Source organism: Cajanus cajan, chromosome 11 (genome assembly GCF_000230855.2).
Source record: "Cajanus cajan strain Asha chromosome 11, NIPB_CcT2T_4, whole genome shotgun sequence".
NCBI classification, from domain to species: Eukaryota; Viridiplantae; Streptophyta; class Magnoliopsida; order Fabales; family Fabaceae; genus Cajanus; species Cajanus cajan.
The window spans coordinates 39,673,625-39,734,572 of record NC_138527.1 but is presented as its reverse complement, the minus strand read 5'-3'; the positions used below and the strand labels follow the sequence as shown (position 1 = coordinate 39,734,572).

Sequence of the window (60,948 nt, the reverse complement as noted above, 5' to 3'; positions counted from 1 at the left end):
AATCGGGGCACGATCCTACATCCTCTCTGGTGGTAAGCCGACTTGGCTCTCGGTCGGCTCTTTCTTGATTGGTCACTCGGTTAACGCCCGAGTGGTGGCTCGCCGCAAATTAGCTCGGCCATAACCCGACTACCCCCTCGACCATAATCCGACTACCAACTCGGCCAAAATTCGATCTGACCCCTCTACATGGGTGCACTCGGTCAGAATCCGACTTGTGTGCTCCAACTCGGCCAAAATCCGATCTGACCCTCTCACATAGATACTGATCCGATATCAGGGACAAAATCTCATCTTTAATGAGAAAATATTCTCTAGATTAGACGGTTGAAGAAATCCCTACATTCTCGGGGCCCAGGAGACCCGTCAGCAAGAAACTATAAAGCCAAAAACCCTAGAGTTGAGAAGGCAGATTATACTTTTGAATGCTCTGGCTTTAAGGCACGATCTAGGAAAAAATCCTAGTCCACCCTTTGGCCGGAACAGTAGATAAAAAAGATTTTTCCTATGAGTAACAACATTTACTTCAATTGAGAAATATTTTTGGTACATAGAAAAAAAAATAGCAACTTTCATTGCAATGGAACACCAGAACATTCGTATCAGTCATTTATATTAATAAAAAAAAAACTATTTAGTATAGTTATTTTAGTTTTCACAATTATTGAACTATTACACATTTTAATTATTTTAATTTTTTTAAATAATTAATATTTTCTTTTAATAATCATCCACTCTATTATCTTTTATTTAATTATTTTTAAAATAAATATTAAGAGGTATGAAGTCACTATTTTTTTCTTTGTGTAATAAAGTGGTTTCCTTTCAAGCAAAAAGTGTTCACACATTACTAAATAAATCTTGTCATATATATAGTTTCACACATTACTGCTCTGAGTTTAATAACTTTTCATTTTGTTAAAAAAAACTAAACTCTTCGCATGATAGCATCATCTCCCTTCAGTTTTTTCTCTCTTTTATTCTATCTTTTTCTTTGTAATTTTAATCTCACACTTCTCTTTTTCTTTCTCCTTTTCTCTTTTTTATTTTTTTGTCTTGCTGCATTTAAATAGGAGAGGATCCAAATTGTTTTGCATGAACAAGCTGTCATCTGATGTAATATCGGATAATTTAAATCAGAAGAAGAAAGAGTAATCAAGCTCGACGTCCCATCAAAAGTTTCTTAAATTACAATTTCAGTCTTATCAAACATTATGTGATTTTGTTTTGTACTGTTTACTCGTTTTAAAAAAATAGTTTAAGCACGAAACCATGTGACTCTCGCAAGGAATAAATTATTGGCTTGTTACTTGTCCTTTCATCAGTGCCATCGAGGAGTGGAATAAGTATAAGTTAAACCACAACTTTTGATGATACAATTGATTTTGTTAATTTTCAGAAATGCATGAGTAAATTTGAGTAAAAAGTAATATGATTTTTATTTGGATGATTCAGATATATATATATATATATATATATATATATATATATTTATATTTTTATATATAGAATGTTGTTAAAAAATTTATTATTAAAATTCATTTTAAGTGTATAATTATAAATTTATGTAAATAAAATTTTAAAATAGATTTTGTTTGGAGACAGTATAAATAGTTGTTTTCAAATAAATATAAATTTTTATATTTTAAAATCAATTTTACTGATAATCAAACTTATAACAATCATGATTCTAATAATTTTATAATATGCAATGAAATTAATTATAAACATGTTTGATATGAAATCAAACATATAGTAACATAAAAAAATCACGTTAAAAAGATACTAGTTGTTAAACATATCTCACAAAAAATACATAATATATTACATATCAACGATACAATCAATATTTTTATACTATTAATTAAAAATATAGAATTATTAGGAAATGTTTTCTTTGTTGTTATCCGTTAAAAAAAATATAACAAAAATAATTGATAAAATACAAACAAAATCAAACATTTATACAACATGTATACTGCAATAAAATAAAATATTTTGAGTAATGATGGACATAAATTATTAGAGTTTAAGTTGGAAGTATACAATAGGAAATTAAAAAAATAAAAGATAAGAAGACATCATCCAATCAATAATTGCACAGGAGAAGTGTACGTATAATATATGAGAGGGTTTTAGTGTCCCTTTTGTTATTAGGAAATGAGACGCTAACACGTGTGTTTAATAGTCGAGTTATAGTGAATTCTGACATAATCGGTCAAGGAACAATTGTGGAATTTTACTGAATTTCCAAACTTAGTGCAGTAAGTGCAGCAGAGGGGGTGTTGGTGTAGGCGACCGTGACGACATCCGCAGTACAACCCAATGACTTCCACGGCGAGCCTCATCCTCCCACCGACACCTCTCACGCGCGACTCACGTGAGGTCAGGTCATGTGGCAACACAATGGTGTCGTTCCCCTCATGCAGTGACCCCTTCTACAAAATCAGGTGCAGCAACAGCAAGAGCGTCCTCTTGGACACGCTCAACAACGCCTCGCCATCAACCCCAAAGCCCAACGCCTCGTCATCCAACCCACACCTCTCCTGTCCAACACCTACGTCACCACCGACAAAGCCCACCAGGGGATCCAATCCCCCCTCAGCTCAACTGCTCTGCTGCCTGCACCGACGGCTCCTGCAACTCCTACTGTCCTACATGATTTCTTAATCATAACTCTAATCTTCCCGTCAACCGCTGGCCCTAACCAGGTTTGGAGATTCAGTGAAATTCTAGAATTGCCCCTTGACCGGTTATCAGAGAGTTAACTATGACTTAGGTTATTAAATACACGTGTAACATCTTATTTCATCAAGTGGCACCAAAACCCTCTTATATAAACTGGCACGTAGCATTAATAGCCTTATGGGTATTGTTAATTCCTTGGTCTTCTTCTATTATCGAGCATGGCATCAAAAAGGAAGAGCGGTTGCAGCAAGGAGTTCGCAGAGAGTTATATGTTGTTGAACCCAGAAGACGCTGATTTCTTTGATCTATTAGGTGTCCTATTTTCCCGAAAGTTGGGAAATCGAAGATTCGTGGAGTGTGACGCAGAGGGGGCTGTTGAGGGAAGCTTCCGCCACAGATGGCTCATATTTGTGTCTGTCGTACTGCAGAAGTTTCTCATGTACGTCGCTAAGCCACTTGCCTTTTTCGGCTCTTGCATTGAGCTCCTCATCAACCTCCTTCTCCTCAACGGTGGCTTCTTCAGAATATTCATTAACTTTCTCACATGTAATTACCTTTCTTTTCTTCCAACACATATACGTACATCTTACTTCTTCTTTTTTAACACTTTGCTTCTATATACATACCTCACTCAAAATCCAATCCAACATAATCATAAGAAAAATATTTTAAAAAATCATTCATTTCGTATCCAATCTCATAAATTAATCGATTAATATATATATAATAAAAAAAACAGGTAACCTGGTGATCCCGAAACGTGATGCACCAAATTATTTGTCTTGTATTGGAAATTTGGACGTGCGAGTAAAGTTGGATGCTATCAAGCGCGAAGACAGCAGGTACTATGCTTCAATAGCTATGATGGCTTCAAAAGTATCCTATGAGAATGCAGCTTACCTTAAAGATCTAATTACAAATCAATGGAAGGTAGAATTCAAAAACTAACTTATTTTGTCTTCACCTTTCACTCTTCTCTCAGTTTAATCAATTTCTTTCCATTATGCCTCCCTAATTAGTTTTGTTTTCACACCTGTGTCCTCTTACAGATGCAATTCGTGGGATTTTATGACTGCTGGAATGGTGAGATTTAAAAATAACCAACCTATCTGCACGTGTTCATATATAAATTATAAGTTCCTAAGGTTCGGTGAATAGTTGAAAGTGTTAAAAATGTTAACCGTATGTTATTATTAGTCAAAGTGAAAGTGTATTCTCTCTAATACAGACAAATTTTAGTGCGAGAAAGATACCCAATATTATGAGAAATAAGTTCAATTATACTTTTTATATTTATATTTTATAATTTTTGCAAATTGAGCAGCTCAAATTTTAAATTTACATATTTTATAATTAAAATTATAAAAACTTTATAATTTTTTTTATTTTAATAATTAGTTTTAACATTATTAATGATTATTGATGTGATATATTAATTATTGATATAAACTAATAATATGACATATGTGTAACATATTAATTAAGTCGATTATTAATTAATATTGTCATATCACCATTTAACATAATAATAAAATGTATCAGTAGGTTTAGATTTTTTTTATATAAAATATGCAAATTAAAATATTTAGATAATAAAATTGTAAAAGTTAAAGAAAAAAGTTTTTAAAGTTAAAAAGACCTGAAATACATTTTACTCTTGATTGAACGATGATGAATATTAATTTTGGTTTTGAACCTGATGCACATGGCAGATTTTCAAGAAAAGGCGATGACTCAACTCTTGGTTCTCTTGGACAAGCATGAGGAGCGCGACACTTACGTGGTGGCTTTCCGAGGAACGGAACCCTTTGATGCAGATGCATGGTGCACTGACCTTGACATCTCGTGGTATGGGATTCCCGGCATTGGAAAAATGCATGGTGGCTTTATGAAAGCCTTAGGGCTACAAAGGAATGTGGGGTGGCCTAAGGAGATTCAGTGGGACGAAAGTGTTCCCCCCTTAGCCTACTACGTTGTTAGGGACATTTTAAGGAAAGGTTTGAGCGAAAATCCGAATGCAAAGTTTATACTTACGGGTCATAGTTTGGGTGGAGCACTCGCAATCCTCTATCCCACCATCATGTTCTTGCATGATGACAAGTTGCTGATTGAGAGGTTGGAAGGAATCTACACGTTTGGACAACCAAGAGTTGGAGATGAAGCATATGCAGAGTTCATGAGACAAAAACTGAGGGAAAATTCTATCATGTATTGCAGGTTTGTTTATTGCAACGACATAGTTCCGAGGTTGCCCTACGACGATAAGGGCTTGCTCTTCAAGCACTTCGGGGTCTGTCTTTTCTTTAACAGGCGTTATGAACTCAGGGTACGTGTGAAGTGGATTAATTTCACTCCATAATAATATATAAAATATATGTTGAAAAGAATATAAACTATATTTGTGCTGAATAATATATAAGTTGGTTTACTTATTATTTAATTTAATTTTGTTACAGGTTCTGGATGAAGAGCCCAATAAAAACTATTTCTCGCCATGGAGCGTGATACCCATGATGTTCAATGCTATTTTGGAAATAATAAGGAGCTTTACGATTGCGTACATAAATGGACCTCTCTATAGAGAAGGATGGTTTCTGTTCGGTTTCAGGTTGTTTGGTTTACTTATTCCTGGCATACCTGCTCATGGTCCCCAAGATTATATTAATTCCACTCTTCTGGGATCAATTGAAAAACATTTTAAAGCAGATTGATGAGTTCGTGTGAGTTATTTCATAGTAGTAATAAGCTTGCTAGCTTTAGGTTAATTTGGTGCATGGAGTTATCATAATTAATGAGATCAGTGTGCAGCTGTTTATTTTATTATGTCTCGAAACGACCAAAATTGCTAAATAATATTACTCTATTTGGATCTTTCTTATCTTTCGGATTTTTCATGCCCCTTTTTCTGTTTGTTGTAGAGTGTGTTTGGCTGCACATACTATAAATTTTGTAAGTTTATTTTACCGGCTTAAAAGTAAGTGTAATTAAAATAAATTTGTTTGGTAATTGGTATGAGTGTATACAAACTTATTTTAAAGTTTTATAATTTATTTTTATAAATTAATTAAAGTAGTTTATAATTTATGTGTATTAGTTTTTTTTCTCTTTCCATTTTTTCTCTTTATTAATTTACTTTAAATCACTTTTATCATTTTAATTTTATAAATCATTTTATCTAGATATTAATTATTCTCCCACTCTTATTATTGAGTAAATTAACATGTCATTTTATATCAATATGTAAGTTTATTAGTTAATTTTATTATATATTTTTAATTTAATAAGTTAACCTGTAAGTTTTTAATTTTTCAATTCCTAATTTATAATTTATAAATTTTAAGTTAACTTATAAGTTAATATTACCGAACACACTCAATTTGACACAGAGAAAATTATATTTTGACACAACGTTTTGGATCTTGATTGCAATAATCAACGCGAGTTTGTATGGCTTAGGTTTTTAAAAAAAAATGTTTTTTAAAGTCAATATTAAAAATAAGTTGAAAATTTGTTTTTTACAATAAATATTTTTATTTTCATAAATAAAATGCAATTAAAAGGAGTTTTTCCAATGAATTAAAAGTTAAATTACACTCTCTTATAATATATATAATCAATAATTTTTGTCTTAATTTTTAATTCTACAATTTTAGTTTTCATTTTATAAAATCTGTAATTTTAGTTCTTTTAAAGTCTCGCCAATTAATTATTAAAATTGTAACATTGATTAATATCGGATATTATTAAATGATATGATAATTAATATTTTATAATATATAGGTTTAATTGTAATTTTAATTTTTTATTTTTAACTAATTTTTCATCTCATTTTACTATTTTTATAAGATAAAAATATGAAATTAAAAGTGAAATTTATTATAAATATTTTTAAATATTAATTGACATGTCATTTATTTAATTAAAATTTGATTAATATTACAATTTTAATAATTAATAAATAAATATTACAATGAGAAAATCAAAATTAATTAATAATTAATATGATTAAAATTGGTTTCATATTTTAATATTTATACAAATAAGCCTCGAGTATATGAATATAAATTGATTCAGTATATGTACAAAATAACAAAAATAAAATATTTTGATTAAAATTAAAGTATTAATATTTAAATAAATATTTGATTTTACCCCTTTTATTTTCATCAAAATACTTTTATACAAGTCATATTATATTCATAGAGTTTAATAGCTATGTTCATTTCATTTTAATGTCAATTTTATTTTATTTTAATTCAAAAAAAATATAAACTAATTTTTCTTATAATTTTTTTAAATGAATTACTTGCTTTTCAATTTATTTAAACATTTATGCATATACACGTTCTTAAATTGTATAATCTTATTAACAAGTTAACTACAAATAATTAAAGTGTTTAATCTAATAATTTAATTTAAACTTATTTTTCTAGATAATATATAATTAAAAAAAAAAAGTTTGAAAGGGTTCTATAGCAATAACTTAATTGACTGTCTCTGCCAAGTCCTGAATAACAATGTCCGTCACAAAATCTAACATAATTAGTAGATGTAACGTAGCGGTCATTCTCCGACTAACGGGTTTCGATCCCAATCGGGGCACGATCCTACATCCTCTCTGGTGGTAAGCCGACTTGGCTCTCGGTCGGCTCTTTCTTGATTGGTCACTCGGTTAACGCCCGAGTGGTGGCTCGCCGCAAATTAGCTCGGCCATAACCCGACTACCCCCTCGACCATAATCCGACTACCAACTCGGCCAAAATTCGATCTGACCCCTCTACATGGGTGCACTCGGTCAGAATCCGACTTGTGTGCTCCAACTCGGCCAAAATCCGATCTGACCCTCTCACATAGATACTGATCCGATATCAGGGACAAAATCTCATCTTTAATGAGAAAATATTCTCTAGATTAGACGGTTGAAGAAATCCCTACATTCTCGGGGCCCAGGAGACCCGTCAGCAAGAAACTATAAAGCCAAAAACCCTAGAGTTGAGAAGGCAGATTATACTTTTGAATGCTCTGGCTTTAAGGCACGATCTAGGAAAAAATCCTAGTCCACCCTTTGGCCGGAACAGTAGATAAAAAAGATTTTTCCTATGAGTAACAACATTTACTTCAATTGAGAAATATTTTTGGTACATAGAAAAAAAAATAGCAACTTTCATTGCAATGGAACACCAGAACATTCGTATCAGTCATTTATATTAATAAAAAAAAAACTATTTAGTATAGTTATTTTAGTTTTCACAATTATTGAACTATTACACATTTTAATTATTTTAATTTTTTTAAATAATTAATATTTTCTTTTAATAATCATCCACTCTATTATCTTTTATTTAATTATTTTTAAAATAAATATTAAGAGGTATGAAGTCACTATTTTTTTCTTTGTGTAATAAAGTGGTTTCCTTTCAAGCAAAAAGTGTTCACACATTACTAAATAAATCTTGTCATATATATAGTTTCACACATTACTGCTCTGAGTTTAATAACTTTTCATTTTGTTAAAAAAAACTAAACTCTTCGCATGATAGCATCATCTCCCTTCAGTTTTTTCTCTCTTTTATTCTATCTTTTTCTTTGTAATTTTAATCTCACACTTCTCTTTTTCTTTCTCCTTTTCTCTTTTTTATTTTTTTGTCTTGCTGCATTTAAATAGGAGAGGATCCAAATTGTTTTGCATGAACAAGCTGTCATCTGATGTAATATCGGATAATTTAAATCAGAAGAAGAAAGAGTAATCAAGCTCGACGTCCCATCAAAAGTTTCTTAAATTACAATTTCAGTCTTATCAAACATTATGTGATTTTGTTTTGTACTGTTTACTCGTTTTAAAAAAATAGTTTAAGCACGAAACCATGTGACTCTCGCAAGGAATAAATTATTGGCTTGTTACTTGTCCTTTCATCAGTGCCATCGAGGAGTGGAATAAGTATAAGTTAAACCACAACTTTTGATGATACAATTGATTTTGTTAATTTTCAGAAATGCATGAGTAAATTTGAGTAAAAAGTAATATGATTTTTATTTGGATGATTCAGATATATATATATATATATATATATATATATATATATATATATATATTTTTATATATAGAATGTTGTTAAAAAATTTATTATTAAAATTCATTTTAAGTGTATAATTATAAATTTATGTAAATAAAATTTTAAAATAGATTTTGTTTGGAGACAGTATAAATAGTTGTTTTCAAATAAATATAAATTTTTATATTTTAAAATCAATTTTACTGATAATCAAACTTATAACAATCATGATTCTAATAATTTTATAATATGCAATGAAATTAATTATAAACATGTTTGATATGAAATCAAACATATAGTAACATAAAAAAATCACGTTAAAAAGATACTAGTTGTTAAACATATCTCACAAAAAATACATAATATATTACATATCAACGATACAATCAATATTTTTATACTATTAATTAAAAATATAGAATTATTAGGAAATGTTTTCTTTGTTGTTATCCGTTAAAAAAAATATAACAAAAATAATTGATAAAATACAAACAAAATCAAACATTTATACAACATGTATACTGCAATAAAATAAAATATTTTGAGTAATGATGGACATAAATTATTAGAGTTTAAGTTGGAAGTATACAATAGGAAATTAAAAAAATAAAAGATAAGAAGACATCATCCAATCAATAATTGCACAGGAGAAGTGTACGTATAATATATGAGAGGGTTTTAGTGTCCCTTTTGTTATTAGGAAATGAGACGCTAACACGTGTGTTTAATAGTCGAGTTATAGTGAATTCTGACATAATCGGTCAAGGAACAATTGTGGAATTTTACTGAATTTCCAAACTTAGTGCAGTAAGTGCAGCAGAGGGGGTGTTGGTGTAGGCGACCGTGACGACATCCGCAGTACAACCCAATGACTTCCACGGCGAGCCTCATCCTCCCACCGACACCTCTCACGCGCGACTCACGTGAGGTCAGGTCATGTGGCAACACAATGGTGTCGTTCCCCTCATGCAGTGACCCCTTCTACAAAATCAGGTGCAGCAACAGCAAGAGCGTCCTCTTGGACACGCTCAACAACGCCTCGCCATCAACCCCAAAGCCCAACGCCTCGTCATCCAACCCACACCTCTCCTGTCCAACACCTACGTCACCACCGACAAAGCCCACCAGGGGATCCAATCCCCCCTCAGCTCAACTGCTCTGCTGCCTGCACCGACGGCTCCTGCAACTCCTACTGTCCTACATGATTTCTTAATCATAACTCTAATCTTCCCGTCAACCGCTGGCCCTAACCAGGTTTGGAGATTCAGTGAAATTCTAGAATTGCCCCTTGACCGGTTATCAGAGAGTTAACTATGACTTAGGTTATTAAATACACGTGTAACATCTTATTTCATCAAGTGGCACCAAAACCCTCTTATATAAACTGGCACGTAGCATTAATAGCCTTATGGGTATTGTTAATTCCTTGGTCTTCTTCTATTATCGAGCATGGCATCAAAAAGGAAGAGCGGTTGCAGCAAGGAGTTCGCAGAGAGTTATATGTTGTTGAACCCAGAAGACGCTGATTTCTTTGATCTATTAGGTGTCCTATTTTCCCGAAAGTTGGGAAATCGAAGATTCGTGGAGTGTGACGCAGAGGGGGCTGTTGAGGGAAGCTTCCGCCACAGATGGCTCATATTTGTGTCTGTCGTACTGCAGAAGTTTCTCATGTACGTCGCTAAGCCACTTGCCTTTTTCGGCTCTTGCATTGAGCTCCTCATCAACCTCCTTCTCCTCAACGGTGGCTTCTTCAGAATATTCATTAACTTTCTCACATGTAATTACCTTTCTTTTCTTCCAACACATATACGTACATCTTACTTCTTCTTTTTTAACACTTTGCTTCTATATACATACCTCACTCAAAATCCAATCCAACATAATCATAAGAAAAATATTTTAAAAAATCATTCATTTCGTATCCAATCTCATAAATTAATCGATTAATATATATATAATAAAAAAAACAGGTAACCTGGTGATCCCGAAACGTGATGCACCAAATTATTTGTCTTGTATTGGAAATTTGGACGTGCGAGTAAAGTTGGATGCTATCAAGCGCGAAGACAGCAGGTACTATGCTTCAATAGCTATGATGGCTTCAAAAGTATCCTATGAGAATGCAGCTTACCTTAAAGATCTAATTACAAATCAATGGAAGGTAGAATTCAAAAACTAACTTATTTTGTCTTCACCTTTCACTCTTCTCTCAGTTTAATCAATTTCTTTCCATTATGCCTCCCTAATTAGTTTTGTTTTCACACCTGTGTCCTCTTACAGATGCAATTCGTGGGATTTTATGACTGCTGGAATGGTGAGATTTAAAAATAACCAACCTATCTGCACGTGTTCATATATAAATTATAAGTTCCTAAGGTTCGGTGAATAGTTGAAAGTGTTAAAAATGTTAACCGTATGTTATTATTAGTCAAAGTGAAAGTGTATTCTCTCTAATACAGACAAATTTTAGTGCGAGAAAGATACCCAATATTATGAGAAATAAGTTCAATTATACTTTTTATATTTATATTTTATAATTTTTGCAAATTGAGCAGCTCAAATTTTAAATTTACATATTTTATAATTAAAATTATAAAAACTTTATAATTTTTTTTATTTTAATAATTAGTTTTAACATTATTAATGATTATTGATGTGATATATTAATTATTGATATAAACTAATAATATGACATATGTGTAACATATTAATTAAGTCGATTATTAATTAATATTGTCATATCACCATTTAACATAATAATAAAATGTATCAGTAGGTTTAGATTTTTTTTATATAAAATATGCAAATTAAAATATTTAGATAATAAAATTGTAAAAGTTAAAGAAAAAAGTTTTTAAAGTTAAAAAGACCTGAAATACATTTTACTCTTGATTGAACGATGATGAATATTAATTTTGGTTTTGAACCTGATGCACATGGCAGATTTTCAAGAAAAGGCGATGACTCAACTCTTGGTTCTCTTGGACAAGCATGAGGAGCGCGACACTTACGTGGTGGCTTTCCGAGGAACGGAACCCTTTGATGCAGATGCATGGTGCACTGACCTTGACATCTCGTGGTATGGGATTCCCGGCATTGGAAAAATGCATGGTGGCTTTATGAAAGCCTTAGGGCTACAAAGGAATGTGGGGTGGCCTAAGGAGATTCAGTGGGACGAAAGTGTTCCCCCCTTAGCCTACTACGTTGTTAGGGACATTTTAAGGAAAGGTTTGAGCGAAAATCCGAATGCAAAGTTTATACTTACGGGTCATAGTTTGGGTGGAGCACTCGCAATCCTCTATCCCACCATCATGTTCTTGCATGATGACAAGTTGCTGATTGAGAGGTTGGAAGGAATCTACACGTTTGGACAACCAAGAGTTGGAGATGAAGCATATGCAGAGTTCATGAGACAAAAACTGAGGGAAAATTCTATCATGTATTGCAGGTTTGTTTATTGCAACGACATAGTTCCGAGGTTGCCCTACGACGATAAGGGCTTGCTCTTCAAGCACTTCGGGGTCTGTCTTTTCTTTAACAGGCGTTATGAACTCAGGGTACGTGTGAAGTGGATTAATTTCACTCCATAATAATATATAAAATATATGTTGAAAAGAATATAAACTATATTTGTGCTGAATAATATATAAGTTGGTTTACTTATTATTTAATTTAATTTTGTTACAGGTTCTGGATGAAGAGCCCAATAAAAACTATTTCTCGCCATGGAGCGTGATACCCATGATGTTCAATGCTATTTTGGAAATAATAAGGAGCTTTACGATTGCGTACATAAATGGACCTCTCTATAGAGAAGGATGGTTTCTGTTCGGTTTCAGGTTGTTTGGTTTACTTATTCCTGGCATACCTGCTCATGGTCCCCAAGATTATATTAATTCCACTCTTCTGGGATCAATTGAAAAACATTTTAAAGCAGATTGATGAGTTCGTGTGAGTTATTTCATAGTAGTAATAAGCTTGCTAGCTTTAGGTTAATTTGGTGCATGGAGTTATCATAATTAATGAGATCAGTGTGCAGCTGTTTATTTTATTATGTCTCGAAACGACCAAAATTGCTAAATAATATTACTCTATTTGGATCTTTCTTATCTTTCGGATTTTTCATGCCCCTTTTTCTGTTTGTTGTAGAGTGTGTTTGGCTGCACATACTATAAATTTTGTAAGTTTATTTTACCGGCTTAAAAGTAAGTGTAATTAAAATAAATTTGTTTGGTAATTGGTATGAGTGTATACAAACTTATTTTAAAGTTTTATAATTTATTTTTATAAATTAATTAAAGTAGTTTATAATTTATGTGTATTAGTTTTTTTTCTCTTTCCATTTTTTCTCTTTATTAATTTACTTTAAATCACTTTTATCATTTTAATTTTATAAATCATTTTATCTAGATATTAATTATTCTCCCACTCTTATTATTGAGTAAATTAACATGTCATTTTATATCAATATGTAAGTTTATTAGTTAATTTTATTATATATTTTTAATTTAATAAGTTAACCTGTAAGTTTTTAATTTTTCAATTCCTAATTTATAATTTATAAATTTTAAGTTAACTTATAAGTTAATATTACCGAACACACTCAATTTGACACAGAGAAAATTATATTTTGACACAACGTTTTGGATCTTGATTGCAATAATCAACGCGAGTTTGTATGGCTTAGGTTTTTAAAAAAAAATGTTTTTTAAAGTCAATATTAAAAATAAGTTGAAAATTTGTTTTTTACAATAAATATTTTTATTTTCATAAATAAAATGCAATTAAAAGGAGTTTTTCCAATGAATTAAAAGTTAAATTACACTCTCTTATAATATATATAATCAATAATTTTTGTCTTAATTTTTAATTCTACAATTTTAGTTTTCATTTTATAAAATCTGTAATTTTAGTTCTTTTAAAGTCTCGCCAATTAATTATTAAAATTGTAACATTGATTAATATCGGATATTATTAAATGATATGATAATTAATATTTTATAATATATAGGTTTAATTGTAATTTTAATTTTTTATTTTTAACTAATTTTTCATCTCATTTTACTATTTTTATAAGATAAAAATATGAAATTAAAAGTGAAATTTATTATAAATATTTTTAAATATTAATTGACATGTCATTTATTTAATTAAAATTTGATTAATATTACAATTTTAATAATTAATAAATAAATATTACAATGAGAAAATCAAAATTAATTAATAATTAATATGATTAAAATTGGTTTCATATTTTAATATTTATACAAATAAGCCTCGAGTATATGAATATAAATTGATTCAGTATATGTACAAAATAACAAAAATAAAATATTTTGATTAAAATTAAAGTATTAATATTTAAATAAATATTTGATTTTACCCCTTTTATTTTCATCAAAATACTTTTATACAAGTCATATTATATTCATAGAGTTTAATAGCTATGTTCATTTCATTTTAATGTCAATTTTATTTTATTTTAATTCAAAAAAAATATAAACTAATTTTTCTTATAATTTTTTTAAATGAATTACTTGCTTTTCAATTTATTTAAACATTTATGCATATACACGTTCTTAAATTGTATAATCTTATTAACAAGTTAACTACAAATAATTAAAGTGTTTAATCTAATAATTTAATTTAAACTTATTTTTCTAGATAATATATAATTAAAAAAAAAAAGTTTGAAAGGGTTCTATAGCAATAACTTAATTGACTGTCTCTGCCAAGTCCTGAATAACAATGTCCGTCACAAAATCTAACATAATTAGTAGATGTAACGTAGCGGTCATTCTCCGACTAACGGGTTTCGATCCCAATCGGGGCACGATCCTACATCCTCTCTGGTGGTAAGCCGACTTGGCTCTCGGTCGGCTCTTTCTTGATTGGTCACTCGGTTAACGCCCGAGTGGTGGCTCGCCGCAAATTAGCTCGGCCATAACCCGACTACCCCCTCGACCATAATCCGACTACCAACTCGGCCAAAATTCGATCTGACCCCTCTACATGGGTGCACTCGGTCAGAATCCGACTTGTGTGCTCCAACTCGGCCAAAATCCGATCTGACCCTCTCACATAGATACTGATCCGATATCAGGGACAAAATCTCATCTTTAATGAGAAAATATTCTCTAGATTAGACGGTTGAAGAAATCCCTACATTCTCGGGGCCCAGGAGACCCGTCAGCAAGAAACTATAAAGCCAAAAACCCTAGAGTTGAGAAGGCAGATTATACTTTTGAATGCTCTGGCTTTAAGGCACGATCTAGGAAAAAATCCTAGTCCACCCTTTGGCCGGAACAGTAGATAAAAAAGATTTTTCCTATGAGTAACAACATTTACTTCAATTGAGAAATATTTTTGGTACATAGAAAAAAAAATAGCAACTTTCATTGCAATGGAACACCAGAACATTCGTATCAGTCATTTATATTAATAAAAAAAAAACTATTTAGTATAGTTATTTTAGTTTTCACAATTATTGAACTATTACACATTTTAATTATTTTAATTTTTTTAAATAATTAATATTTTCTTTTAATAATCATCCACTCTATTATCTTTTATTTAATTATTTTTAAAATAAATATTAAGAGGTATGAAGTCACTATTTTTTTCTTTGTGTAATAAAGTGGTTTCCTTTCAAGCAAAAAGTGTTCACACATTACTAAATAAATCTTGTCATATATATAGTTTCACACATTACTGCTCTGAGTTTAATAACTTTTCATTTTGTTAAAAAAAACTAAACTCTTCGCATGATAGCATCATCTCCCTTCAGTTTTTTCTCTCTTTTATTCTATCTTTTTCTTTGTAATTTTAATCTCACACTTCTCTTTTTCTTTCTCCTTTTCTCTTTTTTATTTTTTTGTCTTGCTGCATTTAAATAGGAGAGGATCCAAATTGTTTTGCATGAACAAGCTGTCATCTGATGTAATATCGGATAATTTAAATCAGAAGAAGAAAGAGTAATCAAGCTCGACGTCCCATCAAAAGTTTCTTAAATTACAATTTCAGTCTTATCAAACATTATGTGATTTTGTTTTGTACTGTTTACTCGTTTTAAAAAAATAGTTTAAGCACGAAACCATGTGACTCTCGCAAGGAATAAATTATTGGCTTGTTACTTGTCCTTTCATCAGTGCCATCGAGGAGTGGAATAAGTATAAGTTAAACCACAACTTTTGATGATACAATTGATTTTGTTAATTTTCAGAAATGCATGAGTAAATTTGAGTAAAAAGTAATATGATTTTTATTTGGATGATTCAGATATATATATATATATATATATATATATATATATATATATTTTTATATATAGAATGTTGTTAAAAAATTTATTATTAAAATTCATTTTAAGTGTATAATTATAAATTTATGTAAATAAAATTTTAAAATAGATTTTGTTTGGAGACAGTATAAATAGTTGTTTTCAAATAAATATAAATTTTTATATTTTAAAATCAATTTTACTGATAATCAAACTTATAACAATCATGATTCTAATAATTTTATAATATGCAATGAAATTAATTATAAACATGTTTGATATGAAATCAAACATATAGTAACATAAAAAAATCACGTTAAAAAGATACTAGTTGTTAAACATATCTCACAAAAAATACATAATATATTACATATCAACGATACAATCAATATTTTTATACTATTAATTAAAAATATAGAATTATTAGGAAATGTTTTCTTTGTTGTTATCCGTTAAAAAAAATATAACAAAAATAATTGATAAAATACAAACAAAATCAAACATTTATACAACATGTATACTGCAATAAAATAAAATATTTTGAGTAATGATGGACATAAATTATTAGAGTTTAAGTTGGAAGTATACAATAGGAAATTAAAAAAATAAAAGATAAGAAGACATCATCCAATCAATAATTGCACAGGAGAAGTGTACGTATAATATATGAGAGGGTTTTAGTGTCCCTTTTGTTATTAGGAAATGAGACGCTAACACGTGTGTTTAATAGTCGAGTTATAGTGAATTCTGACATAATCGGTCAAGGAACAATTGTGGAATTTTACTGAATTTCCAAACTTAGTGCAGTAAGTGCAGCAGAGGGGGTGTTGGTGTAGGCGACCGTGACGACATCCGCAGTACAACCCAATGACTTCCACGGCGAGCCTCATCCTCCCACCGACACCTCTCACGCGCGACTCACGTGAGGTCAGGTCATGTGGCAACACAATGGTGTCGTTCCCCTCATGCAGTGACCCCTTCTACAAAATCAGGTGCAGCAACAGCAAGAGCGTCCTCTTGGACACGCTCAACAACGCCTCGCCATCAACCCCAAAGCCCAACGCCTCGTCATCCAACCCACACCTCTCCTGTCCAACACCTACGTCACCACCGACAAAGCCCACCAGGGGATCCAATCCCCCCTCAGCTCAACTGCTCTGCTGCCTGCACCGACGGCTCCTGCAACTCCTACTGTCCTACATGATTTCTTAATCATAACTCTAATCTTCCCGTCAACCGCTGGCCCTAACCAGGTTTGGAGATTCAGTGAAATTCTAGAATTGCCCCTTGACCGGTTATCAGAGAGTTAACTATGACTTAGGTTATTAAATACACGTGTAACATCTTATTTCATCAAGTGGCACCAAAACCCTCTTATATAAACTGGCACGTAGCATTAATAGCCTTATGGGTATTGTTAATTCCTTGGTCTTCTTCTATTATCGAGCATGGCATCAAAAAGGAAGAGCGGTTGCAGCAAGGAGTTCGCAGAGAGTTATATGTTGTTGAACCCAGAAGACGCTGATTTCTTTGATCTATTAGGTGTCCTATTTTCCCGAAAGTTGGGAAATCGAAGATTCGTGGAGTGTGACGCAGAGGGGGCTGTTGAGGGAAGCTTCCGCCACAGATGGCTCATATTTGTGTCTGTCGTACTGCAGAAGTTTCTCATGTACGTCGCTAAGCCACTTGCCTTTTTCGGCTCTTGCATTGAGCTCCTCATCAACCTCCTTCTCCTCAACGGTGGCTTCTTCAGAATATTCATTAACTTTCTCACATGTAATTACCTTTCTTTTCTTCCAACACATATACGTACATCTTACTTCTTCTTTTTTAACACTTTGCTTCTATATACATACCTCACTCAAAATCCAATCCAACATAATCATAAGAAAAATATTTTAAAAAATCATTCATTTCGTATCCAATCTCATAAATTAATCGATTAATATATATATAATAAAAAAAACAGGTAACCTGGTGATCCCGAAACGTGATGCACCAAATTATTTGTCTTGTATTGGAAATTTGGACGTGCGAGTAAAGTTGGATGCTATCAAGCGCGAAGACAGCAGGTACTATGCTTCAATAGCTATGATGGCTTCAAAAGTATCCTATGAGAATGCAGCTTACCTTAAAGATCTAATTACAAATCAATGGAAGGTAGAATTCAAAAACTAACTTATTTTGTCTTCACCTTTCACTCTTCTCTCAGTTTAATCAATTTCTTTCCATTATGCCTCCCTAATTAGTTTTGTTTTCACACCTGTGTCCTCTTACAGATGCAATTCGTGGGATTTTATGACTGCTGGAATGGTGAGATTTAAAAATAACCAACCTATCTGCACGTGTTCATATATAAATTATAAGTTCCTAAGGTTCGGTGAATAGTTGAAAGTGTTAAAAATGTTAACCGTATGTTATTATTAGTCAAAGTGAAAGTGTATTCTCTCTAATACAGACAAATTTTAGTGCGAGAAAGATACCCAATATTATGAGAAATAAGTTCAATTATACTTTTTATATTTATATTTTATAATTTTTGCAAATTGAGCAGCTCAAATTTTAAATTTACATATTTTATAATTAAAATTATAAAAACTTTATAATTTTTTTTATTTTAATAATTAGTTTTAACATTATTAATGATTATTGATGTGATATATTAATTATTGATATAAACTAATAATATGACATATGTGTAACATATTAATTAAGTCGATTATTAATTAATATTGTCATATCACCATTTAACATAATAATAAAATGTATCAGTAGGTTTAGATTTTTTTTATATAAAATATGCAAATTAAAATATTTAGATAATAAAATTGTAAAAGTTAAAGAAAAAAGTTTTTAAAGTTAAAAAGACCTGAAATACATTTTACTCTTGATTGAACGATGATGAATATTAATTTTGGTTTTGAACCTGATGCACATGGCAGATTTTCAAGAAAAGGCGATGACTCAACTCTTGGTTCTCTTGGACAAGCATGAGGAGCGCGACACTTACGTGGTGGCTTTCCGAGGAACGGAACCCTTTGATGCAGATGCATGGTGCACTGACCTTGACATCTCGTGGTATGGGATTCCCGGCATTGGAAAAATGCATGGTGGCTTTATGAAAGCCTTAGGGCTACAAAGGAATGTGGGGTGGCCTAAGGAGATTCAGTGGGACGAAAGTGTTCCCCCCTTAGCCTACTACGTTGTTAGGGACATTTTAAGGAAAGGTTTGAGCGAAAATCCGAATGCAAAGTTTATACTTACGGGTCATAGTTTGGGTGGAGCACTCGCAATCCTCTATCCCACCATCATGTTCTTGCATGATGACAAGTTGCTGATTGAGAGGTTGGAAGGAATCTACACGTTTGGACAACCAAGAGTTGGAGATGAAGCATATGCAGAGTTCATGAGACAAAAACTGAGGGAAAATTCTATCATGTATTGCAGGTTTGTTTATTGCAACGACATAGTTCCGAGGTTGCCCTACGACGATAAGGGCTTGCTCTTCAAGCACTTCGGGGTCTGTCTTTTCTTTAACAGGCGTTATGAACTCAGGGTACGTGTGAAGTGGATTAATTTCACTCCATAATAATATATAAAATATATGTTGAAAAGAATATAAACTATATTTGTGCTGAATAATATATAAGTTGGTTTACTTATTATTTAATTTAATTTTGTTACAGGTTCTGGATGAAGAGCCCAATAAAAACTATTTCTCGCCATGGAGCGTGATACCCATGATGTTCAATGCTATTTTGGAAATAATAAGGAGCTTTACGATTGCGTACATAAATGGACCTCTCTATAGAGAAGGATGGTTTCTGTTCGGTTTCAGGTTGTTTGGTTTACTTATTCCTGGCATACCTGCTCATGGTCCCCAAGATTATATTAATTCCACTCTTCTGGGATCAATTGAAAAACATTTTAAAGCAGATTGATGAGTTCGTGTGAGTTATTTCATAGTAGTAATAAGCTTGCTAGCTTTAGGTTAATTTGGTGCATGGAGTTATCATAATTAATGAGATCAGTGTGCAGCTGTTTATTTTATTATGTCTCGAAACGACCAAAATTGCTAAATAATTAATATTACTCTATATTTGGATCTTTCTTATCTTTCGGATTTTTCATGCCCCTTTTTCTGTTTGTTGTAGAGTGTGTTTGGCTGCACATACTATAAATTTTGTAAGTTTATTTTACCGGCTTAAAAGTAAGTGTAATTAAAATAAATTTGTTTGGAAATTGGTATGAGTGTATACAAACTTATTTTAAAGTTTTATAATTTATTTTTATAAATTAATTAAAGTAGTTTATAATTTGTGTATTAGTTTTTTTCTCTTTCCTTTTTTTATCTTTATTAATTTACTTTAAATCACTTTTATCATTTTAATTTTAGAAATCATTTTATCTAGATATCAATTATTCTCTCACTCTTATTATTGAATTTTTTTGTGAAGATAGGAAATATTATAAAGATGACCGCAATGAAAATTGAACCTAGGTCCTCATGCTTCTAACTACTCGACCTCTCCTCTCGCCACCACTAGGCTAACCCTAGTAGTTTCACTCTTATTATTGAATAAATTAACATGTCATTTTATATAAATATGTAAGTTTATTAATTAATTTTATTATATACTTTTAATTTAATCAGTTAACTTGTAAGTTTTTAATTTTTCAATTCCTAATTTATAATTTATAAATTTTAAGTTAACTTATAAGTTAATATTACCGAGCACATGCAATTTGGCACGGAGAAAATCATATTTTGACACAACGTTTTGGATCTTGATTGCAATAATCAACGCGAGTTTGTATAGCTTAAGTTTTTTTAAAAAAATATTTTTTAAAGTTAATATTAAAAATAAGTTGAAAATTTGATTTTTACAATAAATATTCTTATTTTCATAAATAAAATGCAATTAAAAGGAGTTTTCCTAATAAATTAAAAGTTAATTAATTACACTCTCTTATAATATATATAATCAATAATTTTTGTTACCTAATTCTTAATTCTACAATTTTAATTTTAATTTTTTAAAATCTGTAATTTTAGTTCTTTTAAAGTCTCGCCAATTAATTATTAAAATTGTAACATTAAATAATATCGGATATTGATTAAACGATATGACAATTAATAGTTTATAATATATAGGTTTAATTGTAATTTTAATTTTTTATTTTTAACTCATTTTTCATCTCATTTTACTATTTTTATAAGATAAAAATATGAAATTAAAAGTGAAATTTATTATAAATATTTGTAAATATTAATTGACATGTCATTTATTTAATTAAAATTTGATTAATATTATAATTTTAATAATTAATAAATAAATATTACAATGAGAAAATCAAGTTGCATATTTTATAAAATAAAAAATTAAAAAATAGAGACTAAAATTATAGATTGCATATAACAATTCTTTTTACAATTAAAAAGTACAATTTAGTTATAGAGACTAAATTAAAAAGTATTTAATTTTTTCTTATCACACATTATATGTTAATTTTAATTTATTGTAAATATTTATTTTTAGAATGAAAATATTAATTATTTTCTAAAAATACTTTAATTTATTGATATTTTATTTAAATATTTAACTATATTTTAATTTTTCAAATAGGATTTTTTTGTCAATTTTTGATTGTAGTAATTTATATAATTAATAATTGGTTAAATATTTTCCCTATAAATTAATTTTCTTTTTGTATTTCAGTCTTTGTAAATTTAGTTTTGTTCTATATATTTATAATATTCAATCCTTCCGTACTTTTCGAATAAGTGACAATACTACAATAGCAAAAACGCTTATGTATTAATGTCAAATAGAGTTAGATATACTTTTTTGTAACAAAAAATAGTAAGAAGAGAATAAGATCTTAAAGATTTAAACATCGTATATCATAAATATTTTGTTACAAGGACAAGGTAGTATAGTTTTAAAGATTTTTTTTCTTCACCACCAAGAAAGAAAAAGTTATCAATGTCATAATAATAGTTTAAAAAAAATGTTAACTAAGCTAAACCCGGTCCACGGGTTCGGCCAAGCCCAATTGAAAGATGCGAAGTGGGCATGTTAATGATTATGATGGCCCGCTAAATGTGAAAGGAGAGGCGGCAGGAGCGAGCGAGCGAGCGAGAGAGAGGAAGAGAGATAGGGAGAGCGAGCGAGATCTTCGATTTAGGGTTTTCAATTTCGTATTCTACAAGGTCAGTGAGCGCCTAATTCACCGAATTTCTTTCAATTTTTAATCAATTTTGTGTTGTGTTAGAGTAGAACTCCAACCCCCAAAGCTGATTTTCATTTGGTATATGATGATGATGATGATGATGATGATGATGACGACGATAATTGTGTGTGAGAAAGAAGTGTGCTTGTTATGTGCAGGCGACGAGTGTGAGATTTTTAGGGAGAGAGAGGTGAGGACGCTGAGTGCTCTGCTGAGAGATTCCATTACCCCCAGAAGAGGAGGAGAAGGAGGCGGATACATTTTTTTTTCTTCATCTTTTTATTTTCGTTCTCAGAGCGGTGGATAGGGATTTTCGCCTCTGCAGCGTTTCATTCCCTTTCATTGCGTTTTGTTGAAGTTTACGATGGAGCAGCGAAAGCTTGTGGTTAGTTATGCATATTCAATTTGTTTATCTTTATTCCCTTGTTCATACGTTTTGTTGTCCATTGCATTATCCTTAATTTTAACATCGCTTGGTTTTGTTTTTCGTTGCTAAGCTGCAGTACGTTTTTGTTCTTTTTGGGTAGTAATAATTCTTGTTCATAAAATTGCACCTTAGGTTTTGGGCATTCCGTGGGATGTCGATACGGAGGGATTAAGAGAGTATATGAGCAAGTTTGGTGAGCTTGAAGATTGCATTGTCATGAAGGTTAGCTGTTGCTTTCCATATTTCTGTTCTGCGTTGCCATGGTCTATTGATATTTGTCTACCATTTCAATAACAAATGTAATAATTATGTATTTATTTTTTATATGTATTATGTAAGTTTCAATTATCCGATTGTAATTTTGCTTACTCCTTTCTGTACTCCTATTTGCATTGAATTTAATTAGAAGTATTTGCCACTTGTAATTGTTCAAGAAGAGAAATTAAGAAGGGCAAAGGGTGAGTTCCTTATGCTCTTGAAGATGTTTATGTTGGTCCAACAGCCATGTACTTAAGCTCAAAGATTCAGTAATATTAATCCATTTATTTAGAGAGAACATCCATTTTGGTCCTTCATACAACCATTTTAGTTTTCTGATAATAAATACTAAGATACATCAAAGTGTTCCTTGAATGTCAAAATTTGATATCAAACAAAGGGTTTTGGTCACTTATTCCTTCTTGTTCCCCTCATTGCCTCATATCAAGGAATGCCCTGTAGGCCTGCACAATCTTTATAACTCATTATTCATGGCTTATTTATCCCAAGATTGGAGAGGGAAGTAACATGCCTGTTCTTGGTGCCACAAGCACAGAATAGAAGAATTATCAAGCTGATTAGATTTTATGGCTGGTTATGTTTTATGACTACTGGTGAAAGTGAAATATAATTGTCTTGTACAGGGTCAAGTTAGATTGTCCCTTTACTATTAAGTTTCCCGGAGGCACATTTTAATCCACATTATTTATTTTAGGAGCGGTCAACTGGACGGTCTCGTGGTTTTGGATATGTCACATTTGCTTCTGTGGATGATGCTAAGGTAATTGCTTATAGTTGGATGAAGATTAGTTCCTCTCATCTCATGCCCTCATTTGATAATACACCCCCATATCATATCTACATGCTATATCATGATTTGGATGACTTTCTGGCTGCAGGAAGTATTATCAAGTGAACATATTCTTGGTAATAGGACGCTGGAAGTCAAAGTAGCCACACCAAAGGTTATAACCAAATTTTTGTTTGAAACTGAAATCCGATCTGCTTCATGGCTGGTTTACTTTTTGTTACAGAATATAATATACCCATTTACTATGACTGTACTACTGATTATTGTAATGCTTTCATATTAAAGGAGGAAATGAGGGCACCAGTCAAAAAAGTTACTAGAATATTTGTAGCCAGGATTCCACAATCAGTAACAGAAGCTACTTTTCGAAGGTATGACTTATGAGTATGTAATATCTTCATTATAATAATCCACATCAATGAGTGTTTTTTAAAGTAATATTTTCTTATACCAAATATGTATGATGGTCTCACGACCTTTCTTATTTTTTTCTTTTCTTGCAGTCATTTTGAGAAATATGGTGATATAACAGATTTGTACATGCCAAAGGTACTTTCCTCCCTATGATTGTTATGCAAAATTTAAATGCAGTTTGTATGCACACAGTTGAATTCATATTTATAGTTGTACAAATGAACTGAAGACTTATGCATGCTATACTATTCTATTAATTATGAGTAATTTACCATTTTCACAACAGGATCAAGGGTCCAAAATGCATCGTGGAATTGGTTTCATTACTTTTGCAAGTGCAGGTAGGCCATCTATGTAGCCTTTGTGCTCTAATATTAGGTTTCTGCATGTCTTAAAGTGTGTGGGATTTATCATGTTATGTTTCATTAAATTTATCTACTTCTGTAGTCATTTGGGATATTGGTCATCACTTGGAAAAGTGAAATTTTGATTGTACCTGCTACTTGCACTATTTTGATTCACTTTTTTTTGGTTCCTGGACTTCTTAAATTTATTTTTGGAAAGGATGTCTCAATCACTGTAAGGATGATGTTATTATCTCTTTCAGATTCTGTGGAGAATTTGATGTCAGAAACCCATGAACTGGGAGGTTCTGCTGTGGTGGTTGATCGAGCTACACCCAAGGTAAGGGTTTTATAGCTTGTCATTTTACTGAAGAATAGTTTCTGGAAATTGCAGAGTAATACGTCATGTGCAGCCAAGACTTTTTTTAATCAAATTAACTAAATCATATTAGTAATTACTACACTAGTCCAATGTTTAATGATTAAAGGATATTTGGTTATTTATATTTCTCCATATCCTTTTAATGAAATATGATTGTATATTCCTTTTTTCAGGATGATGACTTTAAGCCAATTGGCAGAATGCCACAAGGAGGAGGATATGGTGCATACAATGCTTATATTTCTGCAGCCACTAGATATGCAGCACTTGGTGCTCCTACTTTGTATGACCATCCTGGCCCAATTTATGGACGTAAGCATGCAAGCACCATTGTTCAATTAAAATGATTTATGTTTCTCCATACTGACTACCCTATCTGTGAATTAGGGGGAGAGCCCGCTCGGAGAACTAGTAAAAAGATTTTTGTTGGCCGTCTTCCCCCAGAGGCAACTGCTGAGGATCTTCGCCAATATTTTGGAAGATTTGGCCGGATATTAGATGTTTATGTTCCAAGGGTAAGATATTAAAAAATGTATATACAAGTGTTGAGAAAGCTGGCTAACCTGACTATTTTTTTGGGTAGGATCCGAAGAGAACAGGTCATAGAGGTTTTGGATTTGTTACTTTTGCTGAAGATGGTGTAGCAGATCGTGTCTCTCGAAGGTCTCATGAGATTTGTGGACATCAGGTACTTTAATTTGAATTTGCTGCCCCTACTTTCATCTGTTTGTCCATTTTTCTGTAATTGAAATTTAGATGTATAGATGTGGTGGTGGAAGGGGATACGTGTAAGGTACTACTAGGTGGAGATTAACTCCCTCTTCATTATTATGCCCATTCCTGGTTCGAGCATGTTATTATTCAAATAGCGGGCTAGATTCTAGCAGCTTAACGAGTTGGTTTTTTCAAGTCAGGAGAGAATGAGTCATTAGAACTTTAGAAGTGTGGATTTGTGCTTCTGTTATTACTTACAGAGATCTGTGTGATATTACATAATTGTCCAAAGTAATTACGTTACACTATATCTTACTGGGTAGACCTATATAATTCATCATGTAAAGTTTGATTGCCTTATGACATGTCACCATCATGCTGTGAATTTCAAGATGATCTGATTAATTTTTTAGGGTTTATTTCTATATATCTTTGGTTTTAATATGATTTGATTAATTAGCAGCTTGCACCTGCAGGTAGCAATAGATTCGGCTACGCCTGTTGATGATGCAGGGCCCAGTGGGAATTTTATGATGAACAGTATGGAATCTTTTGGGGGATATGGTGGTCCTGTGCGATCTTATGGGAGGATGTATGGTAGCTTAGACTTTGACGATGTGAGTATATACATACTATACCAATGATTTTATGACCAATAGAACGGAAATGAAAATTTGGACAATTTATCAAGAATTTGACCATATATCAGTGTAAAAACATCGTTAATCGGTGGTTGTACACTTGTACTGGTGCTTCTAGCATGTAAACACCTGCACAGAAACTTTTAAGCATCCAGTTTCATTTTTTCAGATTTTGATTATTAATTATTTTATTTTGCAGTGGGGTTACGGAATTGGGAGACCATCAAGAGCAGATTGGAGGTATAGACCATACTAGTAGGACAGTTTATTGGTGCCAGCCAACTGTGGTGCTGTTCTTTAATTATGATTGTTCAAAGTTTAAGAACTATGGCTTGGATTTTACTTCATCTATCATAAACCAGAAATACTTTTTCTTTGAACATATTGATATCTCGTATCCATTTGTACTAGTGCAATGATGGAAATATTATATATTCTAGAATGATAATGTTACGAATTGTTCCTTATGTATTATCAGTGGAAGTGGTGATGGTGATGTATGATCCAGAATAACTTGGTTATTATGTTCCCAACATTTTATATTAGCGAATGAACCTGGCTACGCTTTTTAAGTCATCTTTTTGTGGTCTAGCCTGTTATATGTACATGGCGTAAAAAATGCTCCAACTGAATATTTTATTAGCATTCAGCTGCACTGCAGCATGTTTGAACCGCGTCAAGCTAGATGCTACAAATAGGGCTTTTGCAGTTTTCTTCTGTTTCGTCGTGAAATTAAAGAAAAAGGGACGTTGGAAACGTGTTTAAAGTTCTGTTTGGATAATTTTTTTTATATGCACTTATAAAAGATAAAAAAAATTAAGTAACTTAAAATTAGTTTATGTTTAACTTAAAAATTATGTTTGGAGAAGATAATATAAGGTTTTTACAATATAGCTTTATGTACAAGTTGATCTTTGTAAAAGAAATGATAAATCTGTTTTTTCTCCTTGTAAGTGATTATGAAAAAGTGCATCCAAATGGAGTTTAAATAGTAAATACACGCGAATATTGTAACCGAGTCTTTTTTATTACACCTTGGAAACGCTTGTCTATCTGATGTATTGGCGTCTATTTTAAATGATCTTGCCTTCAGTTATAAACTTGTTGACGAGTTTGTCGATGTGATATAAAATTGAATAAAAAGATGTGCATTTTTTGTTTGTTTGAAAGATGAAAATTTTGAATATTATTTACAATGCAAATTTGTTGACGGTGGTCATGAATACGCTCGGATATTTAAAGCACCCGCAACTAGACTAGTGTAATACCGAATCAGTAGCAGCATGGATTAGTACTTGTATCAGTGGTGACTAATTAAAGAAAGGTACGCATCCGGAAATCAATCCGATTGGGTATATAAATAACAAATCTTGGATCAGGGAATGCTCTAAAATGCCAAACATATCAAAAGGCACTAAGACAATGTAGTTGTAGTAGTAATTGACTATTAACATGTAGAGAAGGCCAAACAAAAATGGCCTATGACTTGAGATATGATTGATTATTCTTGTGTGTATGAGATTGATCATAGAGCATGACTGCCGAAGCAGCTCCTTGGTGATAATATTTGGGCATATTTGTGTAATGAAAATACTTTCCCTGTCTTGGAAACCTCCTCATCCTGTTGTACACTTATTCGGTTTCTCATCTTTTCAGCCTTCATCTGCGCCCTTCTCAGCTTCTTTAGAATCTTATCCACTGATGATGATTTCTTCTTTTCCAATTTCATCTGTCAAACACTTCCATTATCAGCAAATATAAGTGAAAAAAAGCCACGGCTATATTTATTCCATACACCGTGAATAATAGTTGGAGTTTTTTTTTTTTGTATGCAGCATGACATGACAACAATTTTACTGATTAGGAATGAAGCCTCTGTTAATGAATGCAGTAATATCTTGCTTACGAATTTGAGTTGGAATGGGGCCACACATCATACAAGAAAGTTCAATATACAAGTTATGATGATTTAAAAGACCTCTAGTTTTCGTATAGCAGCTTCAGCCTTGGCTTTCTGCAAACTCTCCCATGCAACGATTTTGGCTTCCTCTCTCTGAGACCTGCGCCAAAATAAAACAATGACAACATCATATCCCTTTAACTCACGTAATGAATGCAATGTCTTCTTGAAAATAATGAGAGGCGTGGCAGTGGATTTCAGGATTCATTTGCATAGTTGCATCTTCCAAATTCATTTTATATCATGGCATTGGCAACCTCGTTGGACCAAAAAAGAAGAGAAAAAGAAAAAGATGGTATCTAGTCACAGAACATACTTGGAACTGTCCAACGTTGAGTCTGCAATACCCAAACCTGAAGCTTGGGCTTCCTTACTACTTTTCCTCAAGTCTTTACCATTTAGCAAGCTCAGCTTGGGTACATAGCTCTTACTCTTAGACCACCTAATAATAGTAGCCTCACTGTCTACTTCCACATCTCTGACCACTAACTTGGCTGAAACGCTATTTTGTCGATCCATGATCGAAGAGGGTGAGGATTTTGGTGCATCATTCTCACTCTCAGTAGAGTTCATTTGAGTGCCTTTATCACATTTCGAGAGAGGAGATGTCGCCGCGTCCTCATTCTTAGTTTCATCTCGTTTTTCATCTGCAAAGGAAAATAACTAATATTTTAAATATGTAGATGCTCACATGTCAACACATAGTTATACTATCAGGATCTCGGTAGGTAGAACTGCAGAAGCTATATGATTGTTTTGGTCATATTCAGCTTTCAACAATCTGTGTATTTGACACGCACCTTTCATTTATGAATGATTTCTAATCTTGTTTGGCTTTGAAATCTGAATATAGTACACTAGAGTAAAAAACTAGTCCCGTACACCGGGCTATTTATAGTGTAATCGATCAGTTTCCACCAACATTTATCCATTTTTTTTTGTCTAGACCACAATTATTCTCTACTGAAGGTAATCCTGTAAGACCACTATGACAGCATATGGCAGCATACTAGGACTCAAACTACACATACATCATCTAAAATAGAATATGCAATGTAATTTTCGTTAGGCTACCTCTGAAGAAGAAGTCCATACCTTGAGAATTAGGCGAAGATGGATCAGGATCACATAGCAGTTCTGACCACACGGGTGCACTTGACACTGATGAGAGAGCTACACTGTTGTCATTGAGCAAAGGACTAGAACATTGCATACTGCTGTCAAAGTCATAACGGGGACCAAAAACAGCGTCATGTGCATAATAATGATGAAGAGAAATAGCATCGGGTGCCAACACTCCTGTTGAAAAAGGGGAACCCATCATGAAGTTTTTCACTACCAAACCTTGGCGCAGCGGAATTGTAGGCGAGTAATTGGAGTAGAAGCCTGTTCCTGGAGGCACAATTGGACCACTTTTTGATTTGGGACGCCGCTGATGAAGCTGTGCATAGCAAGTTTTGGTGTTGGCATGGCCTGAAACGGGGCTACAAATCCACCTCTCAGCATCATCCCATTTTGAGGGCACTGTTCTTCCACTGTTGAAGGGTGTCAAGTTAGCCACACTACCATGCCTTGTGCTGCTACTTGATGCCTGCAACACCCTCTCTGAGCTCCACCCTTTTTGGTTCCCTATGCTTTTCTCTCTATTGTTTGGTGCCCCTGGACTAAGAAATGAACCAAGTTTCTGAGAGGAACTAGAACTCTTCTTCATTTGTCAGTTTATGTTGCCAAGCCTCTTGGGGAATCACTTTGGTACTTCAAATATGGAAAATCCTGTTTCTACTTTTACATGAGTTGTGTTGTGATGATCTGTGTTGTTGGAAAATATAGGTGCTGGAAAAGGCTAATCTTCAAGGCGTATATGAAGCACCGAAAAATCAAACCTCTTCGCCTAGTGGTTGCTCTGGGACATGGAAGTTGATATAATATTTCTAGGATCGATTTCCTTGGTATTAAAATAATACTGGACGCCAGAAGCTATCTCCTGTGAATGCTGTTAATTTTAGAATACTGTCGAAGGATTTAAAAAATAAAATATGAAGCACTGAGCTTTATGTTGGTAGTATCCAAAAATAGAACTTTAGTAGATTTTGACCACTCATTGCTCAATCACTTGGCATGGCTCAATCCGGGTGACATCAAAAGCAACAAGGGCATGAAGGGGACGAGTGATGTTGTGAGTTAACCTGTGAAAGCAAATGCTGAAATTAGAGAATTGAATGCCAGGCTACTAATGAATGCTGGCTTAGTTGCTAAGCATGACATCGTGTCATCAATCTTTGTCGAGAGGCAATGATGGACTGGTTTGAGTAACATTTTGTGCTTCTATCGGTATTGGAAGGATATGTACAACACATATGTGTGGGACAATTATAGGTTGAGACTTAACGCGTAAGTCCAACACCAATGAATGAAGCCATTCTGTTGAGATAAGAAACTTAGCATTGCGGTGGAATAATGAGTGCGATGGGTGTGATCTTACGAAGGAGAATAGGACGAGAACATGAGCTGTGAGACATTGTGCACTGTTGCATAAAACACATCCTTGCATTTGTCATGTGGTTTCCGTAAAATTTGTTTAACTCCTAACAGGCTCGCACGTGCTGTGGGCCTCAACCTAAGACAGTCCTAATAATAGTGTTTAGAGAATTTAAGTAATTATTTTATTAAAACATCTCTTTTTATTATTCTGAAGACAATCTTGTTTAAATAGATAAGGCACCAATATGAACATTGAGATTTAAACTTTAATTCATCACATTATGAGAACTAGAACCATCTTCTAATATTATTACAGCATTCTCATCATGTTCAATAAAAAAAACTTCTCTTTGTTAGTTCCTTATCTAATATTTAAGATACTGGTTAGTGCTTAAGAAATTCCTTTTGGAAAAAAAATCTTAACATTATAAAAATATTTTTAGTTCATAATAATTGATATGCACAATTTTCAACGACACCACGGCACCGGCCAGCCAGGTGTTTGTATTACAGAAATAACACGACAGGATTTAGGTTGAAACAAAAAAGAGGGAAAATATATTACTGTCTGATGACGTTTTTAGTCATCAAAACCATTCAATTATATAAGGTCTTATAATGAAAAGGAGGGTCATATCATATAGTTATTAGAAATATCTTCCTTTCGCAAATTAAAAGCAATATGAATTATGGTCAGCAGAAAGGTAGCATAAGACCACGTGCAAAAATTAGTAAGGAAGAGTCGACCCTATTTCTTGATTGTGCAAAAATTAACTTTGTTATCCGTGGTAAAGACAGTGATCCGCAAACACTTGAAAGAGAACGTGTAACTAAGCAAATCACGAAGTTTGGGGTTGCAGAAACCCTTCATTCCTTGATTATATTTTGGAAGGGAATGGGATGAGAATAATGAATTGTGGGTATATACATGGAGCTTCACCGACAACAATAGTTGAAGCAGGTTACTGTTTGTGGTGTTGTGACACATGATGAGTGAAACTTGTCATGTACTTGGTTCCACTGTGCAATTTACCCTGTTTGCGACAGAAACTTAACCTTTTGTGCCATATTGAGTGAATGAAAATGTCACCTGGCATGCACAAAGTCAAATATCTGTCCTGAATCAGAGGCAGAAGAAAATGTCATTTCACTCTTGTGAACTGAAATGGGTGAAACAACAAATAGTACTCTAGACATGGTTGTTCTACTCTATTACATGATCTGCATAAGGTAAATGAGAGAGTTGTATGTCATTTTTACATCCGAAATCCTGCAGATCCATTTTAATGTTACGAGCTGAGAGGCACTCCATACTTCAAATATTAATATATATGAATGATTGAGATGGGATAAACATTTCTTTTGCCTTATGTTTAGATACGTTGCTTTATTATCTCCTTTTTTTTTTTGGTAAAGAATGAAACATAAAACACTAGAAAGCTCAAGACACCGAGTCTCTTCCTAACTGTAACAGGATGAAATCAGGAGGACTCCTCCAGAATACAATGGGACTCGTGTTCCGCACCCCCCAATTGGCAAGCGTATGGGCTACTGAATTTATGTCACGAGGGATATGGCTAATGTAAACTACCCAGTCCCAGGCTAGCATGCACTGAATCCGGCGAATAACATCATAATGATTGTGCAAGTGGGCCCTTTCCGTTGACCTAGCTTGAAACAGCGAAACAGCTTCCAGACAATCACATTCACAACTCACCTTCTGAAACCCACTTGCCCAGCAAAGTGATAAGCCATCCTCCAAAGCCAACAGCTCAGCACGTAGCGCATCCCCAGTCGACGCTCCACGCGAGAAACCACCTCGCCACCTGCCTGTCCAATCGCGTATAACTCCACCCATCCCCATAGCAGAGATGTCACTCAAGCAACTCCCGTCCGTGTTAAGTTTGGCCCACGGATGCTCCGGAGGACTCCATAGGGGTTGCTCCAGCCACAAACCTCGTTTAGCATTAAACACCTCGTTCTCCACCGTAGACAGTGTCACCTTCCGCCGGACCGCCGAGATCGTCCAAAGCTCACCGTTGAACAACATGTTATTCCTAAACCGCCAGATCCACCACAAGGTGAAGGATAGGGTAATAGCCTCCTTGTGCAAAATGATCCCCTTCAGCCACTGAAAACAATCCCTTTCCAAGAAGGACCACCCCGTACTGACCCTGCCAGCCATCAGCACCTCTCGCGAGTACGGACAATCCCGCAGAGCATGCAAAATGGTTTCATGGGGGCAAGAACATTGCGAACAGGCGCCGGACTCAGAGAGCCTCTTGTCAGCCCGTACCTGGTTCGTTGGAAGGGCTGAATGCAGACACTGCCACAGGAAGAACTTAACCTTCTCTGGAATCATTAGCTTCCAGACCCTCTTCCAAACTATATCCCCCTCTGTTGACAAACCCGGGGTCAGAAAACGATATCCAGAGGCCGCTGTGTAACAACCCGAGTTATCACCCCTCCAACCAAAGTGGTCCACTCCCAAAGAGGAATTGACGACCCGCAACCGTTGGACTGAACTAGTCAGCTCTGCCGGAAGAGCAGTATACAAATTATCAAAATTCCAAACTCCACTAACCCAGCAGTCAGCGACCGTTTTGTTGATGTCCGCAACATGAACGTACGGGACTCTCCCGCACCAAAGCCCAGTACCTGACCAATCCGTGTACCAAAGGGAGGAGGCACCCGACCCTAGCTTTATTATCTCCTTTAAAATTATATATTCTCGTTACACAATAAATTTAATTATTTATTGTTACTCAGATTTCTAAACATAAGTTAATATTATTATTTAAGTCACATTTTTTTTAGTTGATATTATTATTTAAGTTATATTTTTTTAAAAAATTAATCTAATATTGACAAATTACACTTTCAATATTTGAATTTTTTTTTTCAAATACTATCGTAATAACATTATATACATTGAGGTGTGTTTAAAAACCATTTTATCCCTCCATTTTCCACTTTTCAATGCAAATTGTACCTATTCTTTCTCTCACATTTGATTGCCGTTTCATATGAAATCAACGCAACTTTAAATAATATTAATATAATATTTAATGTTATTAATACAATATTTTTAAATATATAAAAAATTATCTTAATAATATTATTTATTGCACTTACTAATATAATATACTATTTTAAAATAAAAATATGTTTTCTTTCTTAGATAGTCTTAATTGATGTATTTATTAAATATTATATATAATTAATTATGCTAATATTAAATATCCTATTTATTAATATTAATATATTTATTAAATTTAGCAAATATAATTACTATTTATTAATATATTACTTTTAATATTAACTAGTATATTATAAATTATTAATTTACAATAAATTTTATATAATAAAAAATTTATTTTTATTAATTTTATATTTTAAAGTGTATTTTATTTATGTTTTTTAAAGTATTGTTATGTGCATTTTATAATAATAGAAAAAGTTTATTATGTAACATTTGTGCCAAAAGTTGTTGGTGTTAAATTATTTTAATTATAATCAGATTAGTAATAAATAATAATTAAGATATTATTTAATTATAATTAATTGTCAATTATAATTAATATGAAATTTTAGTATACAAGTTTTATGATGAAAATGGCAGTTGGATTATTTACTATGGGTAACTTGTTGAGAGGTTTTTATCTGCTATTAGGTAATTATATATTGACTATCTTATTAAATTAATATAAACTTTGACTTAATTTCTTAGAAAGCAAGTAGAAAATTCTCAATTCAATATCATTTTTCTTCTAAAGTGACTCTAATGGACTCATGTCAATAATATGATATTTTCAATTATATATGTATATAATAATAATAATAAGATATGATTAAAAATTTTGAAAAATTACAAAAAATTGGTAGAAATTGACATAAGAGAACTTTAGATAGAGGGAGAAATAACAATTTACTTAAGATAGATGGAGTTTAAATATACTAAGTACATCTTTTAAAATTATTTCAAAAATTAAAGGAATATGACTCAATGATATAACATATATATTGCATTAAATTATTGAGTATAACGGTATAATATTCAAACACATTGTTTAAAGTTTTCTCAACAATTAAAGGAGTATGACTGTATAATGTCTAACATATATTATATTTAATTATTAAAATGTGTAATTAATTTTAAATTATAAATTATAAAATTAATATATATATATATATATATATATATATATATATTGAAAATTATTAAACTTTAAATAGTGAAAAAAATTATTTGTATTAACTATCGTAAACTCTTCTTCTTTTATATATATTAGTGGAGTCGAGACACATTAAAATAAAATAAAAGGATTGAGATTAAATAATAAAATTGGTGGTTAACAATTTGAAGATTTGAGTTGTTATGGGTGTTTAATGATTTTAGTGATAATAATAAAAGTAACTTCCAATATTAATTTTTTATTATTCAAAGATTTAAAGGTAAAATCATCTAAAAATATGAAGACCAAAAACAGTTACAAACTAATGTATCCCTTGTACAAATAGATATAGATAAAGACAAAGCTTTATGTATATTATAGATATATTATTAAACTACTCTCTCCATCCCATAATGACTATATTTTAAGGTTTTTATTTTTTTACACACAGATTAAGAACAATAATTTTAATACATTTTTACTAAAATAATATCTCTCTCTCAATAAGAGCATTATTTTTAATAATGATGGTTGAATAATTAATGAAGGTACAATTAAAAACAATTAATATTATATAAAAAGTGAGAACATAATTAATTTTGAAATAATTTTTAAGTGCTAAAATTGTAGTTAATTTGGAACGAAATAATAATATACATAAAATACACAAAAAATTAATATAATATTTAATGCTTTTAATATAATATTTTTATAAATATGTTAATAAAAAATTTGTTTCCATCTATAATATTATCTGCATTTATTAAATATAATATAATATTCTCAGTAATAAAAAAATAGAGAAAAAAATATCTTCTTCATTTAGTAAATTATATCTAACTAATTTTGATAATACTATAAAATATTATAATTTTAGGGTTTACTAAATATAATATACATTTATTAAATATTTACTTTTTATATCAATCTTTATATATTCAAAACATATTATTAGAGTAAAATATTCAAAGACAGAAAATTAATATAGCATTTAATATTGTTAATAAAATACTTTATAAACATGAATAAGAATATTTGGATACATTGTTATAACTTTTTTTAAAAAATAAAGTGATTTTACTATATATTAATCTAAAAGATTGATTATAAAAAAAGTAAATGAAATATTTTAATAATAAAAATGTAAAATTGAAGTAATTAAATAAAAATTAAAAAATAATTGAGTAATAATTATATTAGATGTGATCAAACTAAATTCTTGAACCATTATTTAATTTCACTGGACATAGATAGTAGGTAATAGGACCAATTAGCTGTAATATTTTAATATGGAGGTGGTTTTGCATGTATCAAATCTTAGCAACCTGTATTTTTTAATTAAGTTATTTATTGTTTAAATTTTAGCAGCATGAAATAAAATATATTGAAAGAAAGAATATATTCTGATTTACGATGTTCGAAAGAGATTCATCATTATTTTTGATGTATGTAAGGATATTTAAAAAAATCAATTTAACGTGGGCGAGCTTATAGGATAGAGCCACCTGTACAACAATTAAGGTTGGAAAGACTAAATTCTGTATCATGCGAACCCAACGAATGGCCACTGAGTTCACTCACAGAGTGCCACTTGGCTTTGGCTTTTCCATCATTGGTGGCACAAAAAAGACAAAAACCAAACATTGTGTTCTTTCTCCAAAACCACCACCTTTGGGTTGTGAGTGCTTCCTTCCCTCCTTTTTATATTCATGCACATGCCTTCAACCCATCATCTAATCTTCCATTTATTCAATTGCCTTCTCTCGTTGACTTCGTCTTCACACCACAATGGCTTCTACCTTGTCTTACATCTCTTTCAATCCCTCAATGCCAGTTTTCTCAGGCACCCATTTCTCAGTTCCCATGTGCAAAGACCTTTCACTGGAAAATGTTTCACCTTTTGCCAGTTACGGAACCAGAAGAACCAAGTTTAGGAAGAAACTGGCGCTGGTCAAGGCTACGGTGGCAGAGGCAGCACCTGCTGCATGGAAAATTGTGGCTGAAAATGGTACCCCTCAGAAAAAGAAGCTTAGAGTGCTTGTGGCTGGTGGAGGGATTGGTGGGTTGGTTTTTGCTTTGGCTGCAAAGAGGAAAGGGTTTGAGGTGGTGGTGTTTGAGAGGGACTTGAGTGCTATAAGAGGGGAGGGGCAGTACAGGGGTCCAATTCAGATACAAAGCAATGCTTTGGCTGCTTTGGAAGCCATAGATTTGGAGGTTGCTGATGAAGTTATGAGAGTCGGTTGTATCACGGGTGATAGGATCAATGGCCTTGTGGATGGGATTTCTGGCTCTTGGTAAATTTTAATTTCGAACTTGTACCATATCTTTGATTTAAGTTTTTAGCTGTCCTTCTTAGTGTTTTTTCGTTTGTTTTGATATATGGGAATTGAAGCTGGTATCAAAGAGTTTACAACACTTGCATACTGTTCAATCAACTGAGCTACTTAGTATATGATTCATGGATTTGAGTACCACTAGACCATAAAAAAAGCAAATTATTTAGATTCAAACTTTCAATTTACTACTGTGTTGTGTGTTCTTCCAAACTATAGTGTAGCTATTTTAGCTACTTTAGGGACAGTGATATATTAGATTTGGCATCTCGTTTGATATCTGTTTGCCAATATTGAGTTGTGTGATATTGCCCTCTTGTTTGGTGAAAAAAAATGAGTAGAACAAAAAACTTTGAAATTTAGCTGCAGCAAATAAATGGTTGGCAAATTAAGAGGTACTGATGCAATGTAAAGTCTGATGCTTGACTATCTGGCTTATTCAGAGGTGCCAATGCAACGCAAATTGTCGTAATTATGCCAGTGAAGTAGTAAAAAACTTTTACTAACAGCATGTTTGCCAGTGAGATTGATCAAAATCTTTGGAGTCTTTATACATGATACTCTAGCACTACAAACCATTGGATATGTCTGGGTTAACATGAACTTTCTGTTTCATTTGCCACAAATTTCACGAGAAAAATTTGTTCAGCACTGTTTGAGATAATTCAGGATTTGGTGTAGTTGTGACAACCTATGAGAAGTGCAGGGCAGTTTGTAAGCTCCATGCAAGAACTAAAGTAATTGCTGCAAAAAATTTTAAAAGATACAGAAACTCACCCGATGAGTACATCCCTTATTTATAACATTGTAATATCATTAAGCGTGTAACAATAGGATAAAGTGGGTTCCAGAATATATATATATGCACAGGGTTGTACTTTTACTGTAAACTAGTATTTCTTTCTGAAACAAGAAACTTGCTTCCTTAATATTTTATATAAATTGAAGTTATTTTTTTTATGGTTTACTTTATGAAATTTTAACATGTACTATTCCTACCATGAATTGATATATAGTTTGGTATTAGGTACATCAAGTTTGATACATTCACTCCTGCAGCAGAGCGTGGGCTTCCAGTCACTAGAGTTATTAGTCGAATGGCTTTACAAGAAATCCTTGCTCGTGCAGTTGGGGAAGACGTCATTATGAATGGCAGTAATGTTGTTAATTTTGTTGATCATGGAAACAAGGTAATTAAAGAGAGCTTTTAAGTTGAAGATACTCATCATATTGCTATCATAGGTATTTTTTGGAGCTTTGCTTTCTTTCTTCAAGAAAATGCAATGGCAGACACTAATGTGAGTAAATATTGTTTGGTTTGTCATTTGTATCATCCCACATTTCATAATTGCAGGTAACAGTGGAGCTGGAGAATGGTCAGAAATACGAAGGAGATCTCTTGGTTGGAGCAGATGGGATCTGGTCCAAGGTCTTATTAAATTATCTTTGACTCCAAGCTTTTTTTTTTTTTTTTTGCAAACCATTTTCCCCTTGATGAAATGAATGTTTTCTTAATGAGTACGGTGGAGTGCATCACTGGAATTTCAAAGTTGCTTATGCTAGAATTAGTATCCTTCTAGAAAAAAGTTGTTTATATTATGTTTGATGTGTGTGTGCATGTGAATTTGTTTTTCAGCTTTGTTCTTCCAATTAGAACCCCAGAAGTGCTGAGCTCTTTATGTCATTCTGTTAGTAGAGAGTCTTTATGGTCATAAATCACATACCACTTATTAACATAATCTTAAATGGTTTTATTCTGTGAATAGGTGAGGAATAAGTTATTTGGTCAAACAGAAGCTACTTACTCTGGCTATACTTGTTACACTGGTATTGCAGATTTTGTGCCTGCTGACATTGAGTCTGTTGGGTAAGTTGGCTGTGATTCATGCCTTGTATGCCTACTTATACATATTTACTGGTCTTTTCTTTTGTTAGTCTTTTGTTAGCATGTTGAGAAGCTTACTTGAATTTCCCTGCTGGAAGGTACCGAGTATTCTTAGGACATAAACAATACTTTGTATCTTCAGATGTTGGTGCCGGAAAGATGCAATGGTATGCATTTCACAAAGAACCTGCTGGTGGTGCTGATATCCCCAATCGTAAGTGATCTTATGGTGTTTAAGATTTGACATTTGTCAGAGCACAGCCTTTGCAAATGTTAAATCTTGGTACTCCATTTATAAATTAGACATAATATTTGAATTTTTTTTGTCCAATAACTGATGCCGACTTTTAATGTATAGAAGATAAGGGAATTGATTAACAAGTTCCATATGTGGAAAGAAATTTCAACTATTGTGATACTAGCAAATCAATTAATAGGATTGACATTTGGGGCAAAGATAATTTGTGCGCAGATGATCACTGATTATCAACTGCACAAAGATAGTGAAGAATGTATGCTGTTATATGTTAAAAAGGGAAATGAAGGAAGAAAAAGCTGCTCATGAAATCATTGAGTCTAGAAAAGCATGCAGAAAAAAATAATTATATGTTAAGATTATCTAATGATTAAGATGCTCCTAAATGCCACTCAAGCACATTCTACTCTGGACTCTGTTTCTTATTTAGTTTTTGAATTTTGCTATTAGTATTATTATTATCTCTTCTCTTTTTATATATAAAAGAATGATTTGTAAGTTCCAACTGTAAAACTTGGGTATGAAAGATAACTAAAGCACACTATTAACTCATCAATTGAGTACTTGTTACAAGAGAAATAACAGAAACACCAGAATAATAACAGCTATAATTCAAAATAATAGCAACTGGATGAGGTATTTGTTGCGATCTAAACTCCTAAATAATAGAAACAAATAGAGACAAACTTATCCAAAAGCTAGCTTTAATATCATGTGGGTGAACAATGACATTAGGTATATGATGTTTGCGAGATTGAACATTGGTAGGTGGTCCAACATCAAGACTAGATGGGCTTTAATGTCATATTAGGAAGGGATCGGTTCTACTCACTCCCAAAAGCTAGCTCTCTAGTGTGTGAAGTTTCATAAGTATTATATGCATAATCTAGCAAATGTGCGACATCTTAGCAGTGCTTGATTTATAGCAGCTGCCACCGAAATATATTTCTCTTTAGCAGTAGAGTGCGCCACTACACTTCTCTGAATTCCAAGACAATGTACCTGAATTCAAAAGCATATAAACATCCAAAGATATAAGGGCTTTTCAGCAAGTACACCTTTTCTTCACTACCTTCCACAACATATCCTTCTGGTTTCTAATTAAAGATTTCCTACTCTAATGTACCATTTAAGAATGTGTGGACTTTACATCAAGTTGATAGATCCTCCATCCTTACTAAGCTGCTTAAGTTATCAACACTGTAGCAGTATCTACTATCTAGTCATATTGTTAGAGTAGATGTTTGTGAAAAATCAACTCCATACTTAAACACAGGCATAGCCCATGGCCTCCAACCTTCCTCTAAGCTTGTTGATAGAGCAATTAGAATTTAATTTGGTTCTGAACTCCCACTTCAGTCCAGCTTTATGACTTGCCCTATCCACCTAATCCTATGTATGGTTATCCTCAATCATACTCAGTTTTTAATTGGTTGCTTCTCTCTATCAATCTAACTTAAAATTTTTACCACTTCCTCGAATCATGCTACCACAAGTATGGAAACACTACATCTTTCATAAAATCCAAAAACAATAGAGTGCTGCTCGTACTCATCATCAATGTTATCTTCCTCAATACCTTGTGCTGAGAAGATTTCCTCACTGCTTGTTAGATTAACCTTTGCCATCTTCCAATTCCATGTGGCTCTCTCTATAAATTCAGTGTCTCTACTAATGATCACCTTCTTAGTCAAAGGCTGCTAGAGTTTATTCCTCACTGAAGATGAGTAATAGGCAAAGAGTGGTTGTATTGTGCTATCTCTGGTCAAAATGATAGTTTCTTCTTGTTAATATGACCGAACACTTAACGTGACATTTTAGAGACAGATCCAAACAGATAAACCACCAGTTTTACCAGTTTCTCCGATTTTGACTGATTTGCCCAGTTCTTAACTAGTTTTTCTAGCATCCAGTTCCTCAGTTATATTGGAATGGTCACCAAACTAGTTCGCAGTTTTTCAGTTGAACTGGGTCTGGTTCGTATGGTCCCATTTTTAAGATTAGGACTAGCTCTTTCATCCCAAACTGAGTTGTTGCTAGCTTCTCCTCAGCCCATTTTTCAACTTCATCATTACCGACCTATGTCAATCTCAGAATTACCTATAATATAATAATCATACCATCCACATAGATAATAAGGACTAAAAGGAATTGGAGCTTGTCATCATGAATAAACTTTATGAAAAAGAAACTGAATGGGACATGATCACCTTGACTCAGTCTATACCCTGAGAATATCATAGCTTGGGTGAGGTGAACCTTCCAAACAATGCCTTTTTTAACATGCACACCTTATTCTTGGAGAACATCTAGTGAAGCTTTTGGTGGTATTTCTGATTGTGGGAATTGGGGAAGAACATTCAGTGGACTGATATCATACTTCACGTGCACCTAACTAGGTGAACTCACCATCAATGCATTCAATATTGTCAATTTATTGTGATTGAGTGAAGCCATTGGTGTAGGTCTCACTTCCACCGGATGTTCTTCCCCAATTCCGACACAGTACAAGTATCACCAAAAGTGTTGGGATACCTACAAGTCTCACATTAATAAAATAAGAGAAGAAATAACAGATGACCAAAAGTAAAATTATGAGGGTTTAGGTTCAAAGTGGACAATATCTCATCATTGTGGAGTTTAGGGCTTAGACTCAAAGTGGACACTTATAAAATATCCCCTCAGACAAATATTATAAAATAACCCTCTCAGTGGTATCAGAGCTACAAGGTTGGATTCAGTAACAACCCTCATAACTCATAACTAATAATGTGATATATAAAGACAGATTTCGCTGCATGAAAGGTTAGGTCTCTTCTTTGAGGAGAGGATTGTTGGGATACAAAGAAGTCTCACATCAATAAAATAAGAGAAAAAATAACAATTTATAAAATACAAGCATACTCCAATGGTCGAGTTTGGGTGATGACCAAAAAGTAAAATTGTGAGGGCTTACGCCCAAAGCGGACAATATCTCATCACTGTAGAGTTGTGTGTGAAATAATCTTATAAAAATAATACTTATAAAATATCTCTTCAGATAAATATCATAAAATAACCCATCAAAAAGCTTCACTAGATATTTTCCAACAAATTTAAGTAGGTAATGGTACCTATACCTCTCGAATGCCACAGAGCAGAAGCAGAAAAACAAAAAATAAATCAGGCAAACCATGTGATTGCCAAATGCAACCATTAAAAATAGCAGGTGAACTGACTATTATCCGTGTGCTCAGCATACAAGCTCTAATCCCTTTTTATGGGCTAAACTTATTAAAGGAAATAAGAAAATCAAACATATTAAGGGAAATAGAGAAAGTAGGAAAGAAAAAATATATCCTAATAACAGTACAAATATTTTTAAATACAATAATTGTGGCACCGGAAATATAGAAATTGATGACTGTGAAAAGAAAAATAAAAAAGACGTATATCTTGATTTTTTCTTGATTGCCTATGAAAAATTATAACTTATCTAACTTTTGGATTCTTTTAACTTTTGAATTCTTTCTACATGACAGGAAAAAAGGAAAGGCTACTTAAGATATTTGAGGGTTGGTGTGATAACGTGATTGATTTGCTACTTGCCACAGATGAAGAGGCGATTCTTCGACGAGACATATATGATAGGATGCCATCATTTACATGGGGAAAGGGCCGTGTCACCTTGCTTGGTGATTCCATCCATGCCATGCAGCCAAATATGGGCCAAGGAGGATGCATGGCTATTGAGGTATATTTAATATATAATATATTCTTAGATATCTATTCTAAAACTATCATTTAATAAATGCTTGACAACTTACCTTGCACCATACCCAACAACTTAATGTACCAAAAAAAACAACTTACACTTGCCCTAACAACTTCATGAGACATATATAAGCATTTATATTCCTTTTATCCTTCCTTTTTTTTTTTTGTGTCTATTCTTCCCCTCAGTGAAATATGAATTTATCTTCTTCAGTTAACTTCAGCAATTTCATTCATATTCAGACCTAATTAATATTGTTGTCCAAGTTTTGTGGGCTTAGGTGAGACGTGAATGTACCTTTAGTCTTCATATAACTCCACTAACGGACATGCAGAACTAGCCCAAAAAAATGCATAAAATGAAAGTACTCCTTACTTGTAGAGGCAATGGACATCAACAAAGTCAAACTATCTATGGAACACTCAAATGATGTGGTGAAGAGCCCTTCTAACTAGCTTCTTTTTTCATTACAGGACGGTTATCAACTTGCACTGGAGTTGGACAATGCATGGCAACGAAGCATAAATTCAGGCTCTTCAATTGACATTGATTCTTCCTTAAAGAGGTAACCAAGCATTCACCTCTCAAACATGCCAATGAATGCTGAATTTGAATCTAAAGTTGCCTACCAGAATTTTGGAACTCAGAGGGAGGCAAAGCACTAAGAAATGTTCACATCAAATAATATGAAAATGGTTTACTTACTCATATGGCCTCTATACACGTTTTAGTTCCTATACATACACTTTTTAATTTCTTTTAGTCACAACAATTTTGGATGGCAAAGACTAAAATGGATTAAAAAGTGTTTGCATAGGAACCAAAACAAGTAGTTTTTAGGTGTGGGGATTAAAATGTAAAGTTTATGCAAGTATAAGGATCAAATGAGTAATTAATCAATTTAAACCTATAGAAATAGTAAAGTTGTGGACTTGATATGAACAGAATGATGCTTGCATATCTCAACCAATAGTCCAGTAATAAATAGTACGTTATAAGCAAATTGGGTGATTTGATTATAAATATTTTTTTGCCGACTCAGTACCTGTATCTTTCTTCCTTTCCAATGTTGCTTTCAGCTATGAGAAAGAGAGGAGATTACGAGTTGCCATTATTCATGGAATGGCTAGAATGGCAGCTTCAATGGCTTCCACCTACAGGGCATATCTGGGTGTTGGTCTTGGGCCATTAGAGGTAGGAACTTAAGTTTAAAAATGAGATACTGAATAATAAAGCGAAGGTGACACTTCAAATTGATATCCTCTCCATAAATTCATTGTTGTTTCATTTGCAGTTTTTGACCAAGTTTCGGATACCACATCCTGGAAGAGTGGGAGGAAGGTTTTTTATTGACAAGTTGATGCCTTCAATGTTGAACTGGGTCTTAGGTGGCAATAGGTAATGATGAAAACCCACATTTCTTTGCTATATAAATTTCATCATGAATTACTGATGTTGGAATACCTGGACGTATTCTTACTCCATTCCTCTCACCCAGCATGCATGATGCATGCTAGTATTCAAGCCAAATGGGTTACTTCTATAAAAGGAGAGGCAGAAGAAACTAACACTAATGAAAATTGAAAAAAATATATTTTGCTACCTTTTCATGGTGCTGACAAGAAATAGAAATATTTTAAACAATTGAACCTTTGGAAAATATTGCAATTTTACTTCCATCATTTACATGATAAATGGTTCTACATTGCAGCTCCAAACTTGAAGGCAGACCAGTATGTTGCAGGCTCTCAGACAAAGTATGTTGCTCAAGTACAGTTACTTCTGTACTTTGTTACTAAGAATAAATGATAGCTGGTCTTTTATTGGTCATGTCTGTTAGATTTTGTTGTGATCTGGATAGTGGTGTTTGATTATTTATGAAGGCGAACAACCAGCTGCAGAGATGGTTTGAAGACGATGATGCTCTTGAGCGTGCCATTAATGGAGAGTATGTCTTTGGCCCAATAGGTTATTGCATTTCGTGTAAATCAATCTCATAACTGTTGTGTCCATCCTTCTCTGATTTATAGGTGGATTTTATCACCATGTGGAGATGAAGCAGGTCCTTCAAAACCTATATGTCTAACTCAAGATGAGATGAAACCCTGCATAATCGGGTAAGCCTTCAGTTGCCAGTTGGGAAATCATTTTGAATTTTTTTTATATTCAATTTAATGTAAATCTTGGGCACCTGTCAGATTTTGAGTGTATTTAACGTTGAGATATAAATAATGTCTAATATCATTAGAACAAAAGGATAAATATAAGTTTATAAGACACTCATACTTCATTGGTATGAAACTTTTTAGGTGATGACTGATGTCAAAGTAAATTCATAAAGGTTTAAGTCAAAACACAACAAAGTTCATACTTTATCACCAATCAGTGTGCACTGTTCAAAATCATCACAAATTGTTTTCCTTTAGAATAATACATAAAAAAGTCCTTGAAATTACCAAAGTATCGTTGTAGTATATGAAATTATCAAATGACGATTATTTTGTTCCTTGACATCACAAAATGACGGTCACTTTAGTTTCTAAAATCATTATCCCTCCATTACATAATGACTGCAATTTTAGTATTTGGAAAATGTTCAAAAATAAATGATGTTTTTACTTTTCAATGTAATTATAATTTTTTTTTAAGTTGTCTCTTCATAAATTATTCAACCATCACAATTAAAAGTAATATATTTATTAAGAGAAAAGATTATTTTAGTAAAATTGTATTGAAAAGTGATATATTTATTGTTGTGTTTAATATATGCATAAAAACCTTAAATTGCAGTCATTGTGGAATGGATGAAATATTTATAAGGAATAAAATAATCAATGTTTGACAATTTCACGGACTAATATAAGATGTATTTTAATTTCAGAGATTAAATTAGGGACTGATTTAGTGTATTATTCCTTTTCTGTCACTTTCAACCGATGTTATGACATGTTATTGTGTTTGCAGGAGCACCCAGCAAAAAGATCACCCTGGCAGTTCAATTATAATTCCTTTACCCAAGGTAACTCGATTTATCATGCGTTGAATTAAACATGGCTTCACACAGCATAACGGTCTTCAACATCACTCAACAAACTTCCTATTTTAAAGGTTTCTCAAGTGCATGCTCGAATTAACTATAAGGATGGCGCCTTCTTCTTGACTGATTTGCGGAGTCAATATGGCACTTGGATCACTGAGTAAGTAAAAGAAATGTCAGGCTAATATTTTATTCTAAGTTTAAATTCCTCTAAATGTAGATCAAGTTATTTCCCATCATATTTTCAGCAATGAAAGAAGGAGGTACAGGGTACCTTCAAATTACCCTGCTCGCATTCGTCCATCTGATGTGATTGAGTTTGGTTCTGATAAGGTAATATAATAGACTATCATCCCTATAGAAAAAGTAACACATCTGGAATTTGGTTTTTGTAAAGGCACTTTAATTCATAGAACGGTTTAGAAATAAGCCATAGTACGTGTAATTGGAGACAATAGTGTGTACCTAAGTGTAGGACTAGGAGGGTCGTTGTCCTTGTATATAGTTGTACCACGTGTGACTCATAATCACATTCATGTAGCAGGACCCTTAGACATGCGTAATGGTCAATGATCATTGTAGGTGTTGGGTCAGGTTCAGGCCCATGTTTTTGAGGCCTGGATTTAACCAAGTCTGGAGAGAGGCTCTAAAGGAGCCTATTGGGCCTTGATTCACATTCTGGGTCTGGAACATGATTTTTTCTTTGTCATAAGTTTATATATTAATCTGACTCAGTAGGGATAGGAGTCAATTTATGTGATTGCAAAAGCATATTTTAATCTAAATAACATAAAGCATCAGTCAGTTCAGTACCTGCAAAAGCAATGTCACTGATGCATTCTTAGCTTGTGCAGAAATGTTTTTGTTTGTTTTTCCTATTCCCAAGGTTCATTATCATTTGATAAGTGTTACTCTCACACACCTAGTATCACTCATGATTTTTTAGAATAAAACTGTTTCTTTCATTTAATTTTTAATCAGTGCACAAATTTCAGTAGTTAAATACTTCAACTAAAATAAATTTTTATTAAGTAACATCTCCCAGCTCTATATCCAACATATAAATGGTCACAGTCTTCCATCCTGACATATACCTTTTATGTATTATCTAAATGTACTTGCTTGAAAATATGTGCTTCAAATGGTGTATTTTTATGGTGTCTAAGTATCGAAGTTATTTGCAGGCCTCATATCGGGTTAAGGTGACAAGATCTGCTACAATAGAATCTAAAAAGGAAGGGACACATTTTTTTGGGAAAGTATGATTATGATTCTATTCAGTCACACTTTGTCTTGTAAGTTACAGAAAAGTTGTACAGCAAAAAAATGAGAGCCGTAGAGTCAACATCTGCCTTCTTCGAGTGCAGGGTATTATACAACAATGCCAATCATTTAGGATCATAACATTTTATACAAACTTCTGATTGTGATTTACAGAATACAATTGAACACTTACTGCTTATACATTCAAGAAAGGAAAATTGAATTTATGTCTCCAATCTCTTCTTTGTAACTTTACTTGTTTTGGACTGAGCCCCTTTTACTTGAAGGGCTTAGCCAAATTCATGACAGGTCTTTATATGGCTAGTTGATTGTACTTATAGCATGGATAGTGTTCATATGTTGCAATCTAAATTTGTTGGCAATGTTTTAGTTTCTTTCATCACGAATTGACATGAGCAAGCGTTGTACATGATTCCCACATCTATACTTGACATACAAAAGGCAGACACTAGCATTTTATCATGAATGAGATGTCACTGTTTCTAGGATATACTTCATTGGATAAGGAATGTCATGGTATGATGGTTTCGTTTCATTTCACACACATGCACTATTTCCTGTATGAGAATAGGTATATATAGCAAAGTTTGAATGACCGGGTAAGGCTATTATTTTTAAGAGACTGTTAAGGGCAATTATTCAGCAAACATGGTCCAAGTTGCCCGGGGCAGACCTTATATCAAGTAACAATATTCTCTTCATATAATTTTACATTCTGTGAACAAATAACGTTTTTATTGCTCTCCAATTTAATTAATGGTCAAAAGTTTTGTATTTATTTTATCTAGAGCATCCTCCATGAATCATGATGTTTTCGGTTCTGTAATAGACATTCTCTGCTGCCTTTGGCTCTGTAACCAAACAAATATTGGGCATGTCAGGTGTTGAGCCTGCCATCCGTACTCACCTCTTTAGGTCTTTCTAATCATATAGGATAGGTTCCAGAAACATTTGTCCCTATGTGTCATTTCACATTTCTCTTCTCCTAAAATGAATTGGAAAATATAAATTACATTGGAAAAAAATGCAATCAAGTATCAATTTCTTTTTTTTTTTTTTTTGCCTTACCATGAGTATCTTTTATAGTATGGGAAAAGTACTCCTTCTCAGTAATTAATATAGGTAGTTAAGTTGGAACAATTTTATGCCAGATGATCCATGTTTTATAGTAATTAAATATCACTTATGTTTAGTAGACCTGTATAATTTGTAACGTGTGGAATTGGTGGTAAGGAGGCCTTCTGTTCAACGTTTATAGAATGATGATAAATAACGTAAAATAAATGAAAATATTTATAATGCAGAAAAAAAGTAAAGAATTGAATAGGCCCTCGATGGTTACAAAACAAAAGTACACATTCATGTGTTGATGATTTAATAATGGTCTGAGATTGATTTTGTGTGTTTTCAGAGTATGATGACATTGACAAAGCAGAAACCCAAATGCAAAGTGAGAGGTAGAAGGTGGATTAGTGCATGGGCCTGGTCCTACAATTAATAATGCACTACTAGTCTAGAAGTTAGACATGGCATGGTAAAAACACTTGCCATATAGCAAAGGACAATGTTGGAAGATTCGACAAGGTTGCCTTAATGTCAACGAGGACCCTCGTCACACTGCAAAATTTTCACGTTGTCCCCTTTGCATGAACAAAATGGAAGTGAAGGATAAAAGTTGAAACTAGGAATGTGAGAGGGGATGAAGTGGTGGCCACTACCATCACCCTCTCTTCCAGACAAGATAACTTGGATTGAGGCTCACCACCACCACCGTCCACTGTCATCTCTCCATCACATCACTCCTTTTTACTCTTCAATTTCAAATATGCATTCATAAATAAGGCTAGGATTCAATGAGACTATGTGGAACCTACATAGGATCGCATGTGTGGGGGTTGTTCGAAGTGACTCAGACACATAAACGACGGAATAGCAAAGACCATACACATTAATCAAAATTGAAGGGACATGGGGCCACCTCAATAACAAATTAACAAGATTAATTCTAAATATTTTACAATATTTTCTTATTCTAAAATTATCTAGCAACTCTCTAAATCCAAAACACTCAACTACGTTATATACACATATATAGTTGTTATATATCAACATTTTAAAATATCGAGAAATAATTTTTAGAAATCTCAGAGGGATCTTTATTTGATTATTTGAGTATTGATCAACTTAGTCCACATTCCAGTGAAGTCAACTTATAACTGACCCATCAAGAATCTTAGAGCTGTCAAAATGGGCTAGTCCGGTACATGTGGGTCGGCTCACCTTGACCCACTTTAAAAATGAGCCAACTCAACCCGGTCCACTTTTAATTTTCTCAAAATAAATTTGGTGTGGCCCGGCCCACCACGAGTTGGTGGGTTATACGGGTCAGTCTACCAGCCCACCAAAAATTTTAAAAAAAAAATTATCAACAAAATTTAAAATTAATTATAAATTAACATAATAGTCATAAAATTAGCATCATTAATAGTCATAAGTCATAACTCATCATACAAAATTAAATACAAATCATGATAAAAATTTAAAATAAAATTTTTTATTATCCCATCATACAAAATTAACTACAAATCATACTTAAATTTTTATTGTAAAAAAAAATGGTGGGTTGGTGGGCTACCCGGCCCACCACAGGTTTAGCCCGGATAGACCGGGTCAAAGTGGGCCGGTTGAAATATACTCACCTATTATAAAATTCAATTTTTTTTAACCCAGCCCAGTTCGTTTTCAAGGTGGGCTGAATTGGCCCACAAGTCTCGACCTACTTTGACGGCTCTAACCAAGATCATAGTAAAATACTCTAATTTACTATTGCAATCTTAGTTGTATTAATTTTAATTTTTTTTACAAACATCAAAATATGGCTGTAAGATTGCCAACTCCACTACAATTTAAAATATTGTTTATGATAGAAATGTATGTAAGGAAGATTGTCCATACTATTTTTCTTTCCGAATATTTAGCATTGTCACAAGGGAAGCACGTGAATGGAAGAGATGATGAAGTCTTGGCACATCAAATGAATGATGGGAGAGAGATCAACGGTCGGGTTCAGAATTCAGCATGGCTACAGGTACAAGCAAAGAAGGTCCAATTTGCACTGCAGTGACCGTTGGAGGGATGCATTTATTGATTGCATTATTTTCCATTTCGACAAATCATCATAAGTAAGGTCACCGGTTTAAATTTTTTCTTGTGTACGTAATTGTGTTAAATTTTGATATCAGCTATCTCACTTTTTGAAGTACCTCTAACGTAGCGAGAAGATTAGTCATTACTATCGACGATGAATATTCTATGAACGAAAAAAAAAAAAAAAATGTTGTCATTTTATCTAATAATTGCTGTTTGAGCATCAAGGTACTATAGTTACGCTTTTGTCTTTTTTATTCCCATTTGCTACTCAGTCATGATCTTTCATTGCTATTACAGTATTTTTATTTTATTTTTATAATTAGCTGCATGTAGTTTGTAGTAACCCAATTTCGTCCGGAAAATGTCAATTTTTGTTTTAAAAAAAAAATATATATATATATATATATATAGCAAAAAAGGTATATTTTTTTAAAAAAAAAATAAATAAAAAAAAATAAAAAATAAAAAAATGTGAACAGTAATTTCGGTGTGAATAGTATTTCCGTGAGTGAATAGTATTTTTACTGTTCATGAATAGTATTTTCGTGAGTGAATAGTACCTGAATAGTAACTTTGTAATTCCTATAAATAGAGGAGGGAGCGGAAGGAAAAAAAAAGAAAAAAGGAGAGGGAGAGAGAGAGAGAAAAAAAAAAAAGAAAGAGAGAGAGAGAGAGAGAAAGAGAGAGGATGTTCTGCCCTAGTTCCGATCCTTAAGAGAGGAGGAGGTTCTGCCCGAAGTTTCTGTTTATCCAGAGGCTAGTAGCTGAAAGAGGAAATAGAGAGAAAGGGAGGGAGATCCGTGGTGGAAGTCACGTTCATCATTTCTTGTGTACAGTTCTATTTGTCATACTCTCCATTTAAATATCTAAGACATTTTTAATAATCAATTTCAAGTTTTTTTTATTCCAAAATATTCATTGAATGGAAGGCTGAGCCTCCTATTAATTTATGAATTGTAATCATGTTTAGATGGAAGGCCGAGCCTCCTTATTTTCTCTTATCCTCTGTTATTTCCTTTTAAGCTTTATACTTTACTCTATTTATCTTTAATTTCATCTAAAACCTCATAACAATCTCTAGCAATAATTATAATTAAAATTTTATTGAATTGACTTTGGTGTACACCTTAGTTAATTTTATATTTTTAAGATGAATGAGCTGAGACAGTTCAAGAATCTTATATTTAACAAAAATAAAATTTAATTAAAAAAATATCAACACACAAATATTTTTTACAAAGAACTACGTGACTCTGATTCTTCATTATACATGAAGATACGTAGGAGCAAGAACTAAATCTTGTCGAGCCAAAAAAATAAAAAATATATTATCCTCCTTTTTATATAACAATAATAATTTTAACCTTTTTTCAATGCATAATTTAAATTAATTAAATAAAATATATTTGATAATTTTAGTGAGATAAATATTTTATAAATTATGAATAATTAGTTTAATTAATTAAAGGTAATCGTCTTAGGACGAACGTTGTGAGGTGCTAATACCTTCCTCATACGTAATCGACTCCCGAACTCAAAAATTTGGTTTTCGCAGACTATTTTCTATTTTATGGTTTTTCCAATGTTTTTTCCGTAAAAAATAACATTGGTGGCGACTCCTCTTTTTCAATTTATTTTTCGCCGTCCCGTCGCGACCGAGGTTGCTACAGATGGCGACTCCGCTGGGGACTATTTTTGAGAGTCAAGCCTATAATAATTAGTTAAACTAATTAATAATTTTTAAAAATGTTTATCTCACTTTTATTTTATTATTATTATTATTATTATTATTTTTTGTTTATATCTCTTATTTTTTGTTTGTTTGTCTTATTTGCATGAATTATATAAATATGTGTTGTGAACTTTAGGGTAGAAGAATTTTATTTTCTATATCATATGTGTTGTGTTTTGTAGATTGGATAGTGTAGGATTGCTCCTTTCACACACTTCACTTGCACAATTTCACACACGTTTATGAGTGGGGTCCTATGCCCGGACTTGAGTGCAACTTAGGATAGTAAGAGGTTGAGTAGTAGTAACCTTCTTGATGAACATCTTGTTTGGTTATTATGAAGGCCTCACTTAGAGTTTGATCCTTTCAAGGGTATTATCACCTCTAATAGTTTACCTATTATTGTGACTAATATCCTAAGAAGGGTTATTGGCTCTAGGAACCTATTTTAGAACTATAGTCCCACCCTTTTGAGAGGAACACGTGTTAGTAGTCCATAGAGTTTTCAACTTAAGGATGCCCTTATTAAGTATCACAGGAGCAATATTCTACCTTTACGTTCAAATGACGCAAAAAAAAAAAAATTTATTCCATTTCATAATACACATCATACATTTTTTTTAACTTTTATCATATCTCAAGCCTTTCAATATAACACTCATAAAAAAACTATTCATGCATGCATTCATCTACATTTCATAATTCATTCATAATATGCATTTTACATCTTTGCATAAAAAATAATATCCTATAAAATCATTCATATAACTTTAAAAAATTGCAATTGTCATCATCATTGACACTTGTTTCTTAAAGAAAATAAATAAAGTTCTCTCTTGCATTCCATTTGAGCATTTAGTCTAAAATGCATCCCATAACATTCAATATTTTCATAATCTCTCATGACATTCACGCATAAGCGTTATTTAGATTAAGTAATCATGTTAGGTATATTCATCAACATATCCATCGTCTTTTCTTATCATTCTCCATAATTGCATTAATTCTCACTTCATCATCGCGAATCAAATGCATTTGTTTCTCTAAAAACCAAAAAAAACAAAAAAACAAAAAGAAAAAAAAATATTTTTTTCATTTCAAATTCTTCACTCCAATATTATTCTTTTATACATGCATTTCATAGTAAAATAAAGGTCTAATTATTTACAAAAAAATATACTCTTCTAATTTGATTATTTTATTTTAAAGAAGATGCCAAGCAACAAATTTATGCAATGTCTCAAAAGAAAAAAAAAACAAGAAACAAAGAAAAATGGAGAATAACATGAAATTATTGGTCTCACTTACATTTAATTCTCAACCGAGAAGATGAGTTCTTTGACAATTTAACTTGTCAATTGACATGATTTTAAATCCATTTTTAACCTTTTGAAGTATTCATTTCATTAACTTGCATAACAAGTTGTGTTGTTATCTTCATTGTCATAAATTGTCTTTGTCCCATTACATCTCATAGTTTCCTCATTATTCTTTCAAAAATAAAGAATTTGTCCTCATAAAAAGTCAAGTCTATTAGATGATTCTCAATTAGCAAGTTTGGCAAAAATTTGAAGATTTCTTATCGGGACAAATTTATCATTTTTATGAGTATCTGGCCCACCAACTACCACATTTAATGGAGACAAGTCTTATGAGCAAAAAAAGAGTGAAAAATGTAAAGTCCGTTAGACTGAAAACCCAAAAGGGCGGTCTAAGCAAAAGTTAGGACAAACAAAAAAAAAAAGAAAAAAGAAAAGGAGCAACATGGAGTTCATTAAGTTTTGTCTTAGGATTAACCTTTAAAAAATAAGTAGTCAAGATTTGAAATGATGTACGACCATCACTTGTCACCCAAATTTGAGCCTAAAAGTGAAAATTTTCTTCAATTACCTCAAAAATTACTTCAAACAAGGCTCACCCTCAAAACAGGGACAACACAATGGTCCTATTTAATTCAGCTTGTTTATGATACCATCAAAACAATGAAAAGGAAAAGAAGAGAAATGAACCAAAGGCATAAAAAAGGATTTGTTTTATCCTTGATGTTATTGGTTAAGATAGCTTCTTATGCTAGTGTGACAAGTAATGTGGTGGTTAAGTTCATCAAAATTCAACATCACAATCCTTCACCATATTGTCCTAAGATGAATGGGGCAATAGAAGCGGCAAATAAGAATATAAAGAAGATTATTCAGAAGATGGTGGTTGCCTACAGGGATTAGCATGAAATGCTCTCTTTTGCTCTACATGGATATCGCATTTTTGTTTGCACTTCTACTGGGGCAATTTCGTATTCTCTAGTTTATGGTATGGAAGCAGTCATTCCCATTGAAGTTGGGGTACCTTTTCTAAGAGTATTGGCCGAAACCAAACTTGGGGGAAGCATAATGGGTTCAGGCTCGCTATGCTCAGTTGAACCTAATTGAAGAGAAGGGATTGAATGTCTTGTGTCATGGTCAATTATATCAAAAAAAGGATCGAGGGAGCTTTTGCCAGAAAGGTCCACCCACAAGAGTTTCAAGAAAGAGATTTGGTATTGAAGAAGATCTTACCACCTCAAAAAGATCATAAAGGGAAGTGGATGGGAAGATCTATTGAACCCAATAAACTCTAATGCAGCCAAGAAATTCTATGCAAAATAATAACAAAAATAAAAAGCTCGCTATGCTGAAAACCTGAAAAGGCAGCTTAGGCAAAATTTAGAGCAACCTGTTAGGCTAAAAACTCGAAAAGAGCAGTCTAGGCAAAAGTTAAGGTCTAAAAAAATGAAAATAAATAAAAGAAACAAGAGCTCGCTAGGCTGAAAACCTCAAAAAGGCGGCCTAGGCAAAAGTTAGAGCAATCTGGTAGGCTGCAAACTCCAAAAGAAAAACCTAGGTAAAAGCTGGGGTAAAAAAAAAGAGGGGCGAAGAAAAGAAACCGAAAAAGCATTGAAGCCAACACTATAGCAAAGATCCTTGTTTCGAATAACCTCCAAACACACATTTGGGTCTTTGTATCTTTTCTTTCATATCCATCTCACCGACCAGTGTTACAATCTGATAAAGTCCATACAGATCAAAAATTGGTTGCTTCTTTTTTTAAGTTTAGTCTTAAGACAAAACACTTGAACTCATCTATCGATGTTAACAAGATTGCTCCAAAAAAAAAAATACAAATGTTCGTAAGACTTGTACATCCATTACATCATGGAGAGAAACAAACATCCAGTGCAAAATCTTCTATTCATCGATGTTCATTCATTACTACACTCAATAATTATGAGAATCATTCAAAATGATAGATTGGGAACAAATCACAAGTCATGCCCTCCTTTAACTCCCCCTTACCCAATTAAATGAGACATTTGTTTTATGTCTTATTTCTCCATCAATTCATACATCAATATTATTTCCTTGAGTCAGAAAAGAAGGCAATCACATTCATCATTGTCTCCTACTCTACCCCTTCCTTTCAAAACTAAATTGGGACAACCACTTCACACTGGGGCGAAGGATCTCATTGTCATTTCATCACCTTAACTTTCAATTGGAATAATTGTCTAGTCCAACTTTGTTCCCTATTTCTTCATAAATTGGGGCAACTCAAAGTACTCCTTTTATACCGGGACAAGTTGTCAACTATCATCACATTTTCATTCCAACCATATGATCCATGTGTCTCAAGTTTAATCAAGTCAATGCCTGTATCATCCATATTCCACCATTCTAAATACGGGTGATCCTTCCCATATGTGTCACTGTTTGATTCTATCCACTAAAGTCTAAAGTGATGTAAATCATTTGTCTCACTTGTTCAAAGTCCAAGTTAGTCCAAATCCTTCCAGTTTTCACTCCTTTAATTTGACATCAAACTGGGACAATTGCTCAATCTCTTGTTTCCATCAAGTTCTCAATTTTTGTCATATCTTGGGGTCGTTTGCTCTATTTTCTCTACATCAAAACAAATTCACGTTCAAATATCCTTTTTGAATAGCATTCCAAAAAAATCAGCTGTCATTGTTATGCATGTTGGTTAAATGATGTTTCAAAAGGAATGACAAGGTGGTGATAATCACTTGATTGACAAGTTAGGCCAAATGAGTCTCACTTGATTCTAGGTGGGATAAGCTTGAAAAGATAAATTGTGAGATCATTTTTCAAAGAAGAAAAGAACATGATTTCATGGATTTGAAAAAATGAAAAAAAAAGGGTGAATAATTGAGGCACAAAAAGGGCTTTGCATGGATTTGCTTTCTCTAAAGAAAATATTCATTTTTATGATTTTCTAAAATAAAAAAAAAAACAAAAAAAACAAAAACAAAAACAAAAACAAACAAAAAAACAAACAAAAAAAACAAACAAAAAAGAAGAAGAAAAAAAAAAACAAAAATTGAAATGTGTCTATGACACCTCATAAGAATCCAAACACCGAATCAAGCATTACATCATTTGCATTAATATGTTTAAAGTGTTCGTTCATGTCCAATCATCACTTGGCATCCACTTTGTTTGCATCAAAGTTTGGTATTTTCCTAATACATGCATTCAAATTCATCACTTGCATATAAAGTCTCGCACTTGTCTGACATCTATATCATCTACGTTTGAGTTTGGCACATGTTTGACATTCATTACATCATAGTTTGGTACACCCATTCAAATCCAATACTTGTCCAACATCCACATTGTTCACATTAATGTCTAATACTTTGTTTAACACATTCATTCAAGCCCAATGCATACTTGTCATTTGCATCACCAAAAGTTTGGTCCATCCCTAACTCATGCATTCAAGTTCAATACATGCTTAGCATCCACAACATTTGTACCAAAGTTCGGTACTTATCATCCACATGTAATCAAGTAATGTACTTGCATAACACATGCATTGAAGTTTATTTTACTTGGCATCAACATTGTTTCTATCAAAATTCTCACTCTTTAATGTTTCGGGTCCCCGCGCCCATGTTTTGAGCCCCCACGCTCACTCTTTTATGATTCGAGCCCCTGTGCTCACTCTTTCATGTTTCGGGTTCCTGCGCCCATGTTTTTAATCTTTCGAGCCCACGTGCTCACTTTTTAATTTTCAAGCATTCATCAATCTTTTGAGCCCCCGCACTCACTCTTTTAATTTTTAAGCCTCTATCAATCTTTCGAGCCCCCGTGCTCACTTTTTTAATGTTTCATGCCTCTATTAATTTTCAAGCCTCTATGTCCACTCTTTTAATTTTCAAGCCTCTATGTCCACTCTTTTAATTTTCGAGTCCATGTGCTCACTCTTTTAATTTTCAAACCTCTATGCTCACTCTATCAATCTTTCGAGCCGCCGCGCTCACGTTTTTAATTTTCAAGCCTCTATCAATCTTTCGAGCCGCCGCGCTCACTCTTTTAATTTTCAAGCCTCTATCAATCTTTCGAGCCCCCGTGCTCACTCTTTTAATGTTTCATGCCTCTATTAATTTTCAAGCCTCTATGCTCACTCTTTTACTTTTCAAGCCTCTATGCTCACATATCAATCTTTCGAGCCCCCGTGCTCACTCTTTTAATTTTCAAACCTCTATGCTCACTCTATCAATCTTTTGAGTCCCGTGCTCATTCTTTTAATTTTCGAGCCTTCATGCTCACTCTTTTAATGTTTTGAGTCCCCGCGCTCATGTCTTTTAATGTTTTGAGCTCTCGCGCTCATATTTTTTTAATGTTTCGTGTTCCTCGCGCTCATGTTTCTTAATGTTTCAAGCTCAGGGACGAAATTGGTGTTTTCTTTACTTATATTTTACTACGATAATATGGAAACAAGATTTGTTTATATTATCTAGTAAAATTAAGTAAAGAGGGGCAACTGTAGTAACCCAATTTCGTCCGGAAAATGTCAATTTTTGTTTTAAAAAAAAAAAAATATATATATATATATATAGCAAAAAAGGTATATTTTTTTTAAAAAAAAATAAATAAAAAAAAATAAAAAATAAAAAAAATGTGAACAGTAATTTCGGTGTGAATAGTATTTCCGTGAGTGAATAGTATTTTTACTGTTCATGAATAGTATTTTCGTGAGTGAATAGTACCTGAATAGTAACTTTGTAATTCCTATAAATAGAGGAGGGAGCGGAAGGAAAAAAAAAGAAAAAAGGAGAGGGAGAGAGAGAGAGAAAAAAAAAAAAGAAAGAGAGAGAGAGAGAGAGAAAGAGAGAGGATGTTCTGCCCTAGTTCCGATCCTTAAGAGAGGAGGAGGTTCTGCCCGAAGTTTCTGTTTATCCAGAGGCTAGTAGCTGAAAGAGGAAATAGAGAGAAAGGGAGGGAGATCCGTGGTGGAAGTCACGTTCATCATTTCTTGTGTACAGTTCTATTTGTCATACTCTCCATTTAAATATCTAAGACATTTTTAATAATCAATTTCAAGTTTTTTTTATTCCAAAATATTCATTGAATGGAAGGCTGAGCCTCCTATTAATTTATGAATTGTAATCATGTTTAGATGGAAGGCCGAGCCTCCTTATTTTCTCTTATCCTCTGTTATTTCCTTTTAAGCTTTATACTTTACTCTATTTATCTTTAATTTCATCTAAAACCTCATAACAATCTCTAGCAATAATTATAATTAAAATTTTATTGAATTGACTTTGGTGTACACCTTAGTTAATTTTATATTTTTAAGATGAATGAGCTGAGACAGTTCAAGAATCTTATATTTAACAAAAATAAAATTTAATTAAAAAAATATCAACACACAAATATTTTTTACAAAGAACTACGTGACTCTGATTCTTCATTATACATGAAGATACGTAGGAGCAAGAACTAAATCTTGTCGAGCCAAAAAAATAAAAAATATATTATCCTCCTTTTTATATAACAATAATAATTTTAACCTTTTTTCAATGCATAATTTAAATTAATTAAATAAAATATATTTGATAATTTTAGTGAGATAAATATTTTATAAATTATGAATAATTAGTTTAATTAATTAAAGGTAATCGTCTTAGGACGAACGTTGTGAGGTGCTAATACCTTCCTCATACGTAATCGACTCCCGAACTCAAAAATTTGGTTTTCGCAGACTATTTTCTATTTTATGGTTTTTCCAATGTTTTTTCCGTAAAAAATAACATTGGTGGCGACTCCTCTTTTTCAATTTATTTTTCGCCGTCCCGTCGCGACCGAGGTTGCTACATAGTTTTTTCCATAGTGTTTGAGACAGATGTTAAATATTGACACTTCTATTAATCTGTCATGTGAAAAACTAGCTCCTTCTACTAAACTAATTTCAATGCTTCATTACTATTTTTTTTTTTTAGTTATTGTTTTGGATGTTGGACTCCTTTTAATTTCCTTCCCGTAATTATGCTATGTCAGCTCTTAATTATTGTAGTTTTTTCAATCATTTTTTGTCCTCTGATTTCCATGAATTAATGTATTTCATGACATTTTAGAATTTTTTGGACAGGATTCGACAATTTTTTATTCTAAGTCAGTTATATAAAAATATATATACATCTATGTATTTTAGTCCAACTTAATTTTATATATGTTTGCAAAATAAAATAACTCGTATTTAAGGTTAATTTTTGGTGTTTAATATAAAATTTTGGACCTCAAAATTTCTTTGCATATGACAGATAAGTCCACCATCGCTAGACTCAGATGTACTGTTTGTATTGTCTCTCCACCAACATTTTAGCTACGTCTATGAAGGCAGTCACTTCCACTAAAAAGATGAAAATGAAACACCACCACTTTAAAAGAAAGAGTCACCTACAACTGAAATGGCTATCAGACTAACACTTTGATTCAACTTTTCTGTCTTCACCATAATATTTTTAAATTTTTTTATTAGGTTTTAAGTTTTATTTTAATGATTTTATTAAATATTAACATCTTTTATGTCGCTTTAAAAAAATTATTCTCACTAACAGGATAAAAGTATTCCCTAATTCCAATGTATAAAAAAAGTAAAAAATTATTTTCATAAATAACACAGTTATTTATGGGTAATTTTAGAATAAAAAAAATTATTCACAAGTAATTTAAAAAAATAAAAAAGAGTTGTTACTTATAAGTAATTTCAAAATAATATAAATAAATAAATAAATAATAAAGATACTGATATAATAGGAAAAGATAGTTTAGAGAGTTGTAACCAATAAAAATAGTTTATATTAAAATAAAACCTAAAAATAATTATTAAGGCATATATTTCTTTTATATAATGGTATAGATAACAAAAATCATCAACTTTCAATTTTGTATCCAAAATATTATTGTAGTTATTTAAATATTTTTACTCTTTAATAATTATATTAATTTATTCTTTTTTTCAACTATTTATTGAAGATAGATCCACACATTACTTATTAAAGCTATGTTTGACTTGTGTTTCTTTTAGTTTAAAAGTTATTTTGAAGTCAAAATTTAAAATAAGAGTACAATCATAAATAGTCTTAAGTGAATGAATTAACCGGTTACTTAAGAACACTTTTTGTGAGAATTATATTTGCTTATGTAGATTTAAAGCTAAAAATTAACTCTTACATAGTTGAGCATGGCCTTAGAAATATACTATTTAATACACTTTTTAACACAATTATTTTTATCAATGTTAGCAATATACTATTTAACACATAAGTTTTAAAATAATTGTTTTTATTGATTGTAATTTATTATAAACTACAAAA

The 60,948-nt window shown here is 32.4% G+C and overlaps 6 protein-coding genes across 8 annotated transcripts; 5 read left to right on the top strand and 1 right to left on the bottom strand.

The window, feature by feature from the left end:
* The first annotated feature begins 2,167 nt into the window (after positions 1–2,167).
* Positions 2,168–5,566, top strand: LOC145953181 (triacylglycerol lipase OBL1-like). The gene is made up of 5 exons (XM_083066967.1): positions 2,168–3,234; positions 3,428–3,618; positions 3,738–3,771; positions 4,401–5,014; positions 5,145–5,566. Exons 1-5 carry the CDS (start codon positions 2,907–2,909, stop codon positions 5,397–5,399), a joined length of 1,422 nt encoding a protein of 473 aa, XP_082923093.1. The 5' UTR covers positions 2,168–2,906; the 3' UTR covers positions 5,400–5,566.
* A 3,885-nt stretch (positions 5,567–9,451) lies between these two features.
* LOC145953184 (triacylglycerol lipase OBL1-like) lies at positions 9,452–12,850 on the top strand. The gene is made up of 5 exons (XM_083066970.1): positions 9,452–10,518; positions 10,712–10,902; positions 11,022–11,055; positions 11,685–12,298; positions 12,429–12,850. The coding sequence occupies exons 1-5, from the start codon at positions 10,191–10,193 to the stop codon at positions 12,681–12,683; spliced, it is 1,422 nt and encodes a 473-aa protein (XP_082923096.1). The 5' UTR covers positions 9,452–10,190; the 3' UTR covers positions 12,684–12,850.
* Positions 12,851–16,729: 3,879 nt separating this feature from the next.
* On the top strand, positions 16,730–20,073 carry LOC145953264 (triacylglycerol lipase OBL1-like). Its single transcript, XM_083067166.1, has 5 exons — positions 16,730–17,796; positions 17,990–18,180; positions 18,300–18,333; positions 18,963–19,576; positions 19,707–20,073. Exons 1-5 carry the CDS (start codon positions 17,469–17,471, stop codon positions 19,959–19,961), a joined length of 1,422 nt encoding a protein of 473 aa, XP_082923292.1. The 5' UTR covers positions 16,730–17,468; the 3' UTR covers positions 19,962–20,073.
* Positions 20,074–22,073: 2,000 nt separating this feature from the next.
* LOC109801316 (RNA-binding (RRM/RBD/RNP motifs) family protein) lies at positions 22,074–26,821 on the top strand. 2 transcript variants are annotated; one of them, XM_020362358.2, is made up of 14 exons: positions 22,074–22,234; positions 22,413–22,639; positions 22,814–22,903; positions 23,655–23,720; positions 23,839–23,904; positions 24,036–24,121; positions 24,254–24,299; positions 24,451–24,505; positions 24,772–24,848; positions 25,064–25,202; positions 25,278–25,405; positions 25,474–25,578; positions 26,081–26,221; positions 26,445–26,821. In XM_020362358.2, exons 2-14 carry the CDS (start codon positions 22,619–22,621, stop codon positions 26,499–26,501), a joined length of 1,077 nt encoding a protein of 358 aa, XP_020217947.1. In that variant the 5' UTR covers positions 22,074–22,234; positions 22,413–22,618; the 3' UTR covers positions 26,502–26,821. The 2 variants fall into 2 exon arrangements, with proteins under 2 accessions (XP_020217947.1, XP_020217948.1); XM_020362359.3 differs by having other exon boundaries at positions 22,088–22,234; positions 22,395–22,639.
* Positions 26,822–27,576: 755 nt separating this feature from the next.
* LOC109801555 (Remorin family protein) lies at positions 27,577–30,592 on the bottom strand. Its single transcript, XM_020362654.3, has 4 exons — positions 29,301–30,592; positions 28,522–28,852; positions 28,224–28,305; positions 27,577–27,974 (listed from the first exon to the last, which is right to left on the bottom strand). Exons 1-4 carry the CDS (start codon positions 29,914–29,916, stop codon positions 27,771–27,773), a joined length of 1,233 nt encoding a protein of 410 aa, XP_020218243.1. The 5' UTR covers positions 29,917–30,592; the 3' UTR covers positions 27,577–27,770.
* Positions 30,593–36,505: 5,913 nt separating this feature from the next.
* On the top strand, positions 36,506–47,789 carry LOC109801086 (zeaxanthin epoxidase, chloroplastic). 2 transcript variants are annotated; one of them, XM_020362072.3, is made up of 16 exons: positions 36,507–37,155; positions 38,222–38,384; positions 38,549–38,623; positions 38,961–39,061; positions 39,178–39,293; positions 42,857–43,068; positions 43,563–43,654; positions 44,169–44,283; positions 44,384–44,487; positions 44,801–44,846; positions 44,973–45,037; positions 45,120–45,206; positions 46,054–46,108; positions 46,198–46,286; positions 46,375–46,459; positions 47,311–47,789. In XM_020362072.3, exons 1-16 carry the CDS (start codon positions 36,650–36,652, stop codon positions 47,389–47,391), a joined length of 1,992 nt encoding a protein of 663 aa, XP_020217661.2. In that variant the 5' UTR covers positions 36,507–36,649; the 3' UTR covers positions 47,392–47,789. The 2 variants fall into 2 exon arrangements, with proteins under 2 accessions (XP_082922372.1, XP_020217661.2); XM_083066246.1 differs by lacking the exon at positions 46,375–46,459 and having other exon boundaries at positions 36,506–37,155.
* The last annotated feature ends 13,159 nt before the right edge of the window (positions 47,790–60,948 follow it).

What these genes read in the sequence shown, in the direction of transcription:
- LOC145953181 (XM_083066967.1), top strand. Translation starts at nt 2,907, where the DNA reads ATGGCATCAAAAAGGAAGAGCGGTTGCAGCAAGGAGTTCGCAGAGAGT. An exon ending in ATTTTATGACTGCTGGAATG is followed by an intron (nt 3,772 to 4,400) that starts GTGAGATTTAAA and finishes TGCACATGGCAG; the next exon opens with ATTTTCAAGAAAAGGCGATG. An exon ending in ACAGGCGTTATGAACTCAGG is followed by an intron (nt 5,015 to 5,144) that starts GTACGTGTGAAG and finishes ATTTTGTTACAG; the next exon opens with GTTCTGGATGAAGAGCCCAA.
- LOC145953184 (XM_083066970.1), top strand. Translation starts at nt 10,191, where the DNA reads ATGGCATCAAAAAGGAAGAGCGGTTGCAGCAAGGAGTTCGCAGAGAGT. An exon ending in TAATTACAAATCAATGGAAG is followed by an intron (nt 10,903 to 11,021) that starts GTAGAATTCAAA and finishes GTCCTCTTACAG; the next exon opens with ATGCAATTCGTGGGATTTTA. An exon ending in ATTTTATGACTGCTGGAATG is followed by an intron (nt 11,056 to 11,684) that starts GTGAGATTTAAA and finishes TGCACATGGCAG; the next exon opens with ATTTTCAAGAAAAGGCGATG.
- LOC145953264 (XM_083067166.1), top strand. Translation starts at nt 17,469, where the DNA reads ATGGCATCAAAAAGGAAGAGCGGTTGCAGCAAGGAGTTCGCAGAGAGT. An exon ending in ATTCATTAACTTTCTCACAT is followed by an intron (nt 17,797 to 17,989) that starts GTAATTACCTTT and finishes TAAAAAAAACAG; the next exon opens with GTAACCTGGTGATCCCGAAA. An exon ending in TAATTACAAATCAATGGAAG is followed by an intron (nt 18,181 to 18,299) that starts GTAGAATTCAAA and finishes GTCCTCTTACAG; the next exon opens with ATGCAATTCGTGGGATTTTA.
- LOC109801316 (XM_020362358.2), top strand. Translation starts at nt 22,619, where the DNA reads ATGGAGCAGCGAAAGCTTGTG. An exon ending in AAGATTGCATTGTCATGAAG is followed by an intron (nt 22,904 to 23,654) that starts GTTAGCTGTTGC and finishes TATTTATTTTAG; the next exon opens with GAGCGGTCAACTGGACGGTC. An exon ending in TAGATGTTTATGTTCCAAGG is followed by an intron (nt 25,406 to 25,473) that starts GTAAGATATTAA and finishes TTTTTTGGGTAG; the next exon opens with GATCCGAAGAGAACAGGTCA.
- LOC109801555 (XM_020362654.3), bottom strand. Translation starts at nt 29,916, where the DNA reads ATGAAGAAGAGTTCTAGTTCCTCTCAGAAACTTGGTTCATTTCTTAGT. An exon ending in ATCTTCGCCTAATTCTCAAG is followed by an intron (nt 28,853 to 29,300) that starts GTATGGACTTCT and finishes TTTCCTTTGCAG; the next exon opens with ATGAAAAACGAGATGAAACT. An exon ending in TCAACGTTGGACAGTTCCAA is followed by an intron (nt 28,306 to 28,521) that starts GTATGTTCTGTG and finishes ATTTTGGCGCAG; the next exon opens with GTCTCAGAGAGAGGAAGCCA.
- LOC109801086 (XM_020362072.3), top strand. Translation starts at nt 36,650, where the DNA reads ATGGCTTCTACCTTGTCTTACATCTCTTTCAATCCCTCAATGCCAGTT. An exon ending in CAGATGGGATCTGGTCCAAG is followed by an intron (nt 38,624 to 38,960) that starts GTCTTATTAAAT and finishes TTCTGTGAATAG; the next exon opens with GTGAGGAATAAGTTATTTGG. An exon ending in GCTGACATTGAGTCTGTTGG is followed by an intron (nt 39,062 to 39,177) that starts GTAAGTTGGCTG and finishes CCCTGCTGGAAG; the next exon opens with GTACCGAGTATTCTTAGGAC.